Below are 72,089 nucleotides of genomic sequence, written 5' to 3' on the forward strand. Positions count from 1 at the left end.
TCTTCTGTATGTCTTCTTCTCCTTCCTCTCTGCATTCGTCGTCTTAGTCTTTTCCCCATTGAATATCTGTGGTGCGATACGGCCAACGTTTGGGTGAATCGGGTTTAGTCGGGGAACAACTGTTCGGTCGCGGAGCCTCCGCTCGGCAAATATAACATCCTTAACCGCGTACCGTAACAATATATATATATATATATATTTTTTTTTTTACGGCCCAGGGTCCAGGTCTACTACGAGGGGGTTAGCATCCGTTCTCTCCTGAATTAACGGACCAGAGGCTGCACACACGAATAACTTTGTACTTCGGCAGGTTGCAAACCAACATCTACAAACGCCAATTGGTCTGTCGCGTGATAGCAGGGATCCTGTCAGCAAAATGGTTACGATGTTACCAGGACCTTGTTGTGTCCACTGCAACGACCTTGTCTTGTCATCACAAACGAGCACCATGCCAGCAAGATGGCCGCCCCCAGCACGAGCACGAAAAGGCAAAGGCGATCCCCAGCACGAACTTGAGCAGGCAAAAAGCATTGGGAACTGGGCAGAGTGAGTGCATCTCAAACATCATTCAAATAAATCGATAAAATACAAAAACGTTGCGGTTCGTTTGATTTAACGTTTGATTTAATGGTTGTTTTGATTTATCATCCCAATATGTGGTTTCAGTTGGTTCAATGGTTTTTAGTTTGATTTACGGTTTAAATTTGAAAGGCACGACTTTGTTCGAGAATGGCATTGATTGGTGATTTCGGTGTCCCCACCCCTTTTTCCCTTGATATAAAGGGGGGGGGGGGGGTGCAGAATTGTTTTTCTTAACTCTTGAGAAAGGTCAGTGGATGCCAGGTTGTCTGTATTGCTGATCGAAACGTCGAGCAGTTATTTATTTTGCTCATTAAAGGTTGGAGAACTCGATAGATTCATTTGATTTTCATCCCAACCGCATGTCATTACTTAATATACTCTACTTTACAAAAGTATGTGGACACACGAACATCACACATTTCATTCCAAAATCTTGGGCATTAATATGGAGTTGTTCTCCCCCCCCCCCCCCCCCTTTGCTGCTATAACAGCCTCCAATCTTCAGGGAAGTCTTTCCACTAAATGTTGGAACATTGTTGCCGAGAATTGTTTCCATTCAGCCACAAGAGCATTAGTGAGGTCGGGCACTGATGTTGGGCGATTAGGCCTGGCTCACAGTCGGCATTCCAATTCATATCTAAGGTCTATTCGATGGGGTTGATGTCAGGGCTCTGTGCAGGTCAGTCAAGTTCTTCCACACTGATCTCAACAAACCATTTCTGTATGGACCTCGCTTTGTGCATGGGGGCATTGTCATGCTGAAACAGGAAAGGGCCTTCCCCAAACTGTTGCCACAAAATGGGAAGCACACAATCGTCTAGAATATCATTGTATGCTGTAGTGTTAAGATTTCCCTTCACTGGAACTAAGGGGCCCAGTGCAAACCATGAAAAACAGCCCCAGACCATTATTCCTCCTCCAACAAACTTTACAGTTGGCACTATGCATTCAGACAGGTAGCGTTCTCCTGGCATCCGCCAAACCCAGATTCGTCCGTCAGACTGCCAGATAGTGAGGCGTGATTCATCACTCCAGAGAACACGTTTCCACTTCTCCAGAGTCCAATGGCGGCGAGCTTTACACCACTCCAGCTAACGCTTGGCATTGCGCATGGTGATCTTAGGCTTGTGTGCGGCTGCTCGGCCATGGAAACCCATTTCATGAAGTTCCCCATGAACAGTTGTGCTGACGTTGCTTCCAGAGGCAGTTTGGAACTCGGTAGTGAGTGTTCCAATCGAGGACAGACGACTTTTACACGCTATGTGCTTCAGCACTCGGCGGTCATGTTCTGTGAGCTTGTGTGGCCCACCACTCCACGGCTGAGCTGTTGTTACTCCTAGACGTTTCCACTTCACAATAACAGCACTTAGGCCACGGTCCCATAGAGCCTGCGTTGGTATACGTTGGGCTATGATGGCCCAAACCTACGATGGCCCACGTTGGGTGGACAATAAAATATTATGCTTTTGCAATCATACGACGACGCACGTCGTCGTACGACCATCGTACGATGACGTGCGTTATCGTATGATATAGCTTCCGATATAGCTCGATAAACTCGTACGACGTCGTACGACATTGTCGACATCGTACGACATCTTACGATGTCGCGCGAACATCTTACGATAGGCCCACAATTGTCTCACGTGGACGTCGTACGATATCGTACGACGTCGTGCGTCATCACAGGATGGTATATAATTCAGTTCAATTCCACTTTCAGTTCAGTACACAACTATTTGAAGATAAAAGAAGATGGCTCCAAAAGGTGGCAAGGGCAAGGGCAAGGACAATGGGAGGCAGCCGGCACCTGTTGTGGAGGAAGACTCAGAAGAACAAGACCTGATTCAGCAGGGAGAGGCAGAGGCGGAGGGAGACCACCGGGGAGACCCTGACCAGAGTGATGAGCACAGTGACGGTGATGACAGGCACGCGGAAGGAGTAAGCGAGGCTTCGGTAGCTGTCATCGGAGGCCAAGTAGCGGATGGTCACTGCAAGTTTGAGACCCACCCCAAGGGGTGTTCTCCAGTTGGTCTTGGTCTTCTCAAGCCTGTCGGTCAGCCTCTCAAGCATCTCGTGAAACATGGCCGGCTCCATGCACAGGTAGCCCTTGAAATCTCCGTGAGACTCCCGCTCCAACTCGGTCATCAGCTGATGATACGTGCCGAACAATTCTCGCCTGGCTATCCAGGGCCACACCCAAAACTGTCTTCTTCTTCTTTGATTTAGACGCCTCCTCAGCAGAACAGCTGTAGCGATCATGTCAACATCAACGTCATCTTGCTCTTGACGCCTCCTCAGCCTCTGGGGTGGAATCAACGCCATGATGATCACTCTGAACAAGTCGGCATGAACTGATGATGATGAAGTGATGGCTGATGGCTGGGGTTTATATACCCCCAAAGTAGCTACGAGGACGCACGAGGACGCAGGATGATCCTGCGTCCTCGCAGGATTGTCGTACGTTGTCGTACGATATCATATGTGTCTGGCATTTACTTGTGGACAGGTGAAAGTTATCTACAGGGTCGTACGATAGTCTCACATAGTCGTACGATGGTCGTACGACGGTCGTACGACGGTCGTAAGATGGTCGTACGATGATCAACGACGTTGACCATCGTAGACCATCTTCTGAACATTTCAAAAGATGATTTTTGAACCTACGATGGCCACACATTCGCACGTCGACGCAGGATGGGCTCCACGATGTTCCATGATGCTCCACGATCCTACCATCGTAGACCATCGTACACCAACGCAGGCTCTATGGGACCATAGCCTTACCGGGGCAGCTCTAGCAGGGCAGAAATTTGACAAACTGACTTGTTGGAAAGGTGGCATCCAATGACGGTGCCACGTTGAAAGTCACTGAGCTCTTCAGTATGGCCCATTCCACTGCCAATGTTTGTCTATGGAGATTGCATGGCTGTGTGTTTGATTATATATACCTGTCAGAAATAGGTGTGGCTGAAACAGCTGAATCCACTAATTAGAAGGGGTGTCCGCATACTTTTGGTCATGTTGTGTGTGTATGTATATATATATATATATGTATAATTGTATATATATATTGTTATGGATCCGGGGGACGGCACTCCCGTTAGCAAGGGGGGAGGGGGGGTTAATCCCCTTGTCCTGTTAAGCTGGCCCCGTCCGACCGGTCCTGGTACTTGTAACGCTCCTTTGCGGGGTGGGATTGATCAGGGTTATTGGTCCAGGTGGTTTCCCGAATACCTTTATCAATCCCTTGCAAAACAGGGAGACAAGTACCGCTCGAACCATGGACAAGATGGTATTTGCCGAGCGGTTTAGCAATCCGCGGTTCGAGCCGTTATCAAGGGACTAAACCCGATTAAAAGCGGTTCGGCCAACATCGCGCCACAGATACTCAAATGAAGGAAAAGACTAAAGCGATCGGATGAGAGGAAGCCAAAGAACCAAAAAGGGTAAAGGAAGAACACAGGTTTATTTACTATACTAAAAGAGGAAACGAAAGAAGGGCATTTACAAAGAGGAAAAAGCAGATACACAGGGCAAGTCATAAACAGTCTTAATTATGGAACCCCAGACAACACAAAGGACAGACCCCGGACTTACACGACAAAGGGAACTGCAATGGTAGGGATGCGCCAGGGAGAGAATGGTCCAGGCCGATGGTAAGCGTTGAGGTTCGCCCCAGGTTCATGCTCCGGGCTCGAAGCGAACAATAGCCGGCAGCTCCGTGTCTCCACAACCGGCGACAATAGGGCCCTAGAGGGTCTCGGTCTATTGCCGCAATACGAGCACCCCCTCACGTCTCTCTCTCTCTCTCTCTCTCTCTCTCTCTCTCTCTCTCTCTCTCTCTCTCTCTCTCTCTCTCTCTCTCTTCTCTGGTTCGGCTGGATCATTCATCTGCTCAAGCAGTCCCCCGCAGTCGCTTTTATCACTCGTGGCCGTATCAAGCCGCGGGCTGCGAGGGCACGCCTACCGGGTCGCTCACCGTGGTGCTGGTTGGCTGGTTAGGGCTGGCTGACTCCACCTCCGATGACGAGTTGATGCCACGCCCGTGATCCGGCGGCTCCTCCCCCTTTTTCCTGTTCTTGGCCTCGTGCGCAATGGAGTTTTGGCTGCTGCCAACGATGTGCCACAATTTGGAGAGGGAGAGCAAATGGATCGAATGGGGCCTATCTTATTTGATTAATGCAACGTAGAGTCAAACTATTGGAAACAGCCTTACCTGAAACACATAATAATGAAATAACTATGAAGAGGGCCTATGGTTCGCTACGTGTTGCGATGTGGACTAACTAGGGGACGACCTTTGACCTTGACAATGAATGGAGGTATTTACAAAGAGAATTATTTACAAAGGGTATATTTACAACACTTTACACAGTGCAGGGTTCTGAAAACCCCAACAATATATATATAATATTATATATATATGTATATATATATATATATATATATATATATATATATATATATATATATATATATATATATATATATATATACATATATATATATATATATATATATATATATATATATATATATATATATATATATATATATATATATATATTGTTGCGGATATGAGGACTGTATTTTTTTTATTGTGTGCTTTATTATTATTATTGTTTATTCTGCGCCTCCTGCCTCCAGTGTTGTGTAAAAGTAAAAAGGGCGTCCCGGTAGTTATTCCATGAAACACCACATTGCAGGACCCGATAAAACCCTTGTTCAGCAGTTTATATCTTTATTATGTGTTTTAGGGTAAGGCCTTGTCGTCCATTAACATGACACTCCATTGCACCGAGTAAAAGAGATAGATTCCCTTCATTCCCATTCCCCAAAACCTCCATTTCCCCTTTCGTAATGGCCAAGCCTCAATTTGGCAATTACATCCCCTCCAAAGCCGCCATTGACCACGAGGCAGGGTTGGGGAAGAAAGGCGGGTCTCCACCTCGTCATAAGGGGAGGAGTAAGTCGGCCCCGCTCATCCAACCCAGAACGAGGGGTTTGGCTTGAGAGGGCGGAGAGAGAATGCTTGGGGGAGGTTCGCAAAGGGTGAAGGGCGGGGCCTATATAACCCGCCGCGGGGCGCTCCCCAAAAAGACAAGCAGATGAGTCCAGGAGATGAGCTGAAAGGCTGAGCTGAGCTGCGTGGTGAGGTGGACAGGAAAGAGCTGGGTCGTCAGAGCAGGGCTGAGTCGTGAGGGCCAAAAGCAGAAGATCATCCAGGGAAGCACAAAGCCTGCTATTCGTCACCTTGCTCGCCAGCAGCAGCGTCTACAGCAGCAACAAGACTCGACAGCCGTTTGGGGCCTGGACGGCAGTTTGAAGCAGGGCCGCGAAGGGACGGCGGCTGCCGAACGCGCCGATTCGTGCTGCCGAACAAATTGGACTTTCCTCTCCTTCCAGCCAATTCCTATCATCATTCCCCGTGTGAGTCGTCTTTGTTTGTTCTGTCCTGGGTATTAATTAAGCCTGTTAGATAAGCTAGTATTTTCCCTGTGTCTCTAAAAGCTTCTGTATATTATTTTATTATCTTTCCATCTCCTTGGTTACTTTGAGCCTGTAAATAGTAATAAATAGTAATCGTATTTCAAACCTTTCTTTGCCTTCGTCTTCCTTTTCTTCACATCCGTCGTCTTAGTCTTTTCCCTCATTGAATAGCGGTGGCGCGATACGGCCAACGTTTGGGTAAATCGGGTTTAGTCGGGGAACAACTGTTCGGCCGCGGTGCCTTCGCTCGGTAAAAATAACATATAATCCGCGGACCGTAACAAATTGGTGTCGGGGAGTGAGATACGGACCCGAAGCGCGCTTAACGCGCTCGAAATTACGAGCTGCTGGAAATTTGTGTTGTAAAGCAAAACCCGAATTTTGAAATCGCGCCATGGCTGGTCAAGGCGACGGGATACCGGTGGGTGAGCTAGAGGAGCGGTTAGGAGTAACCCAGGATCAGAGGGACGAAGTAGAGGAGAACATTGGCAATGTGGTTGAGGGGGTTTCAGGCGCGCAAAATGGCGTCCTCGCGCACGAGGCTTCAGGCGCGCAAAATGGCACCTCGCACATGGCTACGGCGGCCGCACCCGCTGCACAAGTGGGAGGGATGGCCCAAATGCAGGCCCTCGTGGAGCAATTTATGGCGCAAATGCAGGCGTCCCTCAAACTGCAGGGTGAGCAATTGGGGGCAATGAGGGACGAATTGGGGGGCAAAATGGGCGAAATGGGGGGCGAAATGGGGGCAAAATGGTAGAAATGGGGGAACGGCTAGAAGCAAAATTTGAGGGTTTAGACAAGAAATTTGAGGGATTAGACAATGGGATAGAGGGGGTGAAACACGGGTTAACGGGGGTGGAAAATAGAATGGCTGCCCAGGAGAATCAGATAGAAGGGGTGAAAAATGGGTTAGAGGGGCTAGAAAATAGGATGGAAGACAAATTGCGGGCAATAGGGGAGCTATCCGCCCGGGAAATCGAACAGATGGGGAACCAGAATGAGGAGGTGAAAATCGGGTTAGAAAGTAAATTGGATGCTCAGAGGGATGAATTGGGACAGATGAGGGTGGCATCTACAAAAGAGAGGGAGGAGATGACGGAGGAGATACGACGAGGTGTAAGTGAGGAGGGCTCGGGGGTACACGAGGAGGTAAAGCGAGGTGAAAAGCGTATAGAGAAAGAGGTGAGAAATGGGACGGCAAAGTTACAAGGGGGCATAGAGGACCTGACGGAGGAGGTGGAACAGCTGACGGTGGGACAGACGGAGTTAGTGGAGCAGGTAAAAAGAACACTGCGGTACTAGGAGGGTTAAAAGCGACACAAAGAGACATCAAGGACGATTTAATAGCGACACAGAGGCAATGTCAGATGGTACGTGAGGGACTGACAATGAGGTTGGACGAGGTGACAGAGATAATGGAGACAAAGGACCGGCAGGTGAGGACGCACATAGAAACGGTCAAGGTAGCCTTAGAGGACGAAATTGAGGAGATGCACCGGGAAATAAAAGAAGTGAAGCAAAAATTAGAGGAAGTGGAAGAAGAGGTGAGTGAAATTAAGAAGAGACGGACAGAAACTAAAAGAGAAATACAGGAGGAGGTGATGGAATATGTACAAGGTCGGTGCTCAACTCATAATGGTGTGCTCACGAACCAAATAAAGAGTTTGCAGGTGGTGAAGGAGGTGCGGAGACGAGGTGCCAAGGTGAGTGGCGATATACGAGAAAATGTATATGATGTGAGGGGAGCTTCAGTCGGCTTGGGGGTTGATTTGGATCCGGGTGTTCGTGAGAGGCCGTTGGTGAAGTGTGCGACAGGTACGGTGTGCGAAGGAGGAGGTGTGCGAGAATGTCCGACTCTGGGGTGTGTGAGGAAAAATTGCGTGCCAAGAAGTGAGTGTGCTGTCAAGAGTGAGTCGGTCGTAGCGCGTGTGCGAGGGAGCACATGGAAGCGCGTAGTGAGGAGTGTTACAGAGGATGTAACGGGAGAGTGTGCCGTCAAGAGTGAGTTGGTTGTTGCGCGTGTGCGAGGGGGCACATGGAAGCGCGGAGTGGAGAGTGTTACGGAGGAAGTAACGAGAGAATGTGCGCAAGAGGATGCGCGAGAAAGGTGTGTAACGGACGGGTGCATGGGGAAAGAGTGCGCTGTCAAAAGTAAGAAAGAATGCACACCTGTGGTGAGTGTTACAGAGGATGTAACGGGAGAGTGTGCGCGAGAAAGGTGTGTAACGGACAGGTGCATGAGGAAAGAGTGCGCTGTCGAGAGTAAGGGTGAGTGCGCTGTCAAGAGTGGTGGTGAAAGTAGTGAGAGTGACACGGAGCGTGAGTTGGTTGTGACAGATGTGCGAGGATGTACACCTGGAATGGAAGGATGCACACCTCGAATGGTAGAGCGTGTGTGGGAATGCACGCTGGAATTGGTAGTGAGACACGTGGTTGGGTGTGCGAGAGAGAGCACACCCGTGGTTGTCACAGAGGAGGTGACCGAGGAGGGGGCGCGAAGAGGTGTGTTGGTGAGGTGTGCGAACAACGAGTGTGTGCAAAGGTGTGAGGTGGTCAGGTGTGTGACCAAGTCTGTGAGCGGAATGAGTGTACCTGGGTGTGTAAGAGAAGGTGCAATGACGAGGAGCATGGGAACAGCTGGATGTATGAGCAAGGAACGGGCTGCGGGGTGTAAGCATGCATGTGAGGCATCGACGGTAACCGGGTTAGCGGTTAGAGCGACTTATAGCCGAATCGGGCCCTTGGTGCGTGCCGGGTTTCGCGTGCCGCGAGGACCAGCGGGGATCCGAACCACGGCGGGTTTGAAAGGACCGCCGTACGCGATCCACGCTGGGCATCGCTTTGAACGGCCGCGTCCGTGCTCCACTAGGCGGAGCGGGCAGCCCGATAGGAAGGGTCGTCATGGCGACCCCTTTTTGTTGAGACGTTCCGGTAGGTCGAGATCGGGCCATTGGACGGCTCCGTGCCGAGGTGGTGCGTGGGATCTCGGCCCGGGTAAGCGTCCTTCCCTGCACCGAGTGCCGGACGCATCCAGCCGCCGGCACCAAACAACCCGCATTCATTGCTCGGCTTTACGAACCCGGGCTGTAGAAGTGAATTGGCGCACCGAGAGGCATTAGTAAGTAGACTGTAATGATGAGGATAGTGGTCTGGACCCGAAATTAGAAAAAAACAAAATTTGATGATTGGCAAAGGATTGGCAGAGTGATGATTGGTAATGGTACAGTGATTGGCAGATGATTGGCAAATTTTTGATTTGTTGAAATTGGACGAGCAAAATTTATAGTAAGAGATGCCCCATGTGATGGGATGGCCAATCCACCATCCCTCACAGAAGGGGGGCAAAGGAGCACTAGATTTATGGGGTTGATGGCAGTGAAAACTAGCCTGGGTGGGTTAGGATATATCGTGTGTAGGGATCTAGAGAGATGACCTTAGGTGACGTTAAGGTTAGGTAGTGACAATGACACCTGTAGTGGGGACGCAGGTAGATTAGTGTGGATGATAATGACGAGGGAGCGCAATAGTTTAAAGGGGCGATGGGGAAGCGCAAGTTTCAGAGGGGAGTAGTTAGATGAGATGATGCCGTGTGAGTGTTGGAAGTTTATTTAGAAGTGTATTGTGAAAAGTGTATGGTGACCAGGTGTGATTGCACAGGTGTGCAACTGAACAGGTGTATGGAGCATTGTTTGAGTGATGGTGATGGTGATGTGTGTTGTGTTGACCAACTGGTCCAGGAAGAGGAGGAGGGTGCAGGTGGCACCAGATGTGAGTGCACAGGTGTGCAACAACAGGTATGAGGAACAGGTGTATGGAATAAATGGTAGTGTGGAGTATATGGAGTATTGGAATGGATGGTCGTGGAGTGAGTATGGTGGAAACTATGGAGTGGAGTGGATGGTGCGAAGGTGTGAATGGGGGAAGGATGGACCCCCATCACGAATACCCGGGGCGGGTAGTGTAAGTGTTAGGTAGAGGGTATAGGTAAATTGTGGTTGGATATTGGCATCTGTGGTGCGGGTGGAAGAATGGTGATTGGATGGGTGCATTAGTGTTGTGGAAATGGCTGGGCGTGTAGCCTGTTAGTGTGTGTAGTTGGTTTGGGCACTCCACCACTGTGAGGATGTCGGCCAGGTAAGGCCGCAGGTGGGCTCTGGGAGCCGGTAGTTGTGGATGGGGCCCGAGGATCCAGAGGGCGGACCCGGGTAGCCCAGTGCCAGGGGGCACCAAGGGGTGACAGAGCCAGGAGGGGCCTTCCCCAGTTAGTTAGGTTAGGGTGAGGAGCTAGGTAAGCTCGGGTGGCAACTACAGTGGTGGAGGTGTGCAGGTGGGTAGACCTGCTGGGAGAGCTACACGTCTCAGCCCAGAAATTGTGCAAGGGCACCGGGAGATGAATCAGGGGAGTGAGACCCCAAATTGAGAAGCACCACAGTTTGGTCAATGGGAATTGGTTTTTAGAACCCATAGTGTAAGTTGGCCAATGGATTGGCAGGGAGAGACCCCGGGTAGAGTAAAGTGTGGTAAAGTCATTTAGAGGATAGTTAGGATTGAAATCTCCTCGCACCATCTACATGCACTCACCTGAGATGACGTACCTCCACACCATGCCATGTTTTGATTATTTTTTATGTGCAAATGTTTTGGATTGTGAGACGCATCATGACGTGGGTGTGACATTGTGCTTGTGTTCCATCTCTCCCTCCTTATGTGGATTGATGAGGAATTGATGATGGCAAATTTTGAAGTAGAGGGATTGTGGAGACGAATTTGGTATTGGGGAAATATGGGGAAGACGTGACGGTAGCGACGGATTGGTAATGTGTAGATTTTGTACATATGGGGTAATGGCAAGGGTAGTGTAGGTGACAGGGGGGGGGTGACGTACGGTAGGGACGAGCTTTCTCACTTCGCTCTCCGTACGCATTTCGCCCTGCATTGCCTTGATTGATGTGTACCCTTGTGACCTTACCCCTCGCTCATTTGTCTTCCCCCTTTTGTCTCCCACATGACCTGTGCGCCATTGGGCGCTGAGGGGAGCGTGCGGAGTCGGCCATTGTGCGCCCGAAACTCCCAGAACCAGCTGCCTGCATCGATGCACCACATTATGGACCACATGTCTGTGGCCGAGCACCACTTATGGACCCCATGGGTTGGGGCATGGCCCCTCTGCTGGAACCAGCCATGAAGGCCCGAAATCTTGCTGGCGGACCTTGGCCACAGGGCACCGATGCCCCACAGGTGAACCACACTAGTCGGCCCTGTGGGCCATAAATAAAATAAATAAAAATGGACACATTGGGTGCATTCTTTATGCTCAAATAGGCCGCCAGTAAGCAAATGAAAGGAAATGACAACATCTGGAAGAAAGTAAATAGCCAGCAGAGGGAGCCGAAGAGCAAGAGATCACCTGCAGGGTTAGGGGTTGTTGTTTTTATTTTCATTGAACAATGGTGACTGCACCGATTGGTGCTTGGGGGTGTATTGGTGCGTTTTTGGGTGCTTTCATGGTGCGTCGATGCAGAGCAGGTCCTGGGTTACGTTTTGTAAATAAAAGTAGCATCAATTGTAAATAATGCTCCCCACCGTCAGTGTGTAGTTTGAAGACCATTCCGCAATTCGGTTAGCTGTGGGCGTGAGTCTGTTTGGCAGGGTGCAATGGAGCAGCGGGACACATTTATTTATGTTTTAAAACTGTCGCACTCAGGGTCAGGTTAAAAGTAGAGGGAACTACACCTACGTGTCACACTAAATAAAAGTTGTAGGCCCGGGCCGTGCCTAAGAGGAGGAGGGTGCAGTGTTGCGGATATGAGGACTGTATTTTTTTTATTGTGTGCTTTATTATTATTATTGTTTATTCTGCGCCTCCTGCCTCCAGTGTTGTGTAAAAGTAAAAAGGGCGTCCCGGTAGTTATTCCATGAAACACCACATTGTAGGACCCGATAAACCCTTGTTCAGCAGTTTATATCCTTATTATGTGTTTTAGGGTAAGGCCTTGTCATCCATTAACATGACACTCCATTGCACCGAGTAAAAGAGATAGATTCCCTTCAATCCCATTCCCAAAAACCTCCATTTCCCCTTTCGTAATGGCCAAGCCTCAATTTGGCAATTACATCCCCTCCAAAGCCGCCATTGACCACGAGGCAGGGTTGGGGAAGAAAGGCGGGTCTCCACCTCGTCATAGAGGGGAGGAGTAAGTCGGCCCCGCTCATCCAACCCAGAACGAGGGGTTTGGCTTGAGAGGGCGGAGAGAGAATGCTTGGGGGAGGTTCGCAAAGGGTGAAGGGCGGGGCCTATATAACCCGCCGCGGGGCGCTCCCCAAAAAGACAAGCAGATGAGTCCAGGAGATGAGCTGAAAGGCTGAGCTGAGCTGCGTGGTGAGGTGGACAGGAAAGTGCTGGGTCGTCAGAGCAGGGCTGAGTCGTGAGGGCCAAAAGCAGAAGATCATCCAGGGAAGCACAAAGCCTGCTATTCGTCACCTTGCTCGCCAGCAGCAGCGTCCACAGCAGCAACAAGACTCGACAGCCATTTGGGGCCTGGGCGGCAGTTTGGAGCAGGGCCGCGAAGGGACGGTGGCTGCCGAACACGCCGATTCGTGCTGCCGAACAAATTGGACTTTCCTCTCCTTCCAGCCAATTCCTATCATCATTCCCCGTGTGAGTCGTCTTTGTTTGTTCTGTCCTGGGTATTAATTAAGCCTGTTAGATAAGCTAGTATTTTCCCTGTGTCTCTAAAAGCTTCTGTATATTATTTTATTATCTTTCCTTCTCCTTGGTTACTTTGAGCCTGTAAATAGTAATAAATAGTAATCGTATTTCAAACCTTTCTTTGCCTTCGTCTTCCTTTTCTTCACATCCGTCGTCTTAGTCTTTTCCCTCATTGAATAGCGGTGGCGCGATACGGCCAACGTTTGGGTAAATCGGGTTTAGTCGGGGAACAACTGTTCGGCCGCGGTGCCTTCGCTCGGTAAAAATAACATCTAATCCACGGACCGTAACAATATATATATATATATATATATATATATATATATATATATATATATATATATATATATCATACATATATATATATATATATATATATATATATATATTTATTTATATATATATATATATATATATATTTATCCCTCATCCACGCCTTCATCACCTCCCGTCTGGACTACTGCAATAGCCTCCTCTATGGTTCACCCTCAAAAATCACCAATAAACTCCAATACATTCAGAACTCCGCTGCCCGTCTACTCACTCATTCCCGGACCCGTGACCACATCACCCCCGTCCTTTACAAGCTTCACTGGCTCCCCATCCCCCAGAGAATCCAGTACAAAATCCTCCTCTTGACATACAAAGCCCTCCATAACCTGGCCCCATCCTACCTGGCTGACCTCCTCTCCAGACACACTCCCACCCGCAACCTCCGCTCTGCTGGTACCAACCTCCTGACCCCCTCCATCCGGACCAAATTCAGATCCTGGGGGGACAGGGCCTTCTCCATCGCTGCTCCCACCCTCTGGAACTCACTACCTCACACCATCAGAGACTCCTCCTCACTCACCACATTCAAAACATCACTAAAGACCCACCTGTTCAACGCTGCATTCAACATTCAACCCACAGCATTTAACCCCTGACTATCTCTTCTCCTTCTCCCTCCTTTTGCTTTAAATATTTCCCTATTGATTCTTGTCTTGTCTTTTTGATTCTTGTCTTATATATATGCCGTATATCGCTGCTGTTTGTTTTCTTGATTCTTGTCTTTTTGCAATTGTTGTTTTCATGTATTGTTATGCATTATGTTTTCCACTCTGTCAAAGCGCCTTTGGGCTTCTGGAAAAGCGCTATACAAAATAAATGAATTATTATTATTATTATTATATATATATATATATATATATATATATATATGTATGACGTTCGACTAAGGTTAGGGTAGGAATTTTTAATTTGGCAAGGGTGCCGGCAATAGCTGGCCTACCCTTCACGAAGGACCCCGTGGGATCTTTAACGGCCACCACCTCATGCCGGCAGATGGGACGCTGCTTTAACGTCGATGCGAGTACCGGCACACACATTGATGAGTCACCCTGCCTGTGAAACACCTGGATTACAGTTTATCGCAGGGTCAGGTCAATACTAGAACGTCACTCGGAAGAGCACATACCTCCGCCAGGCTGAACAGTTTACGTTTTGTATCCTACTGATAGGCCGGATCTGGAGTCGGATCTGAACCAAAATCTGATCAGCTTGTTATTGTCACCTAACAAACTCGTTCACCAAGTTTAGTCATAACTCGTCCATAACTTATCATGTTATATATCATGTTAAAATATCATGTTATATATCGCTTTTCACCCGATCTCTCAATGGTGAAGAATCACTTAAATAAAAAATTTACATTTCGTAAATCACTCAAAATTAAATAATTATCGTATCCGAATCCATATTCAGATCTTCACCAAAATCGAATCGAGTCGTCCTTGTCACACACAACCAACCTCTCCGCCAAGTTTTTTTTTTTTTTTGTATACAAGGTCGAGGCTCGTGTAAGGGCTAACATTGATCACAAAAAGACGAACTGACACATAAAACATATGATAAAGGGAGCGGGAGAACAATATGGAGAGCAGGAACTTCGGGAGATCTGTGGGAGGGAGAGGGCTTGGGGGGAGTAGACATGGGAAGAAGAGGTAAAAAACAAAAAACAAATGGACACTGCTAGGACTTCCAGGAAAGAAGTTGGTATTTCAAAAAAGTGAATCTGGGGTGAAATTAGCGGGGGTAGAAAAGATCAAAGTTTTGGATGGGGGACTACAAGAGATGGTGGTGAACAGCTGTTTTAAAGACCTGGAGGGAGGAGTGGGATTGAAGAGAGTGAGGGAGTTTGTTCCAGAGGCAGGAGAAAAGAGGAATGAAGGAGTGAAGGTGAGCAGAAAGTCTTGATTTGGCAGTTTAACCATAAGAGGGTTGCAGGCAGATCTTGTGCGACCAGTAGGAATATTTGGGGGGCAGAGTCCAGACAGAGCTGAGGGAGCAAGGCCGGATAGAGTCGGTAGAAGACAGAAAGACCACCAACCTGCCTGCGGTGAGTGAGTGAAAGGCCCTCAGAATCCGTTTAGTCGAAATCCGTCCAAAACCTTTTGAGAAATCGTGCTATGTATCGGTTTTTGCAATATCACTCAATGGCGAAGAATCACTTAGTAATTAAATAATTATCGTATCAGAATCTATATTCAGATCTTTACCAAAATCGAATATATTTGTCCTTGTCACACACATAACCGGTCCACCAAGTTTCGTCCAAATCCATCCTTAACTTTTTAAGATATCGTGCTTTGTATCGGTTTTAGCCCGACCTCTCAATGGTGAAGAATCACTCTAAAATTAAATAATTGTCGTATCCGAATTCATATTCAGATCTTCACCAAAATCGAATCATTTAGTCCTTTGTCACACACCCGACCGGTCCACCAAGTTTCTTCCAAATCCGTGCATAACTTATTGAGATATCCTGCTATATGTCGGTTATTTGCCCTATCTCCCAATGGTGAAGAATTACTTGGATTCTACTAGTCGGATCCAAATCCGGATCTTCACCAAAATCTAATCATTTCGTCCGTGTCACATACACTACCTCTCTCCCAAATTTCGTCCAAATCTGTCCAAACCTTTTGAGATATCTTGTTCACAGACAGACAAACAGACAAACAGACAGGGTTGAAAACATAACCTCCATACACCTTCGGTGGTGGAGGTAATTACCCCTTCTTGACTTGGCATCTATTCGCTTGGTTCAAATTATGTCGAGAAACCTTCTCTTCACCAAAGCGATCGCATGTACAAGTCTACAGTAGGACTGATCTCGATTTCCACCCACGTGACCTTTAAGATTCTTCTTGGACAGATCTTCATGTCACTGTGTCCAAGCTCTATCATCATTCATTGTTGTCTATCTGATGCATTGCATGGTGACCTTCATTCCTGGGGCCCGACGTGACTGATCACATGCACATAATGTGTATTGGGCCATCTCTATATTACCCTGGTGACATCCGTGTACCCCCTTACCACCCTCAGTGTAACTAAATTAATGTGGTGTTGATGTCGCACAGAATCAAAATTCCTTGTATAGCCCATAATGTTTTGGGTCTTCAAGTAATGCGCATTATTTCACCAAAAGTATTGGGACAGGAAGGAAATACTCAAGGTTCATTTACGAGCTATTATGCCATGGTCAGATATGGTGTTCTGTGCCCTCCGACATCAAACACTACTCGGATTTTGCTGCCACTGATGTTTTCTCTCCGATTCCTTTAATGTGTAACATCGACCAATCAGGTCGAACATGCAACCTTTCCCCATGGCCGGGGTCTTCAGGTTTGACCTGTGTCATCTCCTTTACCCCCAAGGCATCTGATGCAACTGACTTTCCAGTAACAGACGCACACCTTTGTAATACACACATGCTGGTCAGAAAGGGTCCATTTCCCGTGTGGGTGTACTGTGTCATTCATTTTATTAATTTAATGTAGTACATGTACAACTTCGTCCCTAACGAATAACAAAGCAAGGGCAGCGTTTTCAAAGTCAAACCCAAGAGATGGACCAGAGAGAGTCGCCTGATCTGTGAGCGGAAAACATGATCAGTATGTTCAGGAACAAAAGGAAAATTCCAAAGGGAAATTCACACTTATTGTTGTCCTTATGACCGATTTTATGCGCTGGGTTTATGTATCAACACCAACCATCTCATTAACTAATCTTAATATGCAAAATAATAACTGAGTTAAATTAATTTGCTAATGTACTTTACATTAGCATTACAGTTGGGAACGAAAGTTGATCAGAGGGCAAGGAAGGATAAACGAGGTTATTTTTATGTTTTATGTTGTTTTGTTCGTCATCATGGAACTTAACCAGAACGACACTCGGTGGAGAGCATACCTCTGCCAGGTTGAACAATTTACGTTTTGTATCCCAATGATAGGTCGGTTCTGGATCCAGACATGAACCAAAATCGAATCGATTGTTATTGTCACCTAACCAACTCATCCACCAAGTTTTGTCATAAGGCGTCCATAACGTTGTGAGTCCATAACGTCCATAACTCGATATATATCGGTTTTAGCCCTATCACTTAATGGTGAAGAATTGCTTTAAAATTCTCTGATCCAGGTACAGATCGTCACCAAAATTGAAGCAATTCTTCCTTGTCAAACACCCAACCTGTGCACCAAGTTTCATCCGAATCCGTCGACAACTTTTTGAGATAACCTGTTCACAGACAGAAAAACAGACAATAAGGTGTGAGGCAGCGCCTGACAAGTACGACGAAAATTGAGAGAATCAATATAATTGATTGCTTAATTGTGTAATTAGAATAAATAAATAATAATCGTAAAATAATTAATGTACTAATCAATTGGCTAATAGCATACCTAAATGACCACTGTTTCATCCGAATCGGTAACTTTTTGATAATTAATGAATTAATCGAAAAATTAAATAATTAATTGATTACTTGGTTAATCAAAAATAACCTTTAGACCCAAATCACTTGGTCACTGTCATGTCCAAATGTCATGCCCTAGCTCAAATGGTGACTGAGGTTTTGCCCTGACAAACAAACGAGAAAACCTTGACCTTTGACCATTGACCTATATTGTCAAAAAACAATGTGAGCCTCACTTTGTCCTTTGGACTCCTCTGGTAAAGTTTGACAAAGATTGATGAAAATGTTCATGAGTTATCACACTCAGACAAACAAACAAGAAATATGTCGTGCACAGAACGCATGATACGAAATCCCTAAAGTAAGTTGTTGACCTTTGGCCTATGTTGACCTTTTGGCCGATGTCAACCTCAAAAATAATTGGTGGTTAAATTCACTGATGTAATGTGCAAATCCTTTTCAAATTTCAGGTCAATCAGATGAAAATTGAGGATTTTAGAAACTCTGTCAGTTTTCTGCGGAGAAGTTTTTGTCAAACCTCGACGATGATTCTGCAACTGGACGAGACGGCATCAGCCCACGGGTCCTAAAATCCTGCTCTGCCGCTCTATCTCACCCTCTCTCTGTTCTCTTCACCCTCTATTTTGCTCAAGGTCATCTGCCATCATCTTGGAAATCAGCAAACATTACCGCTTTACACAAAAAGGTGCAAAAACAGATCCTTGCATCTACAGACCAATCAGCCTGCTTCCAATTATCAGCAAAGTCATGGAATCCATCATTGCTTCGGATCTCAAATCCTTCCTCTTCTCCAATGGCTTGATCTCCGATCATCAATTTGGATTCAGACCAGGTCATTCTATTCTGGACATGCTCCTTCTGCTGTCTCAACAATGTATGGAGGTCCTCAATGCCAAACAGGAAATCAGAGCTGTCTCCCTTGACATATCACGTGCCTTCGATACGGTCTGGCACCCCGCTCTGCTCACCAAACTCTCCTCCGATGGTATCCATGGAAACCTCCACGCATGGCTTGCGGACTTCCTCTCTGGTCGTAGTCAACGTGTAGCCCTGAATGGATTTAAACCTCATCACGCTTTCGTCACCCAATGTGATTTTAAACCTCATCATGACTTCGTCTCACAATGTGATTTTAAACCTCATCATTACTTCGTCACACAATGTGATTTTAAACCTCATCATGACTTCGTCAGACAATGTGATTAAAATCCTCATCACACCTTCGTCACACAATGTGACTTTAACCTCATCACACCTTCGTCACACAATGTGATTATGAACCTCATCATGCCTTCATCACACAATGTGATTTTAAACCTCATCATGCCTTCATCACACAATGTGATTTTAAACCTCATCATGCCATCATCACACAATGTGATTTTAAACCTCATCATGCCATCATCACACAATGTGATTATGAACCTCATCATGCCATCATCACACAATGTGATTTTAAACCTCATCATGCCATCATCACACAATGTGATTATGAACCTCATCATGCCTTCATCACACAATGTGATTATGAACCTCATCATGCCTTCATCACACAATGTGATTTTAAACCTCATCATGCCATCATCACACAATGTGATTTTAAACCTCATCATGCCTTCATCACACAATGTGATTTTAAACCTCATCATGACTTCATCACACAATGTGACTTTAAACCTCATCATGCTTTCATCGCAATTAGATTTTAAACCTCATCACACCGTCACACAATGTGATTTTAAACCTCATCACGCTTTCGTCACACAATATGAATTTAAACCTCATCACAACCTCACACAATGTGATTTTAAACCTCATCATGCCTTCATCACACAATGTGATTTTAAACCTCATCGTGCCTTCATCACACAATGTGATTTTAAACCTCATCATGACTTCATCACACAATGTGACTTTAAACCTCATCATGCTTTCATCGCAATTTGATTTTAAACCTCATCACACCGTCACACAATGTGATTTTAAACCTCATCACGCTTTCGTCACACAATATGAATTTAAACCTCATCACAACCTCACACAATGTGATTTTAAACCTCATCACACCGTCACACAATATGAATTTAAACCTCATCACACCTTCGTCACACAATGTGACTTTAAACCTCATCACACCTTCGTCACACAATGTGATTATAAACCTCATCATGCCTTCATCACACAATGTGATTTTAAACCTCATCATGCGTTCATCACACAATGTGATTTTAAACCTCATCATGCCTTCATCACACAATGTGATTTTAAACCTCATCGTGCCTTCATCACACAATGTGATTTTAAACCTCATCATGCCTTCATCACACAATGTGATTTTAAACCTCATCATGCGTTCATCACACAATGTGATATTAAACCTCATCACACCTTCGTCACACAATGTGATTTTAAACCTCATCATGCCTTCATCACACAATGTGATTTTAAACCTCATCATGCGTTCATCACACAATGTGATATTAAACCTCATCACACCTTCGTCACACAATGTGATTATAAACCTCATCATGCCTTCATCACACAATGTGATTTTAAACCTCATCGTGCCTTCATCACACAATGTGATATTAAACCTCATCACACCTTCGTCACACAATGTGATTTTAAACCTCATCATGCCTTCATCACACAATGCGATTTTAAACCTCATCACACCTTCGTCACACAATGTGATTTTAAACCTCATCATCCCTTCATCACACAATGTGATTTTAAACCTCATCATCCCTTCATCACACAATGTGATTTTAACCCTCATCACATCTTCGTCACACAATGTGATTTTAAACCTCATCATGCCTTCATCACACAATGTGATTTTAAACCTCATCATGTCTTCATCACACAATGTGATTTTAAACCTCATCATGCCTTCATCACACAATGTGATTTTAAACCTCATCATGCATTCATCACACAATGTGATTTTAAGCCTCATCATGCCTTCATCACACAATGTGATTTTAAACCTCATCATGCCTTTGTCACACAATGTGATTTTAAACCTCATCACACCTTCGTCACACAATGTGATTTTAAACCTCATTATGCATTCATCACACAATGTGATTTTAAACCTCATCACACCTTCGTCACACAATGTGATTTTAAACCTCATCATGCATTCATCACACAATGTGATTTTAAACCGCATCATGCCTTTGTCACACAATGTGATTTTAAACCTCATCATGCATTCATCACACAATGTGATTTTAAACCTCATCATGCCTTCATCACACAATGTGATTTTAAACCTCATCATGCCTTTGTCACACAATGTGATTTTAAACCTCATCACACCTTCGTCACACAATGTGATTTTAAACCTCATCATGCATTCATCACACAATGTGATTTTAAACCTCATCATGACTTCATCACACAATGTGACTTTAAACCTCATCATGCTTTCATCGCAATTAGATTTTAAACCTCATCACACCGTCACACAATGTGATTTTAAACCTCATCACGCTTTCGTCACACAATATGAATTTAAACCTCATCACAACCTCACACAATGTGATTTTAAACCTCATCATGCCTTCATCACACAATGTGATTTTAAACCTCATCGTGCCTTCATCACACAATGTGATTTTAAACCTCATCATGACTTCATCACACAATGTGACTTTAAACCTCATCATGCTTTCATCGCAATTTGATTTTAAACCTCATCACACCGTCACACAATGTGATTTTAAACCTCATCACGCTTTCGTCACACAATATGAATTTAAACCTCATCACAACCTCACACAATGTGATTTTAAACCTCATCACACCGTCACACAATATGAATTTAAACCTCATCACACCTTCGTCACACAATGTGACTTTAAACCTCATCACACCTTCGTCACACAATGTGATTATAAACCTCATCATGCCTTCATCACACAATGTGATTTTAAACCTCATCATGCCTTCATCACACAATGTGATATTAAACCTCATCACACCTTCGTCACACAATGTGATTTTAAACCTCATCATGCCTTCATCACACAATGCGATTTTAAACCTCATCACACCTTCGTCACACAATGTGATTTTAAACCTCATCATCCCTTCATCACACAATGTGATTTTAAACCTCATCATCCCTTCATCACACAATGTGATTTTAACCCTCATCACATCTTCGTCACACAATGTGATTTTAAACCTCATCATGCCTTCATCACACAATGTGATTTTAAACCTCATCATGTCTTCATCACACAATGTGATTTTAAACCTCATCATGCCTTCATCACACAATGTGATTTTAAACCTCATCATGCATTCATCACACAATGTGATTTTAAGCCTCATCGTGCCTTCATCACACAATGTGATTTTAAACCTCATCATGCCTTCATCACACAATGTGATTTTAAACCTCATCATGCCTTTGTCACACAATGTGATTTTAAACCTCATCACACCTTCGTCACACAATGTGATTTTAAACCTCATTATGCATTCATCACACAATGTGATTTTAAACCTCATCACACCTTCGTCACACAATGTGATTTTAAACCTCATCATGCATTCATCACACAATGTGATTTTAAACCGCATCATGCCTTTGTCACACAATGTGATTTTAAACCTCATCATGCATTCATCACACAATGTGATTTTAAACCTCATCATGCCTTCATCACACAATGTGATTTTAAACCTCATCATGCCTTTGTCACACAATGTGATTTTAAACCTCATCACACCTTCGTCACACAATGTGATTTTAAACCTCATCATGCATTCATCACACAATGTGATTTTAAACCTCATCATGACTTCATCACACAATGTGACTTTAAACCTCATCATGCTTTCATCGCAATTAGATTTTAAACCTCATCACACCGTCACACAATGTGATTTTAAACCTCATCACGCTTTCGTCACACAATATGAATTTAAACCTCATCACAACCTCACACAATGTGATTTTAAACCTCATCATGCCTTCATCACACAATGTGATTTTAAACCTCATCGTGCCTTCATCACACAATGTGATTTTAAACCTCATCATGACTTCATCACACAATGTGACTTTAAACCTCATCATGCTTTCATCGCAATTTGATTTTAAACCTCATCACACCGTCACACAATGTGATTTTAAACCTCATCACGCTTTCGTCACACAATATGAATTTAAACCTCATCACAACCTCACACAATGTGATTTTAAACCTCATCACACCGTCACACAATATGAATTTAAACCTCATCACACCTTCGTCACACAATGTGACTTTAAACCTCATCACACCTTCGTCACACAATGTGATTATAAACCTCATCATGCCTTCATCACACAATGTGATTTTAAACCTCATCATGCCTTCATCACACAATGTGATTTTAAACCTCATCATGCCTTCATCACACAATGTGATTTTAAACCTCATCGTGCCTTCATCACACAATGTGATTTTAAACCTCATCATGCCTTCATCACACAATGTGATTTTAAACCTCATCATGCGTTCATCACACAATGTGATATTAAACCTCATCACACCTTCGTCACACAATGTGATTTTAAACCTCATCATGCCTTCATCACACAATGTGATTTTAAACCTCATCGTGCCTTCATCACACAATGTGATATTAAACCTCATCACACCTTCGTCACACAATGTGATTTTAAACCTCATCATGCCTTCATCACACAATGCGATTTTAAACCTCATCACACCTTCGTCACACAATGTGATTTTAAACCTCATCATGCCTTCATCACACAATGCGATTTTAAACCTCATCATGCCTTCATCACACAATGTGATTTTAAACCTCATCATGCCTTCATCACACAATGAGATTTTAAACCTCATCACACCATCACACAATGTGATTTTAAACCTCATCACACCTTCATCACACAATGGGATTTTAAACGTCATCACACTTTCGTCACACAATGTGATTTTAAACCTCATCATGCCTTCATCACACAACGTGATTTTAAACCTCATCATGCCTTTGTCACACAATGTGATTTTAAACCGCATCACGCTTTCGTCACACAATATGAATTTAAACCTCATCACACCTTCGTCACACAATGTGACTTTAAACCTCATCACACCTTCGTCACACAATGTGATTATGAACCTCATCATGCCTTCATCACACAATGTGATTTTAAACCTCATCATGCCTTCATCACACAATGTGATTTTAAACCTCATCATCCCTTCATCACACAATGTGATTTTAACCCTCATCACATCTTCGTCACACAATGTGATTTTAAACCTCATCATGCCTTCATCACACAATGTGATTTTAAACCTCATCATGTCTTCATCACACAATGTGATTTTAAACCTCATCATGCCTTCATCACACAATGTGATTTTAAACCTCATCATGCATTCATCACACAATGCGATTTTAAGCCTCATCATGCCTTCATCACACAATGTGATTTTAAACCTCATCATGCCTTTGTCACACAATGTGATTTTAAACCTCATCACACCTTCGTCACACAATGTGATTTTAAACCTCATCATGCATTCATCACACAATGTGATTTTAAACCGCATCATGCCTTTGTCACACAATGTGATTTTAAACCTCATCATGCATTCATCACACAATGTGATTTTAAACCTCATCATGCCTTCATCACACAATGTGATTTTAAACCTCATCATGCGTTTGTCACACAATGTGATTTTAAACCTCATCACACCTTCGTCACACAATGTGATTTTAAACCTCATCATGCATTCATCACACAATGTGATTTTAAACCTCATCATGCCTTCATCACACAATGTGATTTTAAACCTCATCATGCCTTTGTCACACAATGTGATTTTAAACCTCATCACACCTTCGTCACACAATGTGATTTTAAACCTCATCATGCATTCATCACACAATGTGATTTTAAACCTCATCACACCTTCGTCACACAATGTGATTTTAAACCTCATCATGCATTCATCACACAATGTGATTTTAAACCGCATCATGCCTTTGTCACACAATGTGATTTTAAACCTCATCACACCTTCGTCACACAATGTGATTTTAAACCTCATCATGCCTTCATCACACAATGTGATTTTAAACCTCATCATGCCTTCATCACACAATGTGATTTTAAACCTCATCATGCTTTCATCACACAATGTGATTTTAAACCTCATCATGCGTTCATCACACAATGTGATTTTAAACCTCATCATGCCTTCATCACACAATGTGATTTTAACTCACCTCACGCGTTCATCACACAATGTGATTTTAAACCTCATCATGCGTTCATCACACAATGTGATTTTAAACCTCATCATGCGTTCATCACACAATGTGATTTTAAACCTCATCATGCGTTCATCACACAATGTGATTTTAAACCTCATCATGCGTTCATCACACAATGTGATTTTAACCCACCTCACGCTTTCGTCACACAATGTGATTATAAACCTCATCATGCGTTCATCACACAATGTGATTTTAAACCTCATCATGCGTTCATCACACAATGTGATTTTAAACCTCATCATGCGTTCATCACACAATGTGATTTTAACCCACCTCACGCTTTCGTCACACAATGTGATTATAAACCTCCTCACGCTTTCGTCACAAAATGTGATTTTAAACCTCCTCACGCTTTCGTCACACAATGTGAACACTTTTCCTCCATTAATCTGCATAACACAGAACACACATTTTTGATGCTTTGTCCATGGGATTGTTCATTGGCATCTTGTCACTCCAAGGGCAAAAACTTGGGATACTCAGAACCAGTGTCGCAACTGTGTCAGTAAGGCTTGCACCTGGAAATATCGACTGTTACAATCATCTTGGAAATATAGACTGTTACAATCGTCATGGAAATATACAATGTTACGCTTGTCATGGAAATATAGACTGTTACAATCGTCATTGAAACATAGACTGTTACAATCGTCATGGATATATACAACGTTACCCTCATCATGGAAATATACTCTGTTAGCCTCGTCATGGAAATATACACTGTGACCCCCATCATGGAAATATAGACTGTTACCCTCATCATGGAAATATAGACTGTTACCCTCATCATGGAAATATACACTGTGACCCCCATCATGGAAATATAGACTGTTATCCTCATCATGGAAATATAGACTGTTACCCTCATCATGGAAATATACACTGTTACCCTCATCATGGAAATATAGACTGTTACAATCGTCATGGATATATACACTGTTACCCTCATCATGGAAATATAGACTGTTACCCTCATCATGAAAATATAGACTGTTACCCTCATCATGAAAATATAGGCTGTTACCCTCATCATGGAAATATAGACTGTTACCCTCATCATGGAAATATACACTGTTACCCTCATCATGGAAATATAGACTGTTACAATCGTCATGGATATATACACTGTTACCCTCATCATGGAAATATAGACTGTTACAATCGTCATGAAAATATAGAATGTTACCCTCATCATGAAAATATAGACTCTTACCCTCATCAAGGAAATACAAACTGTTACCCTCATCATGGAAATATACAATGTTATGCTTGTCATGGAAATATAGACTGTTACCCTCATCATGGAAATATAGACTGTTACAATCATCATGGATATATACAACGTTACCCTCATCATGGAAATATACACTGTTACCCTCAACATGGAAATATAGACTGTTACCCTCATCATGGAAATATAGAGTTACCTCATCATGGAAATAGAGACGGTTTCCCTCATCATGGAAATATACACTGTGACCATCATCATGGAAATATAGACTGTTACCATCATCATGGAAATATAGACTGTTACCCTTATCAAGGAAATACAGACTGTTACCCTCATCATGGAAATATACAATGTTACGCTTGTCATGGAAATATAGACTGTTACCCTCATCATGGAAATATAGACTGTTACAATCATCATGGATATATACAACGTTACCCTCATCATGGAAATATACACTGTTACCCTCAACATGGAAATATAGACTGTTACCCTCATCATGGAAATATAGAGTTACCTCATCATGGAAATAGAGACTGTTTCCCTCATCATGGAAATATACACTGTGACCATCATCATGGAAATATAAACTGTTACCATCATCATGGAAATATAGACTGTTACCCTCATCATGAAAATATCGACTGTTATCCTCATCAGGAAAATATATACTGTTACCCTCATCATGGAAATATACACTGTTATCCTCATCATGGAAATATAGACTGTTATCCTCATCATGGAAATATACACTGTTACCCTCATCATGCAAATATACACTGTTACCCTCATCATGCAAATATACACTGTTACCCTCATCATGGAAATATACACTGTTGTCCTCGTCATGGAAATATAGACTGTTATCCTCGTCATGGAAATATACACTGTTACCCTCATCATGGAAATATACACTGTTATCCTCATCATGGAAATATAGACTGTTACAATCTTCATGGATACATACAATGTTACCCTCATCATGGAAATATAGAATGTTACAATCTTCAAGGATAGTATACAATGTTACACTTGTCATGGAAATATACACCGTTATCCTCGTCATGGAAATATACACTGTGACCCTCATCATGGATATACTGTATAGACTATTACCCTCATCATGAAAATATAGACTGTTACCCTCATCAAGGAAATATAGACTGTTACTTTCATCAAGGAAATATAGACTGTTACCCTTATCATGGAAATATAGACTGTTATCCTCATCATGGAAATATAGACTGCTACCCTCATCATGGAAATATAGACTGTTATCCTCATCATGGAAATATAGACTGTTACCCTCATCATGGAAATATAGACTGTTACCCTCATCATGGAAATATAGACTGTTACCCTCATCATGGAAATATAGACTGTTACCCTCATCATGGAAATATAGACTGTTACCCTCATCAAGGAAATATAGACTGTTACTTTCATCAAGGAATTATAGACTGTTACCCTCATCATGAAAATATAGACTGTTACCCTCATCATGGAAATATAGACTGTTACCCTCATCAAGGAAATATAGACTGTTACCCTTATCATGGAAATATAGACTGTTACCCTCATCATGGAAATATAGACTGTTACCCTCATCAAGGAAATATAGACTGTTACTTTCATCAAGGAAATATAGACTGTTACCCTTATCATGGAAATATAGACTGTTATCCTCATCATGGAAATATAGACTGTTACCCTCATCATGGAAATATAGACTGTCACCCTCATCATGGAAATATAGACTGTTAACCTCATCATGAATTCGGAACGCTTGGATTCGGAAGAGGGTCGGAGAGCGGTATTCAGGATTGCAAAGCAGATAGCGAAAGAGAGGTGTGATGTGATGGGGGTGAGTTGCTTGAAGGATGAAGTGGGACAAATCGTTGTGGACCCAGATGGAATTAAAGGAAGATGGAAAAGATATATGGAAATGCTGTTGAATACAGAGAATGAATGGGATGGCAACATAGAGAGTCACCCAGTTTTAGGACCGGCAGAGAAGATAACCGAGAAGGAAGTTGAGGAAGCGATAAAAGCAATGAAAAGTAGAAAAGCGGGAGGGCCGACGGGAGTTGTGGGAGATATGTTGAAGGCAGCAGGAAGTTGGGGTGTGAAGAGAATGACAGAGATCTGTAATCTGGTGGTGAAAGAAGGCCGCATTCCAGTGGCTTGGGAACTGAGTACCCTCGTCCCTCTATACAAGGGGAAAGGTGACCCTCTGGAGTGTGGCTCGTACTGAGCGATAAAGTTATTGGAGCATGAAATGAAGGTATTGGAAAGGGTGTTGGAGAGGAGGATAAGGGATCAGGTGAAGATCGACGAAATGCAGTTTGGATTCTTGCCAGGAAGAGGAACGACAGACGCACTCTTTATTGTGAGGCAGTTGCAGGAGAAGTACATGGAGAAGAGGAAGAAGTTGTTTCTTGTGTTTGTTGATCTGGAGAAAGCATTCGATAGGGTTCCATGCAAAGTATTGACATGGGCATTGAGGAAGTTAGGAGTGGAGGAATGGTTGATCAGAGTAGTGATGGCAATGTACAAAAGAGCGAGCACAGCTGTAAGGACGAAGGACGAGAACAGTGGTGAGTTTGAGGTGAAGGTGGGAGTGCAGCAGGGGTCGGTACTAAGTCCACTACTATTTGTAGCTGTGATGGAGGTGCTGGCTCAGAACGTAAAGGAGGGTTTACCGTGGGAGTTGTTGTATGCAGATGGTCTGGTGTTGATTGCAGAAAGTATGGGTGGACTGAAGGAGAAGATGAACAAGTGGAAGGAATGTATGGAGACAAAAGGTCTGAAGGTGAATATCGGAAAGATGAACGTGATGGCAAGTGGTAAAGCATGTGGTGAGGTGGAAAGAACTGGGAAGTGGCCGTGTGCTGTGTGCAGGAAGGGTGTCGGAGTGAACTCCATTCAATGTACAATGTGCGCTGAGTGGGTTCATAAAAAATGTAGTGGTCTGAGAGGGTCATTAACCAGTGTGGCAGCTACATTCAAATGTTAGGTGTGCACAGAGGGAGCTGCAGATGGAGGAAATGTTGAGTTGGATCTTGGAGATGGCGAGAAGCTGGAAGGTGTGAAAACATTTTGCTACCTCGGAGTCATGCTGAATGGAGAAGGTGGATCAGACTCGGCAACGGTTGCTGGAGTGAGATGTGCATGGAAGAAGTTTCGGGAACTGAGTGGCATGCTGATGAGGAGGGGAGTGTCGTTGAAGCTGAAGGGAAAGGTGTATGCTGCATGTGTGAGAGGTGTTATGATTTATGGGAGCTAGACATGGGTAATGAACGTAGAGCAGCAACGAAGGCTGGAAAGGGTGGAAATGCTAATGGTTCGGTGGATGTGCGGAGTATTCTTTGAGAGAGAGGAAGACAAATGATGAATTGCGAAAGATGATGGGAATAGAGCCTGTGATTGATGCTGGGAAGAGGAACAGGTTGAGATGGTTTGGTCATGTGTTGAGGAAGGATGAAAGTGACTGGTTGAGAAGAGTGATGGAAATGAATGTAGAACGAAGTAGAGGACGGGGAAGACCGAGAAAGACCTGGCTAAAGATGGTGGAAGAAGAAATGCGGGCAAGGGGGTTAACAAGGGGAGATGCAGAAAATAGGGCAAAATGGAGAAGATTGTCATGGGGATCGCAAGGCTAACCCCCACTCTGGCAGGGAAAATGGCCTTAAAATGCAGGTTGTTGTTGTTGTTGTTGTAACCTCATCATGGAAATATAGACTGTTACAACCGTCATGGATATATACAATGTTACCATCATCATGGAAATATACTGTTATCCTCATCATGGAAATATACACTGTTACCCTCATCATGGAAATATAGACTGTTACAATCTTCATGGATACATACAATGTTATCCTCATCATGGGAATATAGAATGTTACAATCTTCATGGATGCATACAATGTTACGCTTGTCATGGAAATATACACTGTTATCCTCGTCATGGAAATATAGACTGTTACCGGAGTCATGGGCATATTGACTGTTACCCTCGTCATGGAAAACCTTGCGGAGGAACTTATACAAAACCTTACGGAGGAGCTTGTACAAAACCTTACAGGGGAGCTTGTAAAAAACAAATTGCGAGGAGCCCCCACAAAATCTTGCTGAGAGGCTTGTGCAAAAGCTTGCGGAGGAGCTTGTGAAAAATCTTTCGGATGAGCTTGTGAAAAAGTTGCGAGGAACTTGTGCAAAAGCTTGCGGAGGAGCTTGTTCACTAGCACGACACTCTTCGACGTCACGCCGTCGACTGATATGCCTCCGCCCTTATTATTACCTCATTATAATACTTGTATCAAGTTTGATTTTAATCCATTCAGCTGTGCCCAAGTTAGCACATTTTTACCTGACATGACATCTGACCTTTGACCTATTGACCCCAAAATGTAATCAGTTAATGTTTACATCATTATACATACCTGTACCAAGTTGTAATTCAAATCCCTTCAGCTGTTCACAAGTTCTCACATTTTTACCTGACATGATCTCTGACCTTTGGGCTTTGACCTCGGGACCCCAAAAAACCAATCAGTCAATCTATATAATTATACATATCCGTACTAAGTTTTAATTAGATCCCTTTAGCCATTCTCAAGTTATAGACCTATTACAGACTTTGACCTTTAACCTTTGACCTCTTGAACCCAAAATCTAATCAGTTAATCTTTACATCATTATACATATCCGTACTAAGTTTGAATTAGATCCCTTTAGGCATTCTCAAGTTATAGACCTATTAGACTTTGACCTTTGACCTATGACTTCAAAATCGAATCACTTAATGTTTACAATATTATACATACCTGTACCAAGTTTAAATTAGATCACTTCAGCCGTTCTCAAGTTATAGACCTATTTCAGATTTGACCTATGACCCCAAAATGTAATCACTCAATCTTTACAATATTGTTGCGGATCTCAACGTCGGCCTTTCCCCTTACCAAGGGGGGATTAATCCCCATGTCTTTTGGTAGCCAACGCGATCCGGGGCTATTACGTTCCTTCTGGTCAGCGCTGGGTAGGGTCGTAGGCCGAATTCCTAAAACCTAATTACCAACGCCTCCCAGGAAGCAAGGAAATAACCCCGCTTGAATCACGGTTGTAGTGGAAACGCCGAGCGATAGCGAGCCGTGATCCGAGCTGTTAACAGAACTAAACCCGATTTGAGCGGTTCCGAATCGTGCCACGCTTACCCAAAGGAGGAAAGGACTGATACGGTCGAATCAGGAAAGACAGGAAGAACAGATTGGTTTATTTACACTTTGTACAGGAAGGAGGAGAAGAACACACAGTGAAGCTTATACAGTCTTACTTATCCCAGGACACGGGCCCGTTTCACTCTCAGACACACTGACACGGAGATGTAGATGGTCAGGGTTATGGTCCAGGGATGATGGCGTCCAGGCAGACGCTCCGGTCCCCGACTCGTACTGCGAAGCAGATGGTCCGGGCAGCAGAAGCTCCCCGTGGGTCGTTGACGCGGAGCGGACAATTACAGGGCGAAAGGCAGGCTGGCTGGCGGTTACTGGCGACCACGGTCGCATACGTATTAGATGCACTGGCGCGATATGCACTCCAAACACCGCTCAATAGGCGCTCCCTAATGCAAGTTCAATAGCATACGTGCGCTTTCAAAGTGCAGTGCGTATCCGCTGCAGTCCTCTTCCAATTCGCTTTCCTCACAAGGCCTTTATCATGCGCGCTGTTGCGTCAATCCTGGACAGTCCTTGACAGAGCCAACCTTCCCCAGCGAGTCCCTTTTATCATGCGCTTTCCTCACGAGTCCTTTTAGCACAGTCACGTCGCATAAGTCCTCTCGCATAAGTCCTTCTGGTAAAGCGCAATTCCTTCAAGTCCTTTTACAACGAGTGCAGTTGCGTCAGTCCTCTAGGTCAGTCCTGTTACAAAGCCCCTCGCTCATCAGTCCTGTCCAAGGGCTTTGTGCGTGCCGTTATATAGCGCCGCCCAGTGAACCCTCTGGAACTTGCCAGCCGCGCCCTTACCATGCCCCTCACGCCCTTTCACCCGAGCCCTGGTTGGATGTTGGCTCTTACCGTCTCGCTGCCGCTCCCCGACCTCAACGCCGGCTCCATCCTCTCTCAGGCCTACCTTGTGTCATTTGGCTGGTTTTGAGCGAAAACCCTTGGCGAAAGGAGGTGGATTAGCCGAATCAGGGCGCGGGGTGGGTGCTGCCCAACGAGGTCGATTTGGAGGGTTGGTCGCAAAATGAACGGGACCTAAACTTATTTATTTTACACAACACAGGTATCACTATTGGAAATGGCCTTATTCTCACATATACTATGACATAACTAATGTTCTAAGGTAGCCTACGTGTTGCTTGTGGACTAACTATTGGGGCAAACCTTTAACCTTTAATGATCAATATGTACACTCTCAGAACCGCAACAATATTATACATACCTGTACCAAGTTTGAATTAGATCACTTCAGCCGTTCTCAAGTTATAGACCTATTTCAGATTTGACCTATGACCCCAAAATCTAAACACTCAATCTTTACAATATTATACATACCTGTACCAAGTTTGAATTAGATCACTTCAGTCGTTCTCAAGTTGTAGACCTATTACAGAATTTGACCTTTGACCTCTTGACGCCAAAATACAATCAGTTAAACTTTACATCATTATACATACCTGTACCAAGTTTGCTCAGAATCCCATCACTGGTTCACAGGTTTTTGTACACCGCACCTTTCCTATGCCATCCCCAGGTGCTGCATAACGCCATTGCCAGGCACCGAAGGGGGCTCGGCAATAACGCACGCTGAAAGGGAGTACTCAGTTTTCACTCTGGTTGTTTGTTTTCTTGCTTTCTTGTTAGTTTGTCCGGGCGATATCTCAGCCATCCTTTGAGCTCGGAAGCTGAAATTTCGGCACAATAGTGAGCAAGTCCTTTGTCAAAAACGGTATATTTTTGGTTTTTTGATTAATCAATTAATTGATGGGTTATTTAATTATTAGCGATTAAAAAGTACTTATACATTTACTTTTTCTTCTGACCATTATCTCATGCACCTTTTGAGTTAGGAAGCTGATATTTGGACATGCCAATGACCAGGTGATTTGGCTGCAAAGGCTATTTTTGATTTATTAATTAATCAATTAATCAATTAATCGATTATTTATTTAATTATTCGATTAATGACTAAAAATTTTTTTTTTAAAGTTACAGATTCTGATGAAATGGTGGTCGTGGTTTCACTGAGGAGAGGCCAGAGGGAAGCCTCTCCTCAATGAAAGACACATTAAAGCCCGCTTGGTGTTTGCAAAAAAGCACCGAAAGGACTCTCAGACTGTGAGAAACAAGATTCTGTGGTCTGATGAAACCAAGATTGAACTGTTTGGCTTCCTTCTGGCCACTCTGCCATATAGCCCAGATCGGTGGGGTGTTGCAGTGATGGTTGTCCTGGAAGTTTCTCCCATCTCCACACAGGATCTCTGGAGTTCAGCCAGAGTGACCATCGGGTTCTTGGTCACCTCTCTTACCAAGGCCCTTCTCCCCTGATTGCACAATTTGGCCGGGCAGGCAGCTCTAGGAAGAGTCCTGGTTGTTCCAAACTTCTTCCATTTAAGAATTATGGAGGCCACTGTGCTCTTCGGAACCTTCAATGCAGCAGAATTTTTTTTGAATGTTTCCCCAGATCTGTGCCTCGACACAATCCTGTCTCTGAGCTCTTCAGGCAGTTCCTTCGACCTCATGGCTTGGTTTTTGCTCTGATATGCATTGTCAGCTGTGAGACCTTATAGACAGGTGTGTGCCTTTCCAAATCATGTCCAATCAATTGAATTTACCACAGGTGGACTCCAATCAAGGTGTAGAAACATCTCAAAGATGATCAAGAGAAATGGGAGGCACCTGAGCAAAATTTCAAGTGTCATAGCAAAGGGTATGAATACTTATGTCAATGTGATATTTCAGCTTTTTCGTTTTATAAATTTGCAAAACTTTCTAAAACCCTGTTTTCTCTTTGTCATTATGGGGTATTGAGTGTAGATTGATGAGGGGAAAAATGAATTTAAACGATTTCATCATAAGGCTGCAACATAACAAAATGTGAAAAAAGTGAAGGGGTCTGAATACTTTCTGAATGCACTGCATGGTCACTCGTTTTGGATTTGAGAAAGCTTTCACTGCTTCGATAACCTTAAGGAGCATATTATCAGCGGCTGAAAGTGTAGATTAATGGAGAGGTGTGGCAAGGGAATATCCTTGCAAACGGCCTCGCTTGCAGAGTTTAGGAGCCTAATTAATTACAGAGTATTATTTCATAAATCCCAGTCGGATTCCACTGGGAACGTCCGGGATGGAGCATTGGACTACCCGGGAAGCGTGCATTCTCAATTCAATGCCAGCTTTGTTGGCATCGCGATTTGCGTTGGCTCTTTATTGTTGGGAAAGGGGGTTTATATTGGGGGGAGGGGGTCCTGGAATGCAAGTTTCATTTGTAACCACAACACAAAAGGAGGCCGAGTGTGTCCACTGCTCTCTCTCTATATATATATACTAGCAGAAGTACCCGGCATTGCCGGGTGGGGGAAGGGAGGGGAGGGGGAAGGGGAGGGGAGGGGAATAGGGGAGGAGAGGGTGGGGAGGGGAGAAGAGGGGGGAGGGGAGAAGAGGGGGGGAGGAGAGAAGAGGGGGGAGGGGGAGGAGGAGAGGGGAGAAGAGGGGGGATGGGGAGGGGGAGGGGGAGGGGGGAAGGGAGGGGAGGGGGAAGGGGAGGGGAGGGGAATAGGGGAGGAGAGGGTGGGGAGGGGAGAAGAGGGGGGAGGGGAGAAGAGGGGGGGAGGAGAGAAGAGGGGGGTGGGGGAGGAGGAGAGGGGAGAAGAGGGGGGGATGGGGAGGGGGAGTGGGAGGGGGGATGGGGTGGGGGAGGGGGGAGGTGGGGGGGGATGGGAAGGGGGGAGGGGGAGGGAGGGGGAGGGGGGAGGGGAGGTGGAGGGGGGAGGGGAGGGGAAGGGGGGAGGGGAAGGGGAAGGGGTAGGGGGGAAGGGGAAGGGGTAGGGGGAGGGGGGAGGGGGGAGGGGAGAAGGGAAGGGGGTAGGGTGGAGGGGGGAGTGGAGGGGGAGGGGGGAGTCAAGTCGGAAGTCATTGTCGTCAATTGAATGTCGCATTTATTTTTTATTCCCTGTCAAATGGCATTGGTCCCGCATTCCGAACCCGGAAGTCGGAAGTCATTGTCGTCAAAGTTGAAAAATTAACGTTACGAAATACGCTGATGACGTCATAATTTTAAAACCCGAAGGTTTTTAAAACATTTAAGGTGTGCTGTAGTTTCTCTGGGACGTACTGATTCCGAATATGAAGTTGAAAAATTAACGTTCCGAAATACGCTGATGACGTCATAATTTTAAAACGCGAATTTTTTTAATTTTAAGGTGTGCTGTAGTTGCTCTGAGACGTACTGATTCCGAATATGTCTTTGGTTTTGCTCTGCGATGAGTAGTTCTCGAGTTATAAGAGGACAAACAAACAAACATACTTTACTGCTTTATATATATAGATATATATGTCGATGAAAAAAACCAGAAAAAAAAGCAAAAAAAAAAAACACATTGCGTATTCAAAAGTCAAGACAATTTCTAATGACCTTCACTCCGAGAAATAAGGCAAACTTTTCAAAACTCCGACTTTCCCTGGTGCGTACGTAATATGTAGCTGGCTCCGAAGCTATTTGTCGTGTTCTCTTCAAGCTGTCTTGCATCAAGGGTTATTTATATCCGATTTGTCTAATTTGCAATGTCGTTCGAATAGCTGTTTCGATCCACATTAAAATCGCACAGAAGATTCCGCTCCGAGAATAATTGACGATATTTCACCGAATATGATCCCAGGCTCGGAGGGGAGTGGCAGAGCTGTAGCTCAGAGTCGAATAGTTTCAAGTCGCTTCTCGATTACCTAAATTAAAATCTCAGCGATCATTTGTCTTATCAGTTATAGTCGTAGAATTCATATTTTAATCAAAATGTCACTTCGAATGATACAGAGTGTTCCAGCTGAGTTACACTGCAAAATCCTTCTGGGGAGAATAGCTTAATATGGACTCCTTGAGGACTTTCCTCATACGAACCTTCCATGAACTCGATTTATTTTGTCAGGTTAATGTGTTATTCATCTTCAATGTGGTGTTAATGGATTTCCCCCCCACAACTATGAAGGAGTGATCGTGCTCGCACGTACTCGTCCATCTCTGGGTAGTCCCAAGCCGTGAGTGTCACACATTCTTCCCAAAAGTGAGTTTCCTTCTGCCATTGGAAAACAAGTCGTTTTTACAGCGTATCCCGCAGGGCAAGGCCGTCTGGAACAGAGTCTGTCTGTCCGTCCGTAGGTACAGTGCATTCAGAAAGTATTCAGACCCCTTCATTTTTTTCACATTTTGTTTTGCTGCAGCCTCATGCTGAAATCGTTTAAATTCATTTTTCCCTCATCAATCTACACTCAATACCCCATCTATCTATAATTCCAGTAATCTCTGTGTGTATGTTTGTATGTTTGTATGTTTGTATGTTTGTATGTATGTTTGTCTGTGACCGCTGTTTCTCGACAACTACCGGTCCGATATACTTGAAACTTGCCAGGTATATTGCTGGGGACCCGAGGATGTGCCTTTTCAAGGTTTTAAATTAATCGCAGAAGTAGTTACCGAGCTATGTCCAAAAAACGATTCAACCAATCAGAGAGCAGCGAGCTATCACGTGTGCCGAACGTGGCGAACAGACTCTGCCTCGGATGGCACATTTGAGAGCGTATTCATTTATTTCCCGTCGGCAAACTATGTTGCCGTTAAACTATGTTTTAAAACTAATAAAAACTAATTTGCGATTCATCGTATTCATCGCTTCACATTTGCGACAGTGAAGACTTCACTTCCGGCAGCCAATCACAGAACGCGTTGTTGCGAGCCCGAGAGCCTGCGCCATTACGGTTCGTAATTCGATTTCTTCCGGAGAAAATAATAATTTCTCGATTTCTTATGCGCATTATTTCTCCCAATTCAGTCAGAGCGAAGGGCGGAAGGCGGAAGCGAAGAGCGTTGTTTTTTTTGTTTACGGGCGTACGGGCGGGGTAGAGCGTACGGGTAGCGTTTTTTTTTTTTTTTTGGCAAGGAACGGGCACCCACGTACGGGCATGCCCTAGTAATGACAAAGAGAAAACAGGATTTTAGAAAGTTTTGCAAATTTATTAAAAAGAAAAAACTGAAATATCACATTGACATAAGTATTCATACCCTTTGCTATGACGACTTTAAATTTAGCTCAGGTGCCTCCCATTTCTCTTGATCATCTTTGAGATGCTTCGACACCTTGATCGGAGTCCACCTGTGGTAAATTCAATTGATTGGACATGATTTGGAAAGGCACACACCTGTCTATATAAGGTCTCACAGCTGACAATGAATATCAGAGCAAAAACCAAGCCATGGGGTCGAAGGAACTACCTGCAGAGCTCACAGACAGGATTGTGTCGAGGCACAGATCTGGGGAAGCCAACAAAATATCTCTGCTGCATTGAAGGTTCCCAAGAGCACAGTGGCCTCCATAATTCTTAAATGGAAGAAGTTTGCAACAACCAGGACTCTTCCTCGAGCTGGTCGCCCGACCAAACTGAGCAATCGGGGGGAAGGGCCTTGGTAAGAGAGGTGACCAAGAACCCGATGGTCACTCTGACTGAGCTCCAGAGATCCTGTGTGGAGATGGGAGAAACTTCCAGAAGGACAACCATCACTGCAACACTCCACCGATCTGGGCTTTATGGCAGAGTGGCCAGACGGAACCCTCTCCTCAATGAAAGACACATGAAAGCCCACAGAATCTTGTTTCTCACAGTCTGAGAGTCCTGTAGGTGCTTTTTTGCAAACTCCAAGCGGGTTTTCATGTGCTTCCCCAAATCTGTGCCTCGACACAATCCTGTCTCTGAGCTCTGCAGGTAGTTCCTTCGACCTCATGGCTTGGTTTTTGCTCTGATATGCATTGTCAGCTGTGAGACCTTATATAGACAGGTGTGCGCCTTTCCAAATCATGTCCAATCAATTGAATTTACCACAGGTGGACTCCAATCAAGGTGTAGAAACATCTCCAAGATGATCAAGAGAAATGGGAGGCACCTGAGCTAAATTTCAAGTGTCATAGCAAAGGGTATGAATACTTATGTAAATGTGATATTTCAGTTTTTTATTTTTCATAAATTTCCAAAACTTTCTAAAATCCTGTTTTCTCTTTGTCATTATGGGGTATTGAGTGTAGATTGATGAGGGAAAAAATGAATTTAAACGATTTCAGCATAAGGCCGCAACATAACTGAGGGCCAGGTAGAAAGCATAGGTAGGTGCTCTGAATGTCGGGTAGAATCACCCCATGTAATAAGTATTTGTTTAGCCCGGATGTCGGGTTGAGGTTGTATCTTCGTGGTCATACAAGGATGGCTCTGGTGTTAACTAGTTGTAGGGATTATGTTAAGTATCCCTTGTACGTCATACCCCTGTAGCTATTCCTTTGTCCCTTATAACACAGCACAGACACGTAGTCCAAATCGCCCAATAGTTGCAATTAATGGACAATAAAAACCGACCGGATGCCAGTTATGAACACTGCTGATAGCACAGCGGCGGCTGCATCGCCACAAAGACAAGCAGGCCGAGATCCAAGCCCAGAAGGGCTGTGATTGGGCGAGAGATTTTTGATTGAAAGTGGACTGCATCACGAAGGCAGACTGTGCGCTGATTGGTGGGGAGCTGGGCCTGTGGTGTTGGTCTGCGGAGATTGGAAGAAAAGGGCCGATGACGTCAGAGCGAGACGTCAAAAGAACTCTCTAACTGGCATTTTCCCTCTTGTGCTCTTGCCTCTCTCTTTCCCTCTTATCCTTCTCGCTCTTGTGCCTGCGCACGTTCTGGACCTCGCAAACGATTGTGCGTGGACGGCGTGCTCCAGGAAGCGATCGGACCGACCGTGTTCAGAGACGCCATCGGGGGATGTGCAGAGGCAGCAGGAAGAGCCGTGGCCCGGGAACTGCGGTTGTCCGTGCAGACGAGCGTGGCTTTCCACTGCAGCGTGACAAGGCCTGGTGAACAAGGCCGCATCAAGGCCTACTGTGCATGTTCCCGTGCACGGACCTCCGGGGCCTTGGCGATTCCTGGCGAGACCCCCCCCCCCCGCACCCCCTCTCCCGAGCTGATCAGAGCTAAGTGCACGATAAACCACACGTTTATATTTTCCGGTTTATTTTAATCCTTCGTCTGTGTTTTAAGTCTGGTATGGGGGGACGTTCCGTTTAGGAATTTAGTTTACCGTCGCGTTTTCTTATTATCGGCATTTCTTTTAATAAACCCTTTTGTTATTTTTGTACATTTCTAAATCCGTTTTTGTTTGAGTTATTTTCTACAGGTTCGCGAACTGCCAGTGGACGACAGGTAAGCTCTTCAGTTTCCCCTTTTCCCTTTTTTCCCCTGCGTGTATAAAGTCCGCATTTGATCGTCACCTCAGAGTTAAAGCTCGCTCGGCTAATCTGTTTCCTGATAAAGATTTTAATCGCTAGGAACACGACTATTTTTATGTATATATATATATATTTTAAAAACGTAAAAAGCACACTGAACCAAGATGTGACATGACACTGACGTCATGCCCATAATCGATATATATTGTTGCGAATATGGAATTTGGCCTCCATATCCGCTTGTAAATATTCCCCTATTTTCCCCAATACTCCCCAACTATCCCCAATCCCCCATTCCCTAGTCCCATTGTCTGTAAACAACAATCAGTAGAGCCGACCTTCCCCTTTTTCCCCCATTAAATGTCGTGCCCAGGTCCACCGCACCACACGTAGACCACTTTCGGACATCTTGCTAGTTATTCTTAGTCTATGTCAGTTAAGGACTCGTTTCCATTAATTATGACTCTTCGTTGCACCAGAATGTGATTATATGGCACCAGTAGTGAGTTTAGGACCTTTCCCATACCTCCTCCCATCTTCTTCCCCGTCTACAACAACAGAGGGGCACGGCGCTGCGCGGGGGGGGGAGTGTGCGTCCTCCCACCGGCTCGGTTAGCCGCCATCGACAATGCGCTCCAGACAACGCGCTCCAGACCATGCGCTCCACGGGGTTACCACAAAGGGGCTCCTTGTCAGCTCCTCGTCAAGGGCGGAGCCGGTAACCCCCCCCCGCACGCACCCAATGAGAAGCAACGTGCCGATTCCACGAGGCGGAGCTAACGAGCCGAGGGCGTGTCACTCCCCGCCGGATATACGCGGCCCCGCGCCGGATGTGACGTCAGATGCGCCCCCAGCTTGAGACGAAAAGACGCCACCTCGAGCGCTGTGCAACCTTCCGCATCTCTGGACCGGACCGGGTCGATCCTGCCCTGAGCCCAGGTGCACCTGGAGCCATCGACAACCACTTTCCTGCCATCAACCCCCGTGTGAGTCAGCCTTGTCCCGTTTATCTGTCGTCTGTTGGGGTTAAAATAAGGTTGTGTCTAAGTGCCTATCTTCCTTTGCTGTCCCTCTCGTCCCTGTAATCTGACCTTCCGTAACGAATATAATCTCCTCCGGAGGTCTTGAGAACCGTATCCCTGGTGTCGTCATTTTAATCCCAGCCGTGTGTCTGTTCCGTCATTGACCTGGCATCGCGCGACTAGTCAACGTTCGGGTATAATATCGAGTATAATCTTGTGCAGACGTGGTCATCCCAAAACCGCTCGGTGAATAACATCCAAGCCACGTCTGTAACAATTGGTTGTCAGGAGTTGGATTCGAACCTGGGACTAAATTTATTTAGCCCAAATTTTGGAACACCAATTGTACTATTAGAGTAACAGTTGGTGTCGAGGAGTGGAATTCGAACCCGGGACTAAATTTATTAGGCCCAAATTTGTAACAAGTAGAATCGATTCGGAGCGCGTTTCCCGCGCGTTATTAGGCCCAAATTTGTAACAAGTAGAATCGATTCGGAGCGCGTTTCCCGCGCGTTATTAGGCCCAAATTTGTAACAAGTAGAATCGATTCGGAGCGCGTTTCCCGCGCGAAATTATAACGGCCGAAATTTGTTTTGTTGTATAAAAACCCGAATTTTGAAAGTCGCGCTATGGCAGACCAAGACAGCTGGGGTCCGGTAGAGGAGAGTGAGGTAGGGTCGATCCAGGACCAAATTGAGGGACAAGAGGCGAGCGAAGCAGTGAGGGCGGCAGGGTCGCAAAATAGCGTTGTCATGCACGAGGTGGCCGCGGCGTCCACACCCGCGACCGTAGTGGCGCCACTGGTGGATTCGAACCTTTTTATCCTGCAAATGAGGGCCCTTATGGAACAAATGGGTGAGCAATTGGGAGACCAAATTAGAGGTTTGAAAAGCAGTATGGGACAAATGGGGAACCGGATGGAGGCTCAGAATGAGCAATTGGGGGTAATGGGGAACCGGATGGATGCTCAGGGTGAGCGATTGGAGGGCAAAATAGGGGTAATGAGGGACGAAGCGAGGGGTACCAGTGAGGGATTAGACAATAATTTTAAGGGATTAGACATGAAATTTGGGAAATTAGACGATAGATTAGGGGAAATACAGGAGGGGTTAACGAGGGTAGAAAACAGAATGGCCGCTCAAGAGAATCAAATGGAAGGGATGCAAAAAGGGTTAGAGGGGTTAGAAAACACCATGGAAGGCAAATTGAGGGACATGAGGGACCAAGCGGAAAGGGAAGTTAACCAAATGGGGCAGCAGATAGAGGGGGTCAGAATGGGGGTAGAAACCAAACTGGATGCTCACAGGGAGGAAATGGAGCAGATGAGGGTGGCATCTGGGCAGGAGATGCAAGTGATGGGAGAAGAGATCAGAAGAGGTGTGAGTGAGGAGGTCGGAGGAGTGCGCGAGGAGGTGAGGCACTGTAAGGAGCACATGGAGAAGGAGGTGAGAAAGGGGACTGTAAAATTGCAAGGGGGCATAGAGGACCTGACGCAGGAGGTGGAGCAGCTGACGGTGGGACAAACGGAGTTAGTGGAGCAGGTTCAAAGGAACACTGCGGTATTAGGAGGTTTAAAAGCGACACAAAACGACATAAAAAACGACTTGATAGCGACAAAGAGGGAATGTCAGATGGTACGTGAGGGACTGACAACGAGGTTGGACGAGGTGATAGAGGTAATGGAGACGAAGGACCGGCAGGTGAGGACGCACCTGGAAACGGTCAAGGTAGCCTTAGAGGATGAGCTTGAGGAGACGTACCGGGGAATAAAAGAGGTGAAGCACAAATTAGAAGAAGTGGAAGAAGGGATGAGCGAAATTAAGAAGCGACGGAGAGGGGATAAGAAAGAGATAAAAGAGGAGATAAAAGAATTGGTCCAAAGTCTGTGTTTGGATCGTGATGATGTGCTCATTAACCGGATGAGGGATTCGCAGGTGATGGAGGAGAAGCGAAGAGGAAGAGGACCCGGTGTAAGTGGTGACCAATATGGTCGTGCGTATGATGCGCCAGGGGATTTAAGAAGCTTGGGGGTCGAGATGGACCCGGGTGTTCGTGAGAGGCCACTGGTGAAGTGTGCGACAGGTCTGGTGTGCGAAAAAGGAGGTGTGCGAGGAAGTCCGACTCTGGGGTGTGTGAGAAAAAAGTGCGTGCCAAGGAGTAGTGAGGGTGCTGGCGAGAGTGAGTCGGTCGTAGCGCGTGTGCGAGGGAGCACATGGAAGCGTGCTGTGGTGAGTGTTACAGAGGGTGTGACGGGAGAGTGTGCGCGAGAAAGGTGTGTGACGGACAGGTGCATGAGGAAAGAGTGCGCTGTCAGAAGTAAGGAAGAGTGTCCACCTGTGGTGAGTGTTACAGAGGGTGTAACGGGAGAGTGTGCGCGAGAAAGGTGTGTGACGGACAAGTGCATGAGGAAAGAGTGCGCTGTCAAGAGTAAGGGTGAGTGCGCTGTCAAGAATGGAGGTGAGAGTAGTGAGGGTGACAAGGAGAGTGAGTTTGTTGTGACAGGTGAGCGAGGATGTACACCTGGGATGGAAGGATGCACACCTGGAATGGTAGAGCGTGAGTGGGAATGCACGCTGGAGTTGGTGGTGAGACACGTGGTTGGGTGTGCGAATGAGGGCACACCTGTGATTGTCACAGAGGAGGTGACCGAGGAGGGGGCGCGAAGCGGTGTATTGGTGAGGTGTGCGAGCAACGAATGTGTGCCAAGGTGTTCGGTGGTCAGGTGTGTGACCAAGGCTGTGAGTGGAAGGAGTGTGCCGAGGTGTGTAAGGAAAGGTACGAGGAGCATGGAAACGGCTGGATGTGTGAGCAAGGAACGGGCTGCGGGGTGTAAGCGTCCAGGTGAAGCATCGACGGTAACCAGGTTAGAGGTTAGGTCGACTTTTAGCCGAAGCGGGCCCTCGGTGCGTGCCGGGCCTCGCTTTGAACGGCCGCGTCCGTGCTCCACTAGGTGGAGCGGGCAGCTGGATAGAAAGGGTCGTCATGGCGACCACTTTTTGGTGAGACGTGCCGGCAGGTCGAGAGCGGGACATTGGATGGCTCCGTGCCGAGATGGTGCGTGGAATCTCGGCACGGGTAAGCCCCCGTCCCTGCACCGAATGCCGGACGCATCCAGCCGCTGGCACAGAACAACCCGCATTCATGGCTTGGCTTTACGAAGCCGGGCTTTGGACAGGGATTGGCGCACCGAGAGGCATTAGTGAGTAGACTGGGTGATGAGGTTAGTGTTTTGGCCCCGAAATTAGAAAAAGGCGAAATTTGATGATTGGCAAAGGATTGGCAGAGTGATGATTGGTAATGGTACAGTGATTGGCAGATGATTGGCAAATTTTTGATTTGTTGAAATTTGATGTGCAAAATTGGTAGTGAGAGACCCCCGATGTGGTGGGATGGCAAATCCACCATCCTTCCCATGGGGGGCAAAGGAGCAATAGCTTATGGGGTGTATGGCAGTGAAAACTAGCCCGGGTGGGTTAGGATATGGTGTGTAGGGATCTAGCGAGGATTGACATTAGGTGACGTTAAGTTTAGTTAGTGACTGATACCTGTAGTAGGGACGCAGGTAGATTAGTGTGGATGATAATGACGAGGGAGCGCAATAGTTTAAAGGGACGACTGGGAAGCGCAAGTTTCAGAAGGGAGTAGTTAGCTGAGATGATGCCGTGTTTGTGAGAATTGAACAGGTGTGATTGCACAGGTGTGCAACTGGACAGGTGTGTGGAGCAGTGTATGAGTAGTGAGTGTGTGGATCAGCGCGAATGCGCTTGGGGAGAGAAGGGTGCAGGTGGCACCAGGTGTGAGAGCACCGGTGTGCAGGTACAGGTGTGTGGAGAGAGTTGGAGTGAGTGGTACGGAGTGGTGTGCATGGTGCGAAGGTGTGGATGGGGGAAGAGTGGACCCCTTTCACGAGTACCCGGGGCGGGTAGTGTAAGTGTTAGGTAGAGGGTGCAGGTAAATTGTGGTTGGATATTGGCATTTGTGGTGCGGTTGCAGAATGGTATTGTGGATGGGTGCATTAGTGTTGTGGAAATGGCTGGGCGTGTAGCCTGTTAGTGTGTGTAGTTGGTTGGGCACTCCACCACTGTGAGGATGTCGGCCAGGTGAGGCCGCAGGTGGGCTCTGGGAGCCGGTAGTTGTGAGTGGGTGCCTGAGGATCCCGGGTGTGGATCGGGCAGCCCAGTGCCAGAGAGGGCACGGAGTGGGGAGAGCGCCAGAGGGCCTTCCCCAGGTAGATAGGTTAGGGTAAGGAACAGGTAAGCTCGGAAGCAACTACAGTGGTGGAGATGTGCAGGTGGGTAGACCCACTGGGAGAGGTACACGCCACAGCCCAGAAATTGTGCGAGGGCACCGGGAGATGAATCGGGGGAGTGAGACCCCAAATTGAAAAGCACCACAGTTTGGCCAATGGGAATTGGTTTTTAGAACCCATAGTGTAAGAGGGCCAATGGTTTGGCCGGAGAAAGACCCCGGGTAGTGTAAAGTTGTTAAAGTCATTTAGGAAATAGTTAGGATTGATGAACCTGTCGCACCATACGCAGCCACTTACCTGTGGTGATGATGATGACTCCACACCTGTGTTTTCTTTGTTTTGTTGCAGGAAATGAAATTGCTGTGTGGATTGTGAGACGCATCACGACGTGGATGAGACATTGGGGTGATTCCATCTCTCCCTCCCTAGGAGGGACTGATGATGAATTGGTAATGGCAAATTATGATGAGTTGAAAATGGCAAATTTTGATGAGAGTTGAAAATGGCAAATTTGATTGGTTAGGAGGGAGAGAAGACGAATTTGGTTTATGGGAGGAACGGGGAAGACAGTAGGGATGTTTGTTGATTTGTAAAGTAATGTTTATGGGTAGTGTTGTGTTTTGTGGATACAGTAAGGGGTAAGGGAGGGGCCATGTAGGTTACCTGGTGGGGGGGGGGGCGTACGATAGGAACGTACCTGTCTCACCTGGTTCCCATGTGCCCCCAGTGTGCATCATCTTACATTGCGTGCACTTTTGCGCCCTTACCACCTTACTCACTTGTCTGCTTCTTTTGTCTCCCACCTCCGAGGATCTGGCTTTGGGGTAGAGAGAGAGGAGAGAGCGGTGCTGGCTACGCAGTTGTGGGCCTGCACTTTCGCTGCTTGCTGCTTGGATCGATACACCATACGGACCGCAATGTTTGTGGCCACCCACAATGGACCGCAGTTCTTTTGCGGCCAAGCACCACCCGTGGAAGGACCTATGGGTCAACGTGGCACCTATGCCAAACAGGTACACCACTTATAGTTGACACCACTGAAGGACAAAATACAGAAATGGACGCGGTTGGCGCCTTTCTTTATTTTTGAAAAGAAGTAAGAAGGCCAAGTGCACCACACGAAGGCAAGACCAGCGGCAGAACATCGGCCGGCTGCGACACCACACAATGATTTATAAACACTTTATTGGTGCACCGGATGGTGCTCACTGTGTGATGGGGTGGTGCTTGATGCTTGGAAGGGGTGCTCTGCACGTTATTAAAGGCCGTCGGCCACAGAGCACTCGTGGGTTGGTGTATCGATGCTGGCAAGCGTGCTCTCTCTATGCATAACATCTGCATGTGTTCCTCCAAAAACAGGTCCTGGATCGTAGTGTAAATATCAGCGTAGTCTTGTGTAAATAATGCTCCCTACCGGCTGTATGTTTAGTTTGAGAATTCTTTCCGGATTCGGTTATCCTGTGGGTGTGTTTCTGTGAGGAGAAGGGTGCAACGTCGCAGGGGGACATATTTACTCATTCGTGAATATCTGTAAAACTGTCGCACTCAGGGTAGAGTTAATAATAGAGGGAACTACATTGCGTGCCACACTAAAGTAGGTAAAAATTTATCGGGTCGGGACGCCCCGAAGGTAGAGAAGGGTGCAATGTTGCGAATATGGAATTTGGCCTCCATATCCGCTTGTAAATATTCCCCTATTTTCCCCAATACTCCCCAACTATCCCCAATCCCCCATTCCCTAGTCCCATTGTCTGTAAACAACAATCAGTAGAGCCGACCTTCCCCTTTTTCCCCCATTAAATGTCGTGCCCAGGTCCACCGCACCACACGTAGACCACTTTCGGACATCTTGCTAGTTATTCTTAGTCTATGTCAGTTAAGGCCTCGTTTCCATTAATTATGACTCTTCGTTGCACCAGAATGTGATTATATGGCACCAGTAGTGAGTTTAGGACCTTTCCCATACCTCCTCCCATCTTCTTCCCCGTCTACAACAACAGAGGGGCACGGCGCTGCGCGGGGGGGAGTGTGCGTCCTCCCACCGGCTCGGTTAGCCGCCATCGACAATGCGCTCCAGACAACGCGCTCCAGACCATGCGCTCCACGGGGTTACCACAAAGGGGCTCCTTGTCAGCTCCTCGTCAAGGGCGGAGCCGGTAACCCCCCCGCACGCACCCAATGAGAAGCAACGTGCCGATTCCACGAGGCGGAGCTAACGAGCCGAGGGCGTGTCACTCCCCGCCGGATATACGCGGCCCCGCGCCGGATGTGACGTCAGATGCGCCCCCAGCTTGAGACAAAAAGACGCCACCTCGAGCGCTGTGCAACCTTCCGCATCTCTGGACCGGACCGGGTCGATCCTGCCCTGAGCCCAGGTGCACCTGGAGCCATCGACAACCGCTTTCCTGCCATCAACCCCCGTGTGAGTCAGCCTTGTCCCGTTTACCTGTCGTCTGTTGGGGTTAAAATAAGGTTGTGTCTAAGTGCCTATCTTCCTTTGCTGTCCCTCTCGTCCCTGTAATCTGACCTTCCGTAACGAATATAATCTCCTCCGGAGGTCTTGAGAACCGTATCCCTGGTGTCGTCATTTTAATCCCAGCCGTGTGTCTGTTCCGTCATTGACCTGGCATCGCGCGACTAGTCAACGTTCGGGTATAATATCGAGTATAATCTTGTGCAGACGTGGTCATCCCAAAACCGCTCGGTGAATAACATCCAAGCCACGTCTGTAACAATATATATATATATATGTCAAGTAGTAGATTTGTTATTGCCTAAAGTTCAGTTATAGACGTTGGGTGTTAATGTGTTATGATTTATATGATGTCTAAAAATGCTATTTCATAAAGTAAATAAAGGGTTTTTGCTTCGTTTTAGTTTTGGATGAGGAAAAGCTTAAAATGAGGTCATGCTGAACAGATTGTATACGTGTGCTTTTTTCGAGGCTGGTCGTAAAACCACGCCCACATGCGCTTGTTTTAGCGTAATGCTAGTAGAATGACATGATCGTTAACCATATATATTTTGTTTTAATCTCAGCAACGCATGACTCTGTATAAACATGCTTTGGATTACTCATGTACACAAACCCATAAAATATATGGGTTTGTTTGGCTAAGCATACACTCTTCTCTTTGTGAGTTACAGTTCTGTTTTCTCGGAGCCCAGAAAAACAATTGGTCCAAATGATAAAGGAAAGGCTGACTCCCCCGAATTATAACGGTGGGAGGAACCTCTCCCAGTGTTGTTTGTTCCCTCGGAGATTTCCTGATAAAACGTGTCCCTATATAAATGGACTGGGAATCAATGTGTTTTCAGGAAGGCTTGACTTGGCATGTTCTTGCTGTAGATTGCTGTAGACGTCGGTCTCCTCCGGATCCGTATAAGTTGGTTATTAATAAAGCTGCGCCATTCCAGGCTATTGTGGACTTCTTTTGCAAACGAAGAGCTGATTCTTCACAGATGGTACCAGGAGTGGGGTGTCAACAGACGCGGAGGACGGGAAACGGAGCCCGAGGGACAGGAGGAAGGCTGACCTGAGGCCGGCGCCGGCACGCTGATTTGATTAAGGTGGGAGTTGTTTTATATCAGAGGGCTATTATTCCAAATTCGTACCTTCCTCCTTCGAGCGGGTTCAGTCTCCTTGTCTTCCCCGCTGTCTGCACTCGAACAGAAATTGTAAGTAGAGGCTCATTTAGGCCTCAGAATGACGTAGCTTTGTTAAAGCCAGGATAAACAAGTAAGGATAAACCAGTAAGGACTTAACAGTAAGCTTAAAGTTACAGTTAGCACCAGGAGGGGAAAATGAGGTCGGACAGCCATATAGGTTGAAACCAGGTGGCCAAGATTTTTCCAGGAAGGAACAGCCCAGAGACAAGATGGGGTATGCCATTGCATGCCAGGGAACGAAGGGCTGTGGCTAAACTTAGATAAAAGGCCATAGGTTAACTTAGAAGGCCAAAGGGACATGGCCAGGAAAAGGGAAATGCGCAGGTACCATAGGTTTGACAAGAAGGTAGTGACAACTACGAGGTCAAGCCAGGAAGTTCTAGACAAGAGGTCCAGATAAAGCAGGCCAGGACCTGGTGGACAAGAGAAAATAAATAAGCTCACAGGAAATGGGCCAGGTGAAACAATTAAGGAGGTAGTTAAGCAAGCAAATCAGCGGCTAATGCCGCTCGTCCATAATCCGGACCAAGACCCCGCGAAAGGGGAGGTAGCCACCATGCCCCCAAACCCCCCCCCAAGACCTGAGCTCAGCCCCGGGGCTCTAGGCAACACCCCAACACCCCCCGCCCTGCCTCCCCTTTCCACCTCAACCCACCCCCCGTCCAAACCCGTCCCAAAAAATCCTTTTCCTTGAATGAGAGACGTAATATGAATGAGGATATGAATGAGGAATGAATGTATATTGGGATGTTAATTGACGTGTGTGTCTGGCCAATGTGTTTGTCTGTGTGTCATGTGCAAAGCAGAGGGTTTCGGTGTGAAACTTTGTAAGTGATCTGCTCGACGTGCGGGAAATTCAGGCCGGGAATGTCCATTTTAACGTCTATCCGAGAGAACAGGCGAGGTCCTGAACTGAGTCCGGATTTCCATCTGTTTGGGAGTTGTTTGGGAAGCGAATTGATATAAATCGGGTCAGGAAAGCACCCGGAGTGCCCTTGTCGATCTACTGTTGATATGAAGCGGTTTATTGGAGATGGTTGCAGGATGGGCTGTTTTTTTCGCTAAATGCAGAATTCGAATCAATATGTGTGTTTTACTTGAATTGAAGAGTTCATTCAATGGCAGATATTGTGTATTGTATGTGTGGGATGTATCGCTGAGGCAGCTCACCTTTGAAATTGGTGTCATATAGTGCATTTTGGGGTCGGGTGCGATGAGGTTGCTCAGAGTGCCGGCGATAACTCGCCCACTCTCAGAGGAAGTGTGTGCCCAAATGCATTGTGGGTCATTTCGACTTTGCTGGATGTCGGACGTTCACATGTCAGTATCTTGTCAGAATCTTCTTCTTCATGTCATGTCCTTCATCCTTCATCTTCTTGTCAGAATTAGACATGAGTCATGAGCCATGTCGGAATAGTGGCCGGCTGCGACATATATGCCAGGCAATGTCACAGGACGAATACGTTATTTAAGATGGATTTATAAGATGGATAGATGGATGGATTTATTTAAGATGGCTAAAATAAACGATTTCAAGACAGAGTAATTAATTTCCGGAGTCAAGTTCCAACAGGAAGTCTTGTTCATACAGTAAGGTACAGTGCGGAGTGGCGGCTGGAAGATGCATCGAAGCATTTGGGATGATCGATGCGCCGGACAAAGGGTATGCTGGCGAACGATGCTGATAAGGTTAAGTTATTAAAACGCATATGGGTCTGGAGGCAGATAATGTGGGACAAGCTGCCTCACGGGCGCTGCAGGGAGAGTATTTGGAAATTCAATAATTTGAACAGAAATGTCACGTTTTCAACAGAACGCTGATCCGAGGAAGGAGGACGGTCGAGGTTTCAACTGTCGGTATGTGGTGTGGCTTGTGCCAAGGTGTGGGCGCGAGGAGGTGTGTTGATGAAGCGTTGTGCGAACGAGGAAGGATGTGCGAAAGGTGTGCACCAGGTAGAGAGGTGCTGCATTGTAGAGCACGTACGGAAGTCCCTGGACGGATTGCGACGGTTGTTGGATTCGTAGAAGTTAGCATTATGCTATGTAGAGCCACATTAATGGTCATTTGTCCATTGTCGCCGGACTTGCATTACTTGTGGGATAATAAAGCGCTGGTTACCCCAATTCGAAGTTTGACCTTTTAAAGTTTAGTTGACCTTTGTTCGAGATATGCAAGGGAAAGGTCAGAGGTAATTCACTAACCTTGGAAGAACGACAGGCGGAGTCAGTCTACAGGGTGTTGCTTTAACGACAGGATATAGAACCTAAATCTGGAGAATATCGGGACATTATATTGTGGGTAAAACCAAAATCATGTACATAATTAGTGGACAGAGAATACAGTACGCTTGGAATTTAATTTAACCGGGCCGAGCGGTGGGGATTTGAGATGGATTTGAGTCACGTTAAACGGAGGACATTTGTGAGGATGAAGAGATGCAAGTAACGTGGATTAAATTGTGGTATCACGAGTTGGGTGCCAGAGATATTGTGGTTATTATAACTCACTGATTATAGGGGGCGCCGGGCGCACCGAGTACAGATCGGGTTGCATGATGGAGCACGCAGGCATGGATTTTGGCTTTGCGAGGCCCCGGATAGAAATTGGCATTTCGATGCTGTGGATTATATTGTACCTGCCCGGAAAGGGGATGTCCTGTGCTGGGGCTGGCGACATGCCTCTGTTATTTGTCTGTCTGTCGGTCTGATTGTAAGTCTTTGGTACTGGGAGGGCTAATTGAGTGCTCAGGCGTCATTGTTCCATGGAGGCAGGAGCTGTGAGTCACAAAATGTAAATGTAACACAGAGAGATGAACAGGACAACAACGGAGTTTATATGGACGGGTTTGGGGATGCAACTTCGTCCGGGGGTTTTGGTCCAGCCTGCAAGGAGTCCAGGGGCTTGTTTTAGGGCTGGGTCGCCAAAAATGGGATGCTGTGCCCATCTGGATGTAAAATTATCCATCAAGGACGGGGAATAATGTGCAGTGTGATTGGGTAAGAGGTAAAGGCCATAAAACACCAACCCCATGAGGAACGAAATAAATGGAGAGATGTTGGGATCACATGATGGTTGGGATTGAAGAACAACCTACTGGGATTTCAAACCTGTGTTTGGGTCTGGGGCAACTGGGTGATGGGCAACAGTGTATGAGTGAGTAATTATGATCTGTTTAAGTGTAAGAGGCGGTGGAGAAGAAAGGGGTGATGAAAAGTTATTTGTTTAGTGTGAAGTAGGTTGGTTGCTTACTTGTCACAGTAAGATGAGAGTTGTGTTTTTAAGCTTGGTCTTTGAATGAATTGTTGCTTGGAATGTGTTGATTGGAAAAGTGATTTTTGATCGCTGATCCGATCTGGTTTTAAATTGTTTGATTTAATTTTGAATTGATTGGAGGTAATAAGGATTTGTGTTGATTTCCTGATTTGAGTTGATCTGGAAACAAAGACAGATGGGATTAATGTGTATATCAGGAACACTTTGGAAAAGAAATATGGATATATGACATTACTAAAATATAACCAAGCAATTGAGAGTTCTTGGGTTAATGGGATATAAATAAATGCATCTACAAGTTGATGGTTTATAAAAATTTAGGTCTGGATGATACTTAAACGATGAACAATGTTGGCAATATACAAAGAATGTGACTTGTTTTTTGGGGGGAAAACATGTGGTTTAAATTTGGTTGGCTAAGTTTTAAAGATGGAGATGTTTCGCAGAACTCTTATGATTATTTACATGAGTGGTGGACTATTCCATGGCGAAGCATTTTTCAGTTTTTATGATTAAGGTTTAAGGTCTTTATGATCTGTTTAGTGTATTTTTCAAAGGAGAGGGTTTTGGTCAATGATGATGCCAAGATTCCGGATGTGGATACTGGGAAACCATCGATGTTGGGGGGAATGAAGATTAATTCAGATTTAGCGTAGTTAAGTTCGAGGAAGCTGATCTGAAGCTAGAATTTTATTTCAGTTAGGCAGTTTGTCAGGATAGAGTGGGTGGTGGTGGAGCACGATTTGGTGGAGATGAAAAAGCTGGATGTCATCGGTGAAGCAGTGGAATTGGAGACCATGGTGCATTGGCTATGGTGCATGACGGATTAAGTGACCAAGGGGGGATAGGTACAGGACGAAGAGGAGGGGGCCAAGAACTGAACCTTGGGGGACACCTTAAGGGGGAGTGAATTGTGGTGATTAAGCTGTTGTAGATGCTGTCAATTTTGCTTTGGATGAATGGTCCAGGAAGGAAGGAGGGTGCAGGTGGCACCAGGTGTGAGTGCACAGGTGTGCACCAACAGGTGTGTGGAGCAAGGTGGTGGTATCCAGGGCGCTGAGGAGTTTGTTCACGTTGTAAAGTTTGTTTATTTAGTTTGTTTATTGTAGAGAAGAGTGCTTTTGGGATTCCGGAGCCAGAGTGGATAATTTGAGGGTAGTAGGTGGAGTAGAGGACATCTTTGCAGTGCTGTAGGTGGTCCTTGTAGGCTTGGGGGTGAACTAATTTGGGTTTAATAGGCACAAGCTGGTCTAAACAGGGTGAGGAGGATGGTGTGATTGATGATGTCAAAGGAGGCGTTGAGGTGAGGAGGATGAAAATGTTGAGGTTGCCGGCATCAGAGGAGAGAAAAGGTCGCTGGTGATTTTGAGGAGAGCAGTTTCAGTACTGTGGCTGGAGCAGAATCCGGATTGGGATGTTTCATACAGGTTATTGGCAGAGTGGTGATGTTTGAGTTGAGTGGCCACAGCACGTTCCAAAACTTTTGACAGAAAGGGTAGGTTGGAGATGGGTCTGAAGTTATTTAGGGTGTCAGGGTTTAGTCCAGGGTTTTTCCAAAATGGGGGTGAAGTTTCACGAGTTTTTGGGGAAATCGGTATGTGAAGCTGGATTAAGTTGGAACTGCTGGATGAGCCATGGAGATGGATTGGGTTTTGTTGTTGGTTGTCTGGGTGTTCGGTTGTTGCATTGCCAAAGGTTTCTGTGTGGTGGACACACTCGTTGGCTGTTGTCTTGTGTGACGTGGATGGAGATGTATGTGGCTGTGTGTGGCTGCCTGGAGGGGAAGGCGGCTACAGTGGTTGATATTGGTCGTGGGTTGTCCGGGGTGCTTCGATTTGCATAAAGGGCGAAGATTGGGATATTACATTATTTTGAGTAAGTATTGGCATGAGTAATTACAGAAGTAATTATGAGTTATTATGAGTAATTAGTGGTATGAGTATTAGTTATGAGTTCCAGGTGTTGAGCTAGTTATGCTAGTTATCCAGCTAGTTATGAGTAAGTGATTATTTTAGTAAAATTACATGTTTCGCTGTGTTGTTGATCTGGGGACAAGCTAGTTTGATGGGTACCCTGGGGTCTTCAGCGTGTCTATGTGTTTGTCTGGCTGTTACACTAGACTCTGGGATGTGTTTTCATGAGACGAATTTCAGAATTGATGACAATTCAGTGAGTATGGTGGACAACGTGAAGTGGCTGGTGTGAAGGAAGGGGTTGGGAAAGATGGACCCCCTTCACGAATACCCAGTAGGGTAGCTTAATTTCAGACATAACAGTGAGAATCTATTTTGAGCGAATCACAGTGGGTGAGGAAAACATTGTGTGTGACCAGACACCAGAACTGACCAGAATTGAAATTGGAAGTAGACCAGGTTATTTCTATTATTTGTTTATTCGTGAAAATAAATAAATAATAGGGGGAGGTTAATGGAGGTTAATGGTGGTTTGTTTGTGTTAATGGAGGTTAATGGTGGTTTGTTTGTGTTAATTCTAGTTGAAACTCTCGCTGAAGTAATTTTCGTTTATTTTTATTTTTTGATTCGATTTGAGAGTTGAGATGATTGATTTTTTATTAATTTTATAATTTTATTTTTATTGATGTTGGAAACAGGTAATGGGATGCTGAGAGAAGGATTGAATTTAATTTGAATTGGACTGGATTAAATGGGATTGAATTTAAAAAAATTGAATATTGGATAAAATTGGATCCACTTGAAAAAAGTGGATTAGGAAATTGGAGACCTGTAGACCAGGCGCTCCCAGGAGACTTGTGGACCAGGTGTTCCACCAGAGGAAAAAGACCAGGTGTTCGTGGAGCACTTCACCTGCAAGAACGCCTTGGAACCAAGGTGGAAGGGACCAGTCCAGGTGTTGCTGACTACACCAACGGCAGTCTTTTGCGAGGGCAAGACTTCGTGGATCCACGCCACGCACTGTAAGTTGGCCATACAAGCACCAGACACTACACCACAGAAACCACAGTAAGGATGGGCCTAATCATAGGTACAATACTATTGATAGCGACAGCAGCTAGGGGAAACTCCGATTCCAATAGATGCGAAAACGAAACCCGACACCTCACCGTAACATGGGGACAAAGAGTATCACCACCATGTTTCGAACAGAAAGCCCTGCACACAAATTGGGTGAACATAAATTGGCTAGCACTGTCGGCAGGGCCTGGACGCATTGGCATGATACTACAAAAGCAACGAGAGTTCCGGGAAGACGGGCAAGCTAGCATTAAGACCTTGGCCCAACCAGGATACCAATGGGGAACCCCTGATTTTAAGCTACAAACACGCACGCGCCTAGAGAAAGGCATGACTATGCAGGTCCGGTGCAGCGTCTGGACCCCTGGCGCGGCCGGTGGCGAAAAGAACTACATACCATGCATCGAATACATACTCACGCCACAACCCCAGAATAAGGCCCCAAAGAGGGGGGAAAACACATATTGGAAAGTGGCCAGGGAGGTGGCAACAATTCAAAATAGGACACACTGCTGGTCGTGCATGCACTTTCCCCAAGCAGGCACCACAGGAATACACATGATAGTGCTACCTCTGTCCCTCAATGACCTCTGCTCACAACCTATCGATTCCCCATGTTTAGTCACCACGCTGGAAAGAGAAGGGGTTGACAACGGCAAGAGTTGCAATCAACAATTTAATTATCGCCCGCCAATGATTGCCCATGTGGCCGAGAGGCCTGCCCCCGTCTGGGTCAAACCACAGAAAGGGAGGGTCTGCCTCCAGGGTTCCGGCCACTTGCGTATGGGAGAATCAGAATGCGCCTACACTCTCCCCGGGAAGCTGGGACAAGGGAGCTCGGGGATTACATTACGAATAGTACTGCAAGATAAACGCAACCACAACATAACGGCTATAACATTCTCTAGGGGGGTTAGTAGGATTAATGGGGTGGTAAAGGGACTCCAGTGCTTATCCACCCACCTGGTCCCACCCCATGGGACAATGTTTATATGCGGCGACAAGGCTTACCCCTATTTACCAAATAATTGGGGGGGCACATGTTATCTGGGTTCAGTCCTTCCTGACGTTGAGATACTGGATGAGCTAGACCCAAAGTCCTTGGACAGGCGTTATAAGAGGTCAGTCATGAACGAAGATGGAACCACTAAACTACACGGGAGCCTAGGGGAAAAGGTGTTTGGTTTCTTCTTCCCAGGAGCGGGCACAGTCATGGATAGTTTCCGGATAGATAAATTGGCTTTGGCCCTAGAAAAGGTGGCAAACGACACCGCTACGGCTCATGACATACTATTGGATCGATCGGATCGCGCGCGAAAATTCTTATACATTTAGCTGGCTCACTGACTGGTTCCAGGGATGGACGGGCACCATAGTGAAGTGGTTATTGACCGCACTGGCTGTGATAATCAGGGTAGTAATTTGGGGGGCACTAATGAAATCTCTAGTCCTCCTCTGTATGAGAAAGTATTTTACAGGATGGAAAGTGAAGAAGCCGCCGACAACAACTATGGCTCTGACCACAGAGGCCGTCGACCTGAACGGGTCCTTCAACAAGGCAGTTGCGACCGGCGCTCCAGAAAATTGCATTGAATTTTGTGGCAACTGTGATACTTGTGTGGATCCCATGTGGGAACTGGCTGCTGCCTGTAACGGTGTATGTGATGACTGTGATACTTGTGCTATAAACCCCTTGCGTGTACTGGCTAACGCTGCTTATGTATTACAAGCTGACAGCTGCACGCCCCCTTCCGACCCAACTATGGATCTGATTGCGACACTGGGTCTGGCGGTTGAGGGACCCGACGCGGATGTCCTAGACCCGCAAGCCGACCAGGCGCCCATGGGAGACTTTGACATAAAGGAAGTCCCTCTCTTTTCTTCAAATGTTTCGGATCTCTTTGATCCAAATGTTTCGGATCTCTTTGATCCACATGTTGCGGATCTCTTTGCTTCAAGTGATTCGGATTCGGATTTTTACGCTCTGTACCCTGACCAGGAAATTGAGACACAAGATACTGACGACATTTTGTATTCCCCAGAACAGCAACACGTGAGGGACCTCATGGGCATGACCGTTGATTAACTTCGAAGATCTGCAAGGACTGCGTCTGCAAAGGGTGGGGGGAGCCAGTTCCGCAGGGGAAGTGATGCACCCTCTGGCGGAGCAGAACCTCATCTGGACCAGACGTCTTCGTTGTGGATCCGAAACGTTAATGAACTTTCATGTTTTGAGCCCTCAGGCTCCGAGCACGCACCACACGACACGTTCGCCAAATGCACGGGCGAGGCGCTTTGGGCGCACGATATGCCCTTGGGAGATACCCGCATTACACAATTATTTTTTCAATACCCGCATTACACAATTATTTTTCAATAAAGCCCGATGTGGCACGTTGTCTCTTAAGATACTTTGTCTCGACGAGACAAGAGGAAGGAATGTCAAGTAGTAGATTTGTTATTGCCTAAAGTTCAGTTATAGACGTTGGGTGTTAATGTGTTATGATTTATATGATGTCTAAAAATGCTATTTCATAAAGTAAATAAAGGGTTTTTGCTTCGTTTTAGTTTTGGATGAGGAAAAGCTTAAAATGAGGTCATGCTGAACAGATTGTATACGTGTGCTTTTTTCGAGGCTGGTCGTAAAACCACGCCCACATGCGCTTGTTTTAGCGTAATGCTAGTAGAATGACATGATCGTTAACCATATATATTTTGTTTTAATCTCAGCAACGCATGACTCTGTATAAACATGCTTTGGATTACTCATGTACACAAACCCATAAAATATATGGGTTTGTTTGGCTAAGCATACACTCTTCTCTTTGTGAGTTACAGTTCTGTTTTCTCGGAGCCCAGAAAAACAATTGGTCCAAATGATAAAGGAAAGGCTGACTCCCCCGAATTATAACGGTGGGAGGAACCTCTCCCAGTGTTGTTTGTTCCCTCGGAGATTTCCTGATAAAACGTGTCCCTATATAAATGGACTGGGAATCAATGTGTTTTCAGGAAGGCTTGACTTGGCATGTTCTTGCTGTAGATTGCTGTAGACGTCGGTCTCCTCCGGATCCGTATAAGTTGGTTATTAATAAAGCTGCGCCATTCCAGGCTATTGTGGACTTCTTTTGCAAACGAAGAGCTGATTCTTCACATATATATATATATATATATATATATATATATATATATATATCAACAGGAATCAAATTCCTGCAAGGGGCTAAGTGTGAAAAATTCTGACTCAGTATGGGACTAGAACCACAGACCTCCATTGATTACGCGTCAACAGCCCATTGAGCCAGCCGTAATCTCCTCAGAATTTTTCCACACTTAACATGGGATATGCTCCGCAGGTTGGTCAGAGCGATGAAGAGAAGGACAAGTTGTGGTGTGCAATAGAGAAGCTGATGGAAAACGTGAAAGATAAGGAAGTTGTTGTTGTAGGAGGAGACCTAAATGGACACGTGGGAAGGAGTATGGACGGTTTTGAGGGAGTTCATGGGGGTTACGGATATGGTGTGAGGAATGGAGAAGGTGAAAGGATTTTGGAGTTTGCTGATGGAGCTGATTTGTTGATTTGTAATACTCAGTTCCAGAAAGAGGATAATAAGCTTGTTACATACACGTCAGGTGGGTCGACGACAACCGTTGACTACCTGTTGGTGCGTAGGTGAGATAGGGGGCACCTCCGGGACACAAAGGCAATCCCGGGGGGGAGGCTGTTTCACAGCACCACTTGGTTGTCTGCGACATAAGGGTGAAGGGTGCGAGGAGAGCTCGGCGGGTGAAGTACCAACCGAGAATGAAGGTGTACAGGTTGAAAGAGGTGACAGTGAGGGAAGCATTAAAAGAGAGGCTGAGTATGGTCGAGGATGATGTGGTGGGGCAGAAAAGACAGAGCATGAAAGTTATAAGGCAGCCAAGAAGGCTGCAAAGAAAGACGTAGCAAAGGCACAGGAGGCATGGAGGAAAATGTTCGGAGAACGCTTGGATTTGGAAGAGGGTAAGAGAGCGGTATTCAGGATGGCAAAGCAGATAGCGAAAGAGAGGTGTGATGTGATGGGGGTGAGTTGCTTGAAGGATGAAGTGGGACAAATCGTTTTGGACCCAGATGGAATTAAAGGAAGATGGAAGAGATATATGGAAATACTGTTGAATGCAGAGAATGAATGGGATGGCAACATGGAGAGTAACCCAGTTTTAGGACCGGCAGATAAGATAAACGAGAAGGAAGTTGAGGAAGTGATAAAAGCAATGAAGAGTAGAAACACAGGAGGGCCGACCGGAGTTGTGGGAGATATGTTGAAGGCAGCAGGAAGTTGGGGTGTGAAGAGAATTGACAGAGATCTGTAATCTGGTGGTGAAAGAAGGCCGCATTCCAGTGGATTGGGAACTGAGTACCCTCGTCCCTCTATACAAGGGGAAAGGTGACCCTCTGGACTGTGCCTCGTATCGAGCGATAAAGTTATTGGAGCATGGAATTAAGATATTGGAAAGGTTGTTGGAGAGGAGGATAAGGAAGAAAGTGAAGATTGACGAAATGCAGTTTGGATTCATGCCAGGAAGAGGGACGACAGATGCGCTTTTTATTGTGAGGCAGTTGCAGGAGAAGTACATGGAGAAGAGGAAGAAGTTGTTTCTTAGGTTTGTTGATCTGGAGAAAGCATTCGATAGGGTTCCACGTGAAGTTGTGACATGGGCATTGAGGAAGTTAGGAGTGGAGGAATGGTTGATCAGAGGAGTGATGGCAATGTACAAAAGAGCACGCACAGCTGTAAGGATGAAGGACGGGAACAGTGGTGAGTTTGAGGTGAAGGTGGGAGTGCATCAGGGGTGGGTACTAAGTCCACTACTATTTGTAGCTGTGATGGAGGTGCTGGCGCAGAAAGTAAAGGAGGGTTTACCATGGGAGTCGTTGTATGCAGATAATCTGGTGTGATTGCAGAAAGTATGGATGGACTGAAGGAGAAGATGAACAAGTGGAAGGAATGTATGGAGACAAAAGGTCTGAAGGTGAATATCGGAAAAACGAAGGTGATGGCAAGTGGTAAAGCATGTGGTGAGGTGGAAAGAACTGGGAAGTGGCCGTGTGCTGTGTGCAGGAAGGGTGTCGGAGTGAACTCCATTCAATGTACAATGTGCGCTGAGTGGGTTCATCAAAAATGTAGTGGTTTGAAAGGGTCATTATCCAGTGTGGCAGCTACATTCAAGTGTAAGGTGTGCACAGAGGGAGCTGCAGATGAAGGAAATGTTGAGTTGCATCTTGGAGACGGCGTGAAGCTGGAAGGTGTGAAAACATTTTGTTACCTGGGAGACATGCTGAATGGAGAAGGTGGATCAGACTCGGCAACGGTTGCTGGAGTGAGATGTGCATGGAAGAAGTTTCGGGAACTGAGTGGCGTGCTGATGAGGAGGGTAGTGTCGTTGAAGCTGAAGGGAAAGGTGTATGCTGCATGTGTGAGAAGTGTTATGATTTATGGGAGCGAGACATGGGTAATGAACGTAGAGCAGCAACGAAGGCTGGAAAGGGGGGAAATGCAAATGGTTCGGTGGATGTGTGGAGTATCATTGAGAGAGAGGAAGACAAATGATGAATTGTGAAAGATGATGGGAATAGAGCCTGTGATTGATGCTGTGAAGAGAAACAGTTTGAGATGGTTTGGTCATGTGTTGGGGAAGGATGAAAGTGACTGGTTGAGAAGAGTGATGGAAATTAATGTAGAAGGAAGTAGAGGATGGGGAAGACTGAGAAAGACTTGGCTAAAGATGGTCGAAGAAGAAATGCGGGCAAGGGGGTTAACAAGGAGAGATGCAGAAAATAGGGCAAAATGGAGAAGATTGTCATGGCGACCGCAAGGCTAACCCCCGCTCTTGCAGGAAAAATGGCTGTTGTTGTTGTTTGTTTGTAACACTGCGAGCTTTTTAATGGCCGATGTCTTTCGTGCCTGCTAGACAGACCCCGAATGTGAGTGTAAGTATATGTATGCGTGAAGGGTGCGAGGTGCATTGAAGATTAACTCAATTTTTTATGAACAGGAATCAAATTACTGCGAGGGGCTATGTGTGAAAATTTCTGACTCAATATGGGACTCGAACCACGGACCTCCATTGATTACGCGTCGACAGTCCACTGCGCTATTGAGCCAGCTGTAATCGCCTCAGAATTTTTCGTTATATAAATATAGAATAGAATACAATATATATATATACAGTGGTACCTCGGCTTACGAGTGCCCCAACGTACGAGTTTTTCGGGATACGAGCCGTCGCTCGGGCGGTTTGTTGCTTTGGGATACGAGCCGAGATCCGATGTACGAGCTCAAAAATTTTTTTTTTTTGACTTTTCCGGTTGTGGCTTCCGGTTCCGGTCACGTGGTTATCTTGCCGTGAAAGCATCTCTGCTTGGATATAAAACACGCAATCGTCGAAATACATTAGCGAGGAATCTCCTTGCTCCAGCCGGTGACGTCATCGGCGGGGATCCCCGCCTCCAGAGTGGCTGGTCACGTGACCGCCAAAGCGTGTCGCGCGTGCGGGTATAATGAGCTACACCTGTGGATCACGTGACCACGGAAGCACGCCTCGCTTGAGAGGCATGGCTTTCGGTTTGCGTTTTGCTTTATAAGGCGCGATAAATGGGCTTTTGAGTGTTAGCGGTTCATGGCGTTGACGGTTCATGGCGGTTCATGACGGTTCATGGCGTTGACGGTCAAAAACCCATTACATCAATTTTACCAGGCACTGTACAGTAAGTACAGTGGACACCAAATGCACGGTGGAAGGCTAGAAGTAGAAGATCGTCCAAGACAAGTGAGAATAAGCCATACTTTGGAGATGACGTCATTCGCTGGTCCGATAACCAAAGATGTGGTATAAAAAACCAGGTGAGCTAACAATGCAGCAATGAAGGAATTCGGCCAAGGCACCGGCACACAACGACCTACCTACATCGAAAGACTCAATGCCAATGGTGACAGAAGCCAAGACGGCCGGCTTAAACACCGCCGAAAGACCACGGTGTACCAACTTACGATGCAGAACATCTTGCACTTAATATGATGACAACAGGTGCCATCCTCTGACGTACCATTACAGGTACAGGTACAGTACACGTGAGCACAGAGCAAAAGTTCACTGAAACCGAGATTAAGAAAAAAGAAAAAACACCTCGTGGTCCGTGCTCGATATCCGAGTTTCAATCTTTTCAAACACATGATGCTCTCGGTCACGGTATCTCCTGCGAGCTGCTTCTCCTTCAACCACACAAACAACAACTTCTCCATATCTTCATGGATAGAGGTCCAGTTTATTTCTTTACATTCTCTTGTATTATGTACAGTATATACGAGGTCGTGCTTGTTTATACATTATTTGTTATTTATAAAGTACATTTTTGTTATTTAAAAGCACCTAACAAAAAAAATTGGTGTTTTTTTTTTGAGGCTGGAACGGATTAATAGCATTTCAATGCATTTGAATGGGAAAATTTGCTTTGACTTACGAGCGATTTGGCTTACGAGCTCCGTCACGGAACGGATTAAACTCGTAAGCCGAGGTACCACTGTATATACAATATATATATACAAATACTCAGAATACAAAATATATATATATATGCAATATATATATATACAAAATATATATATATACAAATATTTCGTAATATATACAGTCACGTGAAAAAGTACGTACACCCCATGTAAAGTTTTGACTTTTTCAACATATTTCAACATTCAGCTATTTGATCTTCATCTATCTATAATTCCAGTAATCTCTGTGTGTATGTGTGTGTGTCTGTGTGTCTGTGACCGCTGTTTCTCGACAACCACGGGTCCGATATACTTGAAACTTGCCAGGTATATTGCTGGGGACCCGAGGATGTGCCTTTTCAAGGTTTGAAATTAATCGGACAAGTGGTTCCCAAGGTATGGTCACCGTACTCGCAAGCCGTTCGCTTTGGCTTTGCGAATGGACCAAACCATTTCATGTTAATAGAGGGGGGGGGGGGTCTGTGGTCGTTACTGCCACGTGGTTTCAAAGTTTTTTTTTGTTGTTGTTGTTTGCACGCATGTTTTTTTGCACCCACGTACGGGCACGCCCTAGTCTATCTATAATTCCAGTAATCTCTGTATGTGTGTGTGTTTGTCTGTGACCGCTGTTTCTCGACAACCACGGGTCCGATATACTTGAAACTTGCCAGGTATATTGTTGGGGACCTGAGGATGTGCCTTTTCAAGGTTTCATATTAATCGGAGAAGTAGTTACCGAGCTATGGCGATTTATTTACCAAACTCCGCAAGCCGTTCGCTTTGGCTTTGCGAATGGACCAAACCATCTATCTATAATTCCAGTAATCTCTGTGTGTGTGTCTGTGTGTCTGTGACCGCTGTTTCTCGACAACCACGGATCCGATATACTTGAAACTTGCCAGGTATATTGCTGGGGACCCGAGGATGTGCCTTTTCAAGGTTTGAAATTAATCGGACAAGTGGTTCCCAAGGTATGGTCACCGTACTCGCAAGCCGTTCGCTTTGGCTTTGCGAATGGACCAAACCATTTCATGTAAATAGAGGGGGGGGGGGGGGTTCTACCGTACTCGCAAGCCGTTCGCTTTGGCTTTGCGAATGGACCAAACCATTTCATGTAAATAGAGGGGGGGGGGGGGGGTTCTGTGGTCGTTACTGCCACGTGGTTTCAAAGTTTTTTTTTGTTGTTGTTGTTTGCACGCATGTTTTTTTGCACCCACGTACGGGCACGCCCTAGTCTATCTATAATTCCAGTAATCTCTGTATGTGTGTGTGTTTGTCTGTGACCGCTGTTTCTCGACAACCACGGGTCCGATATACTTGAAACTTGCCAGGTATATTGCTGGGGACCTGAGGATGTGCCTTTTCAAGGTTTCATATTAATCGGAGAAGTAGTTACCGAGCTATGGCGATTTATTTACCAAACTCCGCAAGCCGTTCGCTTTGGCTTTGCGAATGGACCAAACCATTTCATGTAAATAGAGGGGGGGGGGGATTGTCACCGTACTCGCAAGCCGTTCGCTTTGGCTTTGCGAATGGACCAAACCATTTCATGTAAATAGAGGGGGGGGGGGATTGTCACCGTACTCGCAAGCCGTTCGCTTTGGCTTTGCGAATGGACCAAATCATTTCATGTAAATAGAGGGGGGGGGGGGGGGATATAATTTTAGATATATATATAGTACGGGCACGCCCTAGTCTATCTATAATTCCAGTAATCTCTGTGTGTATGTGTGTGTGTCTGTGTGTGTGTGTGTGTGTTTGTCTGTGACCGCTGTTTCTCGACAACTACCGGTTCGATATACTTGAAACTTGCCAGGTATATTGCTGGGGACCCGAGGATGTGCCTTTTCAAGGTTTGAAATTAATCGGACAAGTGGTTCCCAAGGTATGGTCACCGTACTCGCAAGCCGTTCGCTTTGGCTTTGCGAATGGACCAAACCATTTCATGTAAATAGAGGGGGGGGGGGGGGGGGGTTCTGTGGTCGTTCGCTTTGGCTTTGCGAATGGACCAAACCATTTCATGTAAATAGAGGGGGGGGGGGGTTCTGTGGTCGTTACTGCATGTAAACGCATGTTTTTTTGCACGCACGTATGGGCAAGCACGTACGGGCAAGCACGTACGTGCGGGCACGCCCTAGTCTATCTATAATTCCAGTAATCTCTGTGTGTATGTGTGTGTGTCGTTTGTCTGTGACCGCTGTTTCTCGACAACCACGGGTCCGATATACTTGAAACTTGCCAGGTATATTGCTGGGGACCCGAGGATGTGCCTTTTCAAGGTTTGAAATTAATCGGACAAGTGGTTCCCAAGGTATGGTCACCGTACTCGCAAGCCGTTCGCTTTGGCTTTGCGAATGGACCAAACCATTTCATGTAAATAGAGGGGGGGGGGGGTTCTACCGTACTCGCAAGCCGTTCGCTTTGGCTTTGCGAATGGACCAAACCATTTCATGTAAATATAGGGGGGGGTTCTGTGGTCGTTACTGCCACGTGGTTTCAAAGTTTTTTGTTGTTGTTGTTGTTTGCACGCATGTTTTTTTGCACCCACGTACGGGCACGCCCTAGTTTCAACAATATTGATAGATAAAGGTGATATAATATAACAAATATCATGAAACATTTACATTTTGTAGTCCATTGTATAATTTAAATAAACATAAATGCAAATTTCGCATGTGGAAAAAGTAAGTACACCCTTGGCTCTAATAGGTGCTATTGCCCCCTTTGGCAGAAAGAACCTCAAGTAGGCATTTCTTATAACTGTCTACCAGTCTCTGACATCGACTGGCAGAAATTTTTGCCCACTCGTCTATACAGAATTCTTTCAGCTGTGGGATGTTTGAGGGGTTTCTTGCATGCACAGCTCGTTTCAGATCCCCTCACAACATCCCGATGGGATTTAGATCCGGGCTTTGACTTGGCCATTCCAGAACACCCCATTTCTTTCTTTTCAGCCATTCCTTTGTGGTTTTACTGGTATGTTTATGGTCATTGTCATGTTGCAAGGTCCACCTTCGGTTGAGCTTCAACTTTCCGAAAGATGGCCTCACATTATCCTCAAGCACCCTCTGGTACAATGAATAATTCATAGTGGATTATATGATGGTGAGCTGCCCAGGCCCTGATGCAGCAAAGCTGCCCCAAACCGTAATATTTCCACCACCATGCTTTACAGTTGGTATCAGGTTCTTGTGGTTAAATGCTGTCTTTGGTTTTCGCCAAACATGTCTTCTGGTAATGTGGCCAAATAGCTCTACCTTTGACTCATCTGTCCAGAGCACATTGTTCCAGAAGTGCTGGTCTTTGCGTAGGTGTTCATTGGCAAACTTTATTCTTACCCTGATGTTCTTTCTGGACAGCAAAGGTTTCCTCCTGGTACACCTCCCATGTAGATCAAATTTGTGCAGCCTCTTTCTAATGGTCGACTCGTGCACTTTGACATCAACAGTGGCAAGAGCTACCTGTAGGTCCCGTGATGACATTCTGGGGCTCTTAGAGACTTCTTTCAGCATCTCGCGGTCTGCTCTCGGGCTGAACTTGCTGGGGCGGCCTGGCCTGAACAAGTTGGCAGTTGTTTGGAATCTTCTCCACTTGTAGATGATCTTCCGGACAGTCGAATGATTGATTTCAAATTGTTTGGAGATCTTTTTAAATCCCTTCCCAGACTCGTGGGCATCTATAACCTTCTTTCTGAAGGCCTCAGAGAGCTTTTTTGATCTAGGCATGGTGATGACGCACACTTCAACAATAAAGAGCAAGCCAAACTAAATGTCTGAGGTTTAAATAAGACAGGTTCCTCCAAGATCCTCTCTAACGATGTTCTAATCATTTGCACCTGAGCTGGTGCACCTGATTCTAATTTTAGGTATTTGAAGTAGTGATAAATGTAGGGGTGTACTTACTTTTTCCACATGCGAAATTTGCATTTATGTTTATTTAAATTATACAATGGACTACAAAATGTAAATGATTCATGATATTTGTTATATTATATCACCTTTATCTATCAATATTGTTGAAATGAAGATCAAATAGCTGTATGTTGAAATAAGTTGAAAAAGTCAAAACTTTACATGGGGTGTACTTACTTTTTCACGTGACTGTATATACAAACAAACGTCGATATACGGTATATACAAACCTCGATATATGTTGTTTGTCACGATTTGAGGTTAGAGATGAAAGGAAGTGGAATGGTAACTAAAAATGTAATTTCAGGATTTTGTGTGAATTTTCACAAAGCTATGAATGTTCGAGTCATACAAATCCTTATATCTTGAGAGATCAGAGGATATTTAAAGATTTTTATATTATGGTTGGCATTGTGCCACAAACTTATTAATTCGCCTTCACCACAGAAATGTACAAATGTTTTCTGACCAATTCATTCACCGAGCTCATTCGATTGCTGTTGCTCATAGCTCTGAGGAATAAAAAAATTACACAATCAAAAATGTATATAATATCCTTTATTAATATTCAACCTAACGTTCATTTCTACTCATCTGCTTTATAGTTTGTGTAAAAGTAAATGTAAATGAACAAAAACATTTTTCACATCCTCGACAATATTATGAGTAGATCATGCTCATGATGATATCATGCTAATGATTAGATCACGCTGATATCATGCTAATGATTAAATCATGCTTATGATATCATGCTAATGAGTAGATCATGCTAATGATTAGATCATGTTCATGATGATATCATGCTAATGATTAGATCATGCTTATGATTAGATCATGCTTATGATGATGATGTCATGCTAATGATTAGATCATGCTTATGATTAGATCATGCTGATGATGACAATATCATGCTAATGATTAGATCATGCTTATGATGATGTCATGCTAATGATTAGATCATGCTTTTGAAAATATCATGCTAATTAGATAATGTTGATGATGATATCGTGCTCATGATTAGATAATGCTGATGATGATATCATGCTAATGATTAGATAATGCTGATGATAATATCATGCTAATGATTAGATCATGCTAATGATTAGATCATGCTGATGATGACAATATCATGCTAATGATTAGATCATGCTTCTGGTGATATCATGCTAATGATTAGATCATGCGTCCAATTATATCATGCTAATAATTATATCTTGCTAATGATTAGATCATACTTATGATTAGATCATGCGAATGATTAGGTCATGCTTATGGTGATATCATGCTAATGATTAGATCATGCTTATGATTAGATAATGTTTATGATTACATCATGCTGCTAATGATATCATGCTAGTGATTAGATCATGCTGATGATGATATCATGCTAATTTTTAGATCATGCTGATAATGTTGTCATGCTAATGACTGATTCATGTTGATGATGATATCATGCTAATGATTTGATCATGCTTATGATGATATCATGCTAATGATTAGATCATGCCGATTATGATATCATGCTAATGATTAGATCATGCCGATGGTATCATGCTAATGATTAGATCATGCTGATGATGATATGATTCTAATCATTAGATCATGCTGATGATATTATGCTGATCGATATTTTCTTCAGAATCATGTGATACATGTCCATTGCATCATTACGTCTGCCACCAAATGTGGATGGAGGTTATGCTTCACCCCTGTCTGCTGTCTGGCTGCTGGTCTGTTTCCCTGTCTGTTTTTCTGTCTGTCTGTTTGCCTGTCTGTTTTTCTGTCTGTCTGTTTGCCTGTCTGTTTGTCTTTGGGTCTGTCTATCTGCTGTTTTTCTTTGGGTCTGTCTGTCTGTTTGTCTGTCTGCTGTTTGTCTGTCTGTTTGTCTGTCTGCTGTCTGTCTGTCTGTCTGCTTGTTTGTATGTTTGTTTGTCTGTCTGTCTGTCTCTTTGTCTGTCTGTCTGTTCTCTACCAAATGCCCTTCTGGTTGCAAGCTGAGTGTATGCGCCTATCTATCACTTTCCCAGAACAGATAAGTTGGCGGTCTCTCTGTCTTCTACCACTTCCTTTCTGGTCTTGCACTCTCTCCTCTTTCCATGCCTTGTCCGCCCCCCACTCCCCCAAACCCCCTCCTCCTCCTCCCCCCAGGTTTCTGGAGGACACACACGGTCCACCATCAACTCCCTTCTGGTGAAACTACCTAATTCCAGGATCACTGGTCACCTCGACTCATTTTTTCCTCTTTTTCCCCACTTGTGGAACCAACTTCCACACTCTATTCAATCTCATTCTTCCCTCCATGTCTTCAAGACAGCTGTTCACCACCATCTCAGATCATCCCTAAAACAAAAGCATGATCTTTTGTCCATGATCCTCATTAACCCCACTCCCACCTCCTATAAAATCTACCTCTCATTCCTCCCCACACCTATTACTTGGAATATTTTGTCCAGGTCTCCCTCTATTTTGTCCCTAAACCCTGCTGCTGGTGTCCCCCTTCCCCTCTCTCTACTGGTGCTTTTGTTCTGTTGTGTCCTGATCCGTTAAGTGTACTGGTTCTTCCTTGAACCTCGACTCTATACATAAAGGTCAGACAGAATGGTGAGATATACACATTAATCGGTTTGAGGGAGGGCATTGTAAAAATGATAGTGGACTCATCACTCACAACTACAGGGTGGTCAGCATCTCCCATAGAGAAAATGGACGAACGTTGGACTGTTTCACTCCTCTCTTACTGCACACAGTAGCTTCTGTTGCATATGTAACAATGAGTTACCGGAGTAGAAAAAAAAAAGAAGATAAAATCAAAGGAAAGGAGAGGATTGCTAGAGGGAGAGGGAGCGGGAGAGGGAGTTTTGGAATGCATTTTTTTTTTTTTTTTTTTTTTTTTTTTGTATACAAGATCGAGGCTCGTGAAAGAGCGAACATTAATCACACAGAAAGACAAACCGACACATATAACATAGGGAGCGGTAGACAAGATGGGGAGAGGGGGAAGGACACAAACACAACATTTGAGAGCAGGGACCGAGAGACATGGAGACATCGAGAGATCTGAGAGAGGGCGAGGGATTTGGGGGGGGGGGGGGCGTGGGAAGGGGGCAGTGGGAGAGGTATAAAACATATGGACACTGCCAGGACTTCCAGGAAAGAAGTTGGAATTTCAAACAAGGTGGATCTGGGGTGAATTAGCGGGGGTAGAAAAGATCAAGGTTTTGGATGGGGGAAGAAAGGAGATGGTGGTGAACAGCTGTTTTAAAGACCTGGAGGGAGGAGTGGGATTGAAGGGAGTGAGGGAGTTTGTTCCAGAGGCGGGAGAAAAGAGGAATGAAAGAGTGAAGGTGAGCGGAGAGCCGAGATTTCGGCAGTTTAACCATCAGAGGGTTGCTGGCAGATCTTGTGCGACCTGTAGGAATATTTGGGGGACAGAGCACAGAGAGAGCTGGGGGTGCAAGGCCGGAGAGGAGTCGGTAGAAGACAGAAAGACCACCTACCTGCCTGCGGTGAGTGAGTGAAAGGCCCTCAGAGATAGCTTCATCGCGGGAGATTCCAATAATTCTGAAAGCTTTGGTTTCAACAGCGTGAAGCCGAGCTAGGTGTAAGGCAGGAGCACCGGCCCATAGGGGAGAACAGTATTCCATTGAGCTGCGGATGAAAGCCTTGTATGTGGTGAGGAGCTCAGGTGTGCCGAGGACCAGTGTTGTTTGACCAGTCTGTGATTTTGTCCAGGTCTTCAGAGAGTGAGGAGGCAGCAGACTGCCGATCTGAGGGAAGAGGAATGGAGCGGCAGAGAGTGGAGTCATCAGCAAAGAGATAGAGAGGATTTTCGAGAGAGTCAGAGAGATCATTGATGAAGACCAGAAAAAGCACGGGGCCCAGAACACTGCCTTGGGGAACTCCAGCCTGAACAGGAAGAGGAGATGAGAGAAACCCATTCAGGGCCACACGTTGACGACGACTAGAGAGGAAGTCCGCCAGCCATGCGTGGAGATTTCCATGGATACCAAAGGAGGAGAGTTTGGTGAGCAGAGCGGGGTGCCAGACCGTGTCGAAGGCACGTGATATGTCGAGGGAGACAGCTCTAATTTCCTGTTTGGCATTGAGGACCTCCATCCATTGTTGAGACAGCAGAAGCAGCATGTCCAGAGTAGAGTGACCTGGTCTGAAACCAAATTGATGATCAGAGATCAAGCCATTGGAGAAGAGGAAAGATTTCATATCAGAAGCAATGATGGATTCCATGACTTTGCTGATAATTGGGAGAAGGCTGATTGGTCTGTAGTTGCTAGGATCTGTTTTTGCACCTTTTTTGTGCAAAGCGGTGATGTTGGCTGATTTCCAAGCAGATGGCAGTTGACCTTGAGCAAAAGAGAGGGTGAAGAGAACAGAGAGAGGGTGAGATAGAGCAGCAGAGCAGGATTTTAGGACCCGTGGGTTGATGCCGTCGGGTCCAGTTGCAGAATCAGAGTCGAGGGTTGACAGAAACTTTTCCACCTTGTCAGGAGGAAAGGACACGGAGTCCAGGAGCAGCAGGGTACGACTGGGTATGGTGGGTACAGAGAGGGATGGGTTTGGGACACAAGATTTAGAGGCAAACACAGAGTTGAGGCATTCAGCTTTTTCACGTGCGGAGTCAGCTGTGTAGCCGTTTGAGGTAAGGGAGGGGATGGACGTGTTGCATTGAGAATTTGTGAATATATTGTGAATTTGTGAATATATTGGGAATTTGGGGATATATTGAGTATATATTGGGAATATATTGGGAATTTAGGAATATATTGGGAATTTTGGAATATATTGGGAAAGTGCGAATATATTGGGAATTTGGGAATATATTGGGAAAGTGTGAATATATTGGGAATTTGGGGATATATCAAGTATATATTGGGAATATATTGGGAATTTAGGAATATATTGGTAATTTTGGAATATATTGGGAAAGTGTGAATATATTGTGAATTTGGGAATATATTGGGAAAGTGTGAATATATTGGGAATTTGGGAATATATTGGGAAAGTGTGAATATATTGGGAATTTGGAAATATATTGGGAATTTGGGGATATATTGGGAATTTGGGGATATATTGAGTATATATTGGGAATATATTGGGAATTTAGGAATATATTGGGAATTTTGGAATATATTGGAAAAGTGTGAATATATTGGGAATTTGGGAATATATTGGGAAAGTGTGAATATATTGGGAATTTGGGAATTTGGGGATATATTGAGTATATATTGGGAATATATTGGGAATTTGGGGATATATTGAGTATATATTGGGAATATATTGGGAATTTAGGAATATATTGGGAATTTTGGAATATATTGGGAAAGTGTGAATATATTGGGAATTTGGGAATATATTGGGAAAGTGTGAATATATTGGGAATTTGGGAATATATTGGGAATTTGGGGATATATTGGGAATTTGGGGATATATTGAGTATATATTGGGAATATATTGGGAATTTAGGAATATATTGGGAATTTTGGAATATATTGGGAAAGTGTGAATATATTGGGAAAGTGTGAATATATTGGGAATTTGGGGATATATTGAGTATATATTGGGAATATATTGGGAATTTGGGGATATATTGAGTATATATTGGGAATATATTGGGAATTTAGGAATATATTGGGAATTTTGGAATATATTGGGAAAGTGTGAATATATTGGGAATTTGGGAATATATTGGGAAAGTGTGAATATATTGGGAATTTGGGAATATATTGGGAAAGTGTGAATATATTGGGAATTTGGGGATATATTGGGAATTTGGGGATATATTGAGTATATATTGGGAATATATTGGGAATTTTGGAATATATTGGGAAAGTGTG

Source organism: Myxine glutinosa, chromosome 11 (genome assembly GCF_964187855.1).
Source record: "Myxine glutinosa chromosome 11, kmMyxGlut1.1, whole genome shotgun sequence".
Taxonomy (NCBI): domain Eukaryota; kingdom Metazoa; phylum Chordata; class Myxini; order Myxiniformes; family Myxinidae; genus Myxine; species Myxine glutinosa.